General features: G+C 46.6%; 1 protein-coding gene across 3 annotated transcripts; it reads left to right on the top strand.

The window, feature by feature from the left end:
- The first annotated feature begins 20,005 nt into the window (after positions 1–20,005).
- On the top strand, positions 20,006–64,131 carry LOC147884544 (RINT1-like protein MAG2). Of its 3 annotated transcripts, none has more exons than XM_087397484.1 (3): positions 20,006–20,455; positions 20,556–20,674; positions 61,737–64,131. In XM_087397484.1, exons 1-3 carry the CDS (start codon positions 20,044–20,046, stop codon positions 63,903–63,905), a joined length of 2,700 nt encoding a protein of 899 aa, XP_087253610.1. In that variant the 5' UTR covers positions 20,006–20,043; the 3' UTR covers positions 63,906–64,131. The 3 variants fall into 3 exon arrangements, with proteins under 3 accessions (XP_087253610.1, XP_087253612.1, XP_087253611.1); XM_087397486.1 differs by having other exon boundaries at positions 20,303–20,439; XM_087397485.1 differs by having other exon boundaries at positions 20,337–20,466.
- Positions 64,132–72,089: the final 7,958 nt, after the last annotated feature.

Below are 72,089 nucleotides of genomic sequence, written 5' to 3'. Positions count from 1 at the left end.
TTCTAATATACAAGCTTTTTGATATTCCAGTATATAAATCACTTCAATCATGGTCACCCATCAGGTCATTTGATGCCTCTCAAATTCACCTCATTCAAGCATCAATCTAAAGTAGATTTGAGTGTGTGTGTGTGTGTGTGTGTGTGTGTGTGTGTGTGTGTGTGTGTGTAAATATATGCATGTGTTTGTGTATGCAAGTGTATGTAGCCTCTATGTGTGTGTGTGTGTATGTGTGTTTAGAAAGTCCCATCAATAATTAAGCCATACAATTAATTCCATTAATTGGATAAAAAGTTAAAAAAGAGAAACATATAAGGAAAAAATGTTTGAGACATTTAAGTTGAAAAATGCAACTAGAGTTTGCAAAATTTTCAATCAAAATTAAGAATTTTTAACAATATTGAGTTTGATAAACATAATTGTTATCACTTTACCTAGGAATAAAGACCTTCCTATAGACTCTAAGCTAAAACCTTTTTAGAACAATGCAAAAAATCGTAAGGGGAGTACTCCATACCCGAGTAAAAACACCTTAAAAATGAATGAAAATACAACAAATTAATTAATGGAGGGTAATCCATGTCCATGAATGGTTTTTAATTCTTTTTTAATAAAATGAATTAAAAATGGGGGATAATCCACACACACGATATTTAGACAATTAATATTCAAGGTGGAGAAAATTAACAAAAGGCTTAAATAAATAGAGAAAAAGAAGGGGGTCATTTACACCATCTTTAAGGCATCAATAATGAGTAAATGATCAATGAGTAAATGATCAATGAGTAGATGATTACGAGTAAATGATTTAAAGAGGCATCCACATCCTCTTTTAAAAGAGTTAAATGAGGGGGAAATCTAAAACATCTTTTAAGGACACAAAATTAAAAGAGTTAAATGAGGGGGAAATCTAAAACATCTTTTTAGGACACAAAAAGATAGGTAGGGTAACTAAGAAAAAATAAGTGAAAGTGCAACAAGGACATAGAGTTTTATTTAATATAACCAAGAAACTATGAGGAAATTTTAAATTTTGAAAAATTAAATAAATTTTTGCAAAATTCTAATAAACTCCTTCACAACTTTAAAAGGGTTTAAGAAAAGAAGAGGGCTTTTTTTGGGGGGAATTAGAATAATCAAATGAATTTAAACGCATAAAATGCTTGAAATTAAAAAAAAGAACTAATATATATATATAACCCTAATAATGTATATATAATTATAAAAATGTAACCAAAATGTATTAGAAAAATAAATAGTTAAAAATGTAGAGAAAAAAAGAAAATCTCCAAGTAGCTTCAATTGTTGGTAATAATGAGTGGTTCTATGTATGTAACAAGCTCTTAAAGCACTCAAAAGGGCCTAACAATGGTGAAAAGGGATGCAAAACCATGCAACTAAGCCATGACTAGGACACAAGCTCCAGCAGAATCAGAGTAGAGTTTAGCAAAGTGAGTTTTAACCAACAATGGTGAAAAGGGATGCAAAACCATGCAACTAAGCCATGACTAGAAGGACACAAGCTCCAACAAAATCGGAGTAGAGTTTGGCAAAGTGAGTTTTAACCAGCCTGCTGGTTAACAACAAAAAAATGAGTAGTCATGAAGCTCATGTAATGAGCAGTCAAAGAAAACTTTCATCTTAATGGTAGCTTGACAAGATTCATGAAGAATCAAAGTCAGTACCCCATACACAAAAACAGGTGCAAATGATAGCTGTGAGCACAGCCTAGAGAGCTAGTGGGCAAACAAGAAAACTAGGAAAAAGATGAAGGAAGTGGGATCGAATTAGGAGGACCTAGGTCAAAAGGGTTGGCCAAGTAGTCGAGCAATTACCAAAGGGAGCATCGAGTGAGGAGGACCCAAATAAGAAGGGTTGGTCAAGCAGTAGAGCCTATAAGTGGAGAGAGATGAAAGAACAATGAAGCTTGCATAAGATGTGAAGGGATGATGATGCAACATAGAACAGGGAAGGGTGACTCAGCGAGCAAGTCAACAAGAACTATGTGAAATCGAGGGAGGTCAACTCCTGTAGCACTAAAACATGTATTAAGATGCATGGGAAAGTGTCACTAAAACATGCAAGGAGAGGGAGAGCCATGCCACGAACTTAAGAGCTCACGAGCCAAGCAACAATATGAAAAAAGTTGAACTCCCAAGAAAAGCATAGCAAGCAACGTGCCTAAGAGAGAAAAAATCAGAGAGAAGCTCGCATAAGCATGGCAAGAGCTTCAAATCAATGATGATGATCACTTGAGTAAGAGAGGAGGCCAAGGCAATGAGTTGCAATTTGGTGAATCAATGAGGAAGCGTAGTGTTGAAAGTGGACCTACGAGAAAGGGTTGGCCAAAATGGGAGTAGAGTCAATGAAGCGACATGCATACATAGATGGTGAAGGCAAGAAGCATCAATAGAGTTGAGAGCATGCAAGGCTTTGAGCCAATAAATAGAGTAGAGCATTACAAAATGATGACTTGCAAGAAAAGGTGTTACAAGAGAAGTCAAGGTGGTGGTGACAAAGTTGAGGTGGCGGAGTAGGGTGGTAAGGGTTGAGGGGTGCATGGTAGGAGTTAGCGCATTAATGTGGGGGTCTTGGGATTAAGTAGGATGCTATGTTAAGGACGGTTGGGTTAGGGAAGGAGGATTTTGGTGAAGGGGTGAGTTAGGTAAGGGATTATCATGTAGTTGTAAGGACTTAGGTAAGGGGGGTGGTTATTTAAAAAGAAAAAAGGACTGGGTTGTATTAATGAAGTAATAAGGTATGGAAAATAAGGGGTGTGGCTTGGGTATGGGGATGGGGGGAATGTTAGGCTAGGGGTTGTGGTTTCGACGATACAAGTAGGGAGCAATTAGGAAGGAGAAAAATATGGGGGGTTGGGGGTTTAGCACAAAAGAGTTAGTCCACAAGGGGTCAGCACATAAGAGCTAGTACTTTAGGTATTTGAATGTTAAAGTATGGTTGGAGAAGATTATAAACTAAGGGAATATTTTTTTTAAATACATCTTAAGTGTGGAATCTTGAAAAAGGAATATAAAGCCCATTCACCTAAGGAATTCTTGCCAATAGTTAAAGTTTATAGGTGTGTGTTTATGTGTATGTGTGGTGTTTTAAGAGGAAGGGGGGGGGTTTAAGTGTGAGGGGAATTTGAAAAATTTATAAGGGGGGTGAAAATTTATTGTGGCAGATAAGTGTGAGTGTGTTGGGGAGAGAGGGAGAGAGAGAGAGAGAGAGAGAGAGAGAGAGTATAGAAAATGTGTGTGTGTGTGTGTGTGTGTGTTTAGATTAAAAAGTCCCATCAATAATTGAGCCAAAGGAAAACATAAGGAAAAAATATTTGAGATATCTAAGTTTAAAAATGCAACAACTATAGTTTGCAAAAATTTCCACCAAAATTAAGAATTTGCATTAATATTGTTTGACAAACACAATATTGAAAAAAGATGTCGAATCCCGAGGTCAAGGTCCACTTACCTACCACCATCCAAACAAACTAGGCGTTAGAACATCATAGTTACATTTGGGTAGATAGGTAATGTCAAAGAGAGGGATCGAGCTCTCCTAGTCATAAGACAACATCCTAATACAACACTAATCTAAGGAGGATGCAACTGAAGTGCAAACATGATGAAGAGAGTGCTCATGACATGTACCTCAAGTCAATTAGGCTCCAAGATAGATTAGCTTGGACTCATAAAGAGAATCTTGAGATAGTGCAAAGTGCTTGATTGATATTACTTCAAATGAACCTCCCTTTTATAGGTGAGGGTACTTACATCCATTTGCTTGCTCACATGTGGGATATCTCCTCCATGCCATGTGGCAGCTTTCCCTTTACTCATACCTTTGCTCTATATGTGCTCGTGGCACCACAACTCTCAACACCTCCCCTTGGTGCCATGATCCTTTGGCTACTGCAAGATGGTCAGATATGAGTTACAAATCCATCACCTCCCCTTAGTGCATGCATTGCTACTTAAGGTGGTAAAGTGCGGTTTACATGTCAATACCTCCCCTGGGTGCTTTCATAGCTACTCTCATGTGGTCAGGTTTGATTTACAAAATATAGGCAAGGTTGGCAAGGTTTTTGTTTCTTAATGCATTCCATTGATGTCACCTTTTGGCTCATGGCTTGATGACGATGTCGTTCGCTTATTCTCTTAACGTAGCTTCATGCATGATGCTTTGTTTTTCCATGTGCCTTGATGCTTAATGTGTGGATGCCATGCTTTGTGCTATGGTCATCTCATGCACTTGTGCTTTTGGCATGCTTATTGCATTCATGCGTTGCTTTTCCATTTGTTGCAAAGGTCTTACCAATTCATTTCTTTCAATATTGGCAATGTCTAATTGCATACAATGATTCTAACTTGACAGGTGAGTAGAGCTTGAAAAGACAATCACTTTTCCTTTTTGGAGCGTGTCCAAATTCCTCTTAGATTGCAAGTTACGGCTTGTTGAATTTTTGTGAAGAAGAGGGGGCTTTGATGATGTGGCATAGGGATTCATATGCTACATACTAGCCTATGCTTCCAAAGGGACTGTGCTTGGGTGGCACTTAACTTATCCTACCCTAATCATAGTTACCCATTTGACCAAAGGTGAACTAACCCTAGTGTGACCACCATCTCAACCAAGGATGTTTCTAACTAACCATAGTTAGTTATTATTTGCCACATGTCAATCTAAGGGAACCTTGGATAAAGAAAAGATTTGAGACGATGATGGAGCTGCTGTCGACCGTGATGGTGATGATGACGATGGAGCTTCTAGGCTAGCTGCGCATGCAAGAGGAGAGCTTAGACATCCCAGTCGAGGCTAGAGAGGCTACGTCATGCACAAGAGAGCAACCGCTATTGAAGGTCATGGAGAGTTTGTCGGTGGGCTAGCTGGCAATGGCGTTGCAAAAGGCTATGAGCCATTTGGAGCTGTGGGCTAGTAGAGAAGGGCCTCATAGAAGGCTTTGGGAGGTGCTAGTCTCATTGAAGCACGTTGCACATTGGCCGTTTGAGTGACTGGAGCTTCCTTGGTCTCAGCGTGGAGGAGTAGGAGCTGCACTCATTTGCTTCACTGCTGCTACTGAGGAAGCTTGGGCTGCACCTTAAGAGCTTGCTTCATTGTTGGCTGCCTCATCAGTGCTGGCTATGCGTGCATACTACCTGTTGTGGTCATCACTTGCTGGCCGTTGCAAAGTCGTTCAGTTAAAGGCAGCCGTTCGAGGGCTGCTGGGGCATCAGCTGATGGAGACTTCTGTTGGCATGGATGCTTAGTTGTAGAAGCTGTCATTTGAGGCGTGAGGCTTGTTGACTTGTGTCGTAGGGTGTGTTGCTATAGAGTCGTAGGCTATGTTGCTTGCCTTTGGAGATTCAACTGCTTGTTGTAGTTTGTTGCAAAGAGTAGTTGCCTTGTTCTTGCTTGCTGTTGTAGATTTGGCTACTTGCTTGTCATGGCTGTGCTGGAGCTTGCTTGTGCTTTGCTTGTTGCATAGGTCATTCGGCTTGTTTTGCTTTGGCTTGCATGTGCTGCTTGTCGACTATAGAAGAGTTGTTGTAGTTTGCTTGCTTTGTAGAGTGGCTACTATGGCGATGGTAGCTCAATTGTGGTAGTTCCTAAGGCCGGCTTATGTCCCCTTTGGAAAGGAGATCTGACAACAGCCATAACGACCCCAAGCAAAAGCTTGAAGACTCTTTCCTAAACTAGAATAGAAGTCTCAAGAAAATTGAAGCTTATCCTCTCAAGAATGAACATCAACACGAAAAAAATCTACATCTAATATAGGAGAGCTAGGACCTAAGCTCTGATACCATGTCAAAGAGAGGGATCAAGCTCTCCTTGTCATAAGACAACATCCTAATACAACACTAATCTAAGGAGGATGCAACCTAAGTGCAAACATGATGAAGAGAGTGCTCATGACATGTACCTCAAGTCAATTAGGTTCCAAGATAGATTAGCTTGGACTCATAAAGAGAATATTGAGATAGTGCAAAGTGCTTGATTGATATTACTTCAAATGAACCTCCCTTTTATAGGTGAGGGTACTTACATCCATTTGCTTGCTCACATGTGGTATATCTCCTCCATGCCATGTGGCAGCTTTCCCTTTACTCATACCTTTGCTTTATATGTGCTCGTGGCACCACAACTCTCAATAGGTAATGCATGTTTTCCCTGGCTTGTTATCGCTTTACCTAGTAATATAGACAACCATATGGATTCTTAGATAATTAAAAAAAGTTTAAGTCACAAGTGGAGTAAGGAGCGAATGAGTGCATGGGTTGAGAAGGGATTAGAGGATGTATAGGAGGATTAGTGTGCGTGGTGTGTGGGGTGGTTAAAAAGAAAGTGTAAAGGGGAGATTTCACGGGGGTTATATAAAAGAATAACTCATAGTTAGGGAAGCACTGTGTGTTTGTCCTATCAAACAACTATCCTACTACACTACTAGACCAGTTTCCAATGTCAAAATAAATCAACTGCAAACATCCGCCGCTATTGCCCTTTTCAAACACCTAGTGAGAGTAATCCATTAGTAACCAATCTCTTAATACTGCATAAGTGAGAATAACTCATATCATACCATTCCTTCTCACAAAGTATCAAAGTGAGAGTCAATTTTTATACTCACATTCATGTGAGTACATTGCAAAAAGTACAACAATATTTATGGCTAGTCTCCAATAGAATGTCTAATCTTATTTAACAATACTTGGAGATAATTCGTTGTAGAGTACACCTCAAAGTTGCCAACACCATATCTTTATGCCTTAGAATTTTCAATGCAAATCTAATGGAGAGGTATTCCGACTCACTTGGCACCATCACAACCAAATGAAAGTTAGAACAATTCATTTAAGTTGTGGAAGCCAGGCTTCAATGCCGGCACACAGTTGTTATCCATGTCACTCAATCTAGATTAGCATAATCAAATCTTGGCATTTTACTATTAATAGTAATCAGAGGTGGGCAATTAAAGATATGAAGAAATGCATATAAAATGTTAGTTAAATCCAAGTAATAAGTGGGGATTGAATGTAAATCATAAATTTGGATGTTCCAACCAAGCCCAAGGGAATTCCCAAGGTCAAAAAATTCCAAATATGTCCTCAATATACTTATACCTTTCCTTGATCTCCTATTGGCATTTTCCAATTATCGGTATCACAATTAAATTTATGCACACATCAAAGTGTGATAAGGTCCTTGAGAATGTCAAAATTGAAAGACATACTCCATGCTATATAGCCTTTTCATCATATCACACTTACAATCATGCTATATTCTTGACTTCTATTGATAAAATCCCAATGGAAATCCCATAAGATAAAAAATGTTCAATGGAATCACATAAAATCCCAAGTCAAAGTAAAATCCCATGGTCCAATTCCAAGTCCAATTCTCCTAATTATAATAGGCCCATGGTAGTTGAAAGTATAGGAATCCCAAGTAGAAGGATGCCTTAGTGCAAGTGTATGATTCCCAAGTAACAAATTATAGTAAGAGAGCTTTTAAGAGTGAAATTTCCTTCTCAACATAATAAGCACTGCGAAGTGCAAGAAATCTGCACATTGATCTATGCTTTCCTGACCTTCTACAAATCCTTAATGGCTAGTATCAATTCTAATTAAAAGTACAAGTGGGAACATCAACTGTACAAAAGGGACTTTCCAACGCCATCCTTGATGTAGAACAATGTAACAAGCAAATAGTTGAATGCCCTACTAGATGTAAAATAAATTAGCACAATTCCAATGGCTAATTTTATTCCTTAAGGGCAAAGAAATGCTATAAAAATATCACACCCCCTGACTAAAGGGGGAAATCTCAGCAACTAATAAACCAAGATTATTGATACTTAACTAAATCGCAATTGTGGCAGATCTGGCCATTCCTAGAGTTGTTCCCATATATCAAACTCATGAGCAAAAGACTCATTCCTCAGTCTCCAAGACCCAGCAAATTATTGTGCTTTCATTTGAGCATTTGAAAATCATGAAAGTTTTCTATACACATGCAAAGTAAGCAAATAGATATTAATCAAACCAAATCTTGGTGATTACATGATACTACAGCTTGCACACTCCTCGAGAGCTTATCAAAGGCTAACTAATGCTGCCTAGATCAAAAACAGAGGGCATCACAACGTTGTCTCATGCAAATGAAACATAATGGTTGGATGTGAAACCTCCGAAATTTGTATACACGGTGTTGTAGCCAATTTGGCATGGATTCCACTACCATCGACTAAGTAGAAACGCCTGACACCCTACAACTTCATGCAGCCAGTAGCCAAAATCTATATACAGACGAGGTCGTAGATAAAGGACTGGGCATAGCATGCACTTTCATAGAGCTACTACACTCTCGGGTGCTAAAAAACATACCTGGATAGCTTCAGTGTAGCGCGCCTCTTCAGTCGAAGGTCCTATCATGAAGGAGTGCTCAGGCTCTAATGTCAAGCTTCAAAGCGTGCTTAGAATTGTTGGTAGTCCACGCTCCAAAGCTCCCATATTGTGCCTCTTTGAAGACATTATGTTTGGATGGAGGGTGAGCCTTGGATACCTTTCAAAGCCTTTAATTTCTTACTAACAGAAACTGTCATAAGATTTTGGACCATCCTCCACTAATAAGGCCATGTGATTTACTTCTAAGTCCTTTCTTAACCTGCCATGAATTCTCTGAGTGGTCCCAACAAACTTCATTCAAGTGTACTTATTCCTCTCTAAGTGTGTGTTGTGTGTGTGTGTGTGTGTGTGTGTTTTATGCCTAGAAAAACACTCCTACATACACGTGGTGGTTTTGTTGTTGGTTTTTAGGGAAGTAAAAATGTAAAATGTAGTTATAGCTCAACAAATTAGTAAAAATGTTATTGGTTTTTTAGGGAAGTAAAAATGTAAAATGTAGTTATAGCTCAACAAATGAGTTGTACATTTGCTTAAAAAGAGAAATTCCATTAAGTAGTTAAAGAGTATGAGGGGTGGTTGAAGTGCTTAAAAGGGTTGCGCTTGAATAGGAAAATCTTTCCACCAAAGCAAAAAACTATTATTCTACCTGGCATTGTTTGTAATAATGAAATATTTGAGGTAACCAGAGAGGAAGCTTATTGGGAGTGAGACATGGATAGTAGAGAGCAATAGCAAGCGTGACATCATCAAGAAGAATGACTCAATTAATAGCTAACATTACAAAAGATATTATGGTTTGCAGTCCAAAAACTTAACCTTATCTCAATTCACCAAAAACTAACCATGTTATATCACTAATCCACTCCCAAAAGATACTTTGACTCCACATATATCCACATCCTCCCTAAGGACCTTTCAAGGGTAAAAACTGGTGCTATAGTATTGGCCCTTCTACCTAGAGCCTAAACTTATTTTTCAAAGTCCCTTCTTTTTAGTGCTCTTTCCTTTCGATTTTCTAGCAAATTTGTCATCTAAGCCAGGTTCTTGTGGTTCTACTGTCCAATCATTGCCTTGATTTTTCATAATCAGTAGGCTTGAATTTGAGGGTTTCTTGATGATGATGAATTTAGAGGATTTGGCCTCCATTCGTTCTACTGCTCTTTGTTGAGCACATTGTCATTACTACTTGAAGATGATGGAGGTGGTCTTGTTGCATGTAATAACTTGGGGACCCAAATATAAGTATTTCCAAGGTAATATCCACGGGCCTCTATTACTCTTGTGGAAACCCAACAGTATTGTATCTTTCGTGTTGGATGGCATTGTTTTGTTCTTCAATGTCGAGGTTTGTTATTTACATGATGGGGTGGTTTGGATGCCAAGGTTTTGAATGCGTGATTCACCTTCAAAGTGTGGGGGTTAAAGGTCACTGTCCCTTAACCCCAGTTATGTACAATACTCAAACACATATATAAATGAATGAAAAAGAAGATTAGGGTGGTTCTGCACCCACCAAAACTTGTGTGGCTCTCTGTCTCTCTCTCTCCTTCTTCCATTCTTGCTTCCGTTGAGAGCACTCTCAACTGGTATCAGAGCTCGGGTGATCTAGCTGAGCGTGCGTGAATGCTTGGAAGCTCAGCAGCTCTGTGGGAGGAAGGAGAAGCTTTGTGGGAAGCTTTGTGGGTGACTTTACTTGCATCCGATGTGCAGAGACCTTGGAGGAACCTTTGGAAAAGTCACTTTGGCTTTACGAAGTGGTTTTGAGAGCCTGTTAAGAGCTTTCAAAGAAAAAGTCGTTTTTTAAGCTTTTCCCTGTTCCGTTCGATGACAGAGACTCCGTATTGACTTGTGGAGGCAACTATTGCTTGCTTTTGGTGTCCACATTACTTCAGGAGCTTGGAAACACCTTCATTCTTGAATCTGAGATCATTTCAGTGGATTTCTGACTCACTGTGTCAATTCCTGCGTTTTTTGCCCGGGTGTTGGAACTCAAGTTTGGAGCAACCATTTGCAGATCTGTCAGTTCCGGTGGACTGAGGAGGTCCTAAAACTTCTATGTTGCTCATCATTCGCACTCCGGTGGAGTTTACAGATAGCTCTGTTTCCAAAAACGTTTTTCAGTCCGTGTGTTGGACCCAGTGATTGAGACCACGGTTTCCAAAACCGTCTGTCCCATTGCGTTCCGGACGCCCAAAAACCCCTACCTATCAGTTCTTGCGTGATTCGGTGAAGGATTTTCAGAGTTATAGATCTCTGTGTATTCGATTTCGTCTCCCTGTTATGCATTTTTCATACTAAGGTTTTGAAACCTTAGATTTATGCCACATGGCAGTGGATAAGTATTGACTCCCGTTTCTCACTCATCGGTTGGGATTTTGGAGTTCTGGTAGAAGAGAGATATTTGCAGATTTTCTTGCTGAGTCCGATTATGCCATGGCGCCCATGTTTTGAGGCATCTCAGGTTCTATTTTCAGTAGCGCTCATTACCGTGGGACTATGATTTCTTGAGCATACCTTATGCAGATCACTCTGGTTGCAGTTTGAGCAGTGTGCGCTCATTCGTGGTATGCATTGGGTTGCAATGGATGATTTATAGGCCATTTGGATGCATTGCGGTCCTTGTGCTTGATTTGGTGCATTCAGACGTATGTGGTCCCATGCCTACACGGTCATTAGGCGGGGCTGAATACTATGTGACATTCATTGATGATGCAACTAGGAAAGTGTGGGCTTATGCTATAGCTCGGAAGACTGATGTGTTCCAGGTATTTCAGAAATGGCTGGCCTTGGTTGAGAATCAGTCAGGTAGAACGCTTAAATGCCTACGGACTGACAATGGTGGAGAGTATCTCTCTCATGACTTTCAGCATTTCTGTGATACTCGTGGGATTAAGAGGGAGCTTACATCCCCTCGTACTCCAGAGCAAAATCCAGTTGCAGAAAAGATGAACCGTACCATTCAAGAAAGGTTGCAATGCATGCTTTCCAATGCAAGTCTTTCTGGTGGTTTTTGGGCTGAGGCAATGAAGATTGCAGTGCATGTGATCAATAGATCACCTAGTAAGAGTTTGGATGGGGGTATTCCTGAAGAGGCATGGAGTGGAAAGAAGCCCTCTTACTCTCATTTGCGTATATTTGGGTGTGAGGCATATGCACATGTGCCAAAAGAGCTTCGAAAGAAGCTAGATCCTAAGTCTAGGAAATGCATCTTTCTAGGTTATGGTGAAAGTGGAGAGATGGGCTATCGTCTCTGGGATCCAGAAGCAAAGAAGATCATACGCAGCCATGATGTGGTCTTCAATGAGAAGAAGATGCATAAGGCACCCATGAGGGATGTGGAAATGAGGAGAATCACTTTCCAGGATGTGAATCCACCTGCATATGTTGATAGACAGCAAGCTGTCCATGCACCAAATGTGCAAGAAATGGTACCACCAAGTACTCCCACAGGTATACAATCAAGGGTAGATGATGGATCATCTATTGGTGGGAATGATGAGCCAAATGTGGCTGATATGCAAGTGGGACAGCAAGCTGAAATGCCCTTGAGAAGATCTTCTAGAGTGTCTAGACCGCCTGATAAGTTTGTTCCAGGGGTAGACTATGTGATGCTTACTGATTGCGGGGAGCCTTCTTGCTACAGAGAGGCTATGATGCATGAGGATCAACGCAAGTGGGAGTATGCTATGCAATCAGAGATGAGTTCACTTATGAAGAATAAAACTTGGGACTTGGTTTCTTTGCCACATGGAAAGAAAGCATTGCCATGTAAATGGGTCTACAAAATGAAGGTCACAGGTGATGATGTGCCTAGGTACAAGGCCCGTTTGGTTGCTAAAGGGTTCAAGCAAGAGAAAGGTGTGGACTTTGATGAGATATTCTCTCCGGTTGTGAAGATGACCACACTTAGATGCATGCTTGGACTAGTGGCAGTAGAGGATATGGAGCTTATGCAAATGGATGTCAAGACAGCTTTCTTGCATGGGGATTTGCATGAGGACATCTACATGGTGCAGCCGGAAGGCTTTGAAGAAAAGGGCAAAGAGCATTTAGTTTGCAAGCTGAAAAAGAGTCTCTATGGTCTTAAGCAAGCACCTAGAGAATGGTATCAGAAGTTTGATGCTTTCATTCGGTCTCAGGGTTTTAGAAGGAGTGAAATTGATCACTGCCTCTATACTAAAAGGGCTAAGGATAGTAGCTTGATAATCCTGGCACTATATGTGGATGATATGCTATTGGCTAGCAAGAATACTTATGAGCTAGATGCATTAAAGGCCAAGTTGCATGAGGCCTTTGATATGAAGGATTTGGGATTTGCAGGTCATATTCTTGGTATGCGCATCACGCGTAATCGGAGTAGGAAACTCCTTTGGCTTTCACAAAAAGAGTATGTTACAAAAGTATTACAGCGTTTCAATATGGAGGGGGGGAAGGCAGTGAGTACTCCATTGCCTCCATATGTGAAACTGAGTCATACAGATAGTCCCAAATCAGATGAGGAAAGGGCCATGATGGCCAAGGTTCCTTATGCATCAGCGGTTGGGAGTCTTATGTATGCTATGATAGCTACTAGACCAGACATTGCATTTGCAGTGGGAGTTGTTAGCCGGTATATGGCTAATCCAGGAAAGAGGCATTGGGAGGCAGTTAAGTGCATCATGAGGTACATGAAGGGTACCAAGGAGATGTGCATTTGCTTTGGTAAAGGAGACATGCGTGTACTTGGGTACACAGATTCAGACTATGCAGGGCATGTGGATAGTAGGAGATCCACTTCCGGTTATGTGTTCACCTTTGCAGGTGGTGCAGTGTCGTGGATGTCTCGCACACAAAAGTGCGTTGCTTTGTCTACCACGGAGGCTGAGTATGTTGCAGCCACAGAGGGTTGCAAGGAGGCTATATGGCTTGATCGGCTAGTGGGAGATTTGGGGATTCATACAGGTGTACCGACATTGCATAGTGATTCCATGAGTGCTATTCAGCTAGCACGGAATCCGGTCTTTCATGCAAAGACCAAACACATTGAGGTCAGGTACCATTTCATCAGGGAGGTACTTGAGGACAAGCGCATAGAGCTTGTCAAGGTTCATACAGATGATAACCCTGCAGATATGCTGACGAAGAGTCTACCTAGTCCAGCGGTTTGAGTATTGTCGTGTATTGATGGGCATTGGATAGTATGCTCACTGGTTGTTCTCCCTTAAAGGCACATTGTCCTTTAAGTGGGAGGTTGTGGGGGTTAAAGGTCACTGTGCCTTAACCCCAGTTATGTACAATACTCAAACACATATATAAATGAATGAAAAAGAAGATTAGGGTGGTTCTGCACCCACCAAAACTTGTGTGGCTCTCTGTCTCTCTCTCTCCTTCTTCCATTCTTGCTTCCGTTGAGAGCACTCTCACAAAGCACCCTTGGGCCTCTAGTAGATCCTTTTGAACCCACACTTGTTTGGTAGCTTGTCTTCTTGTTGGTGAGGAGCTTATACAGGTTGAGAAGTAGGAGTAAATGTTGATGTTGATGCTTGAATTTTGGGCCGATTGGTAGTGATTAGTACATCTTGATGGGTTGATTCATCACCAAACAACCTTTTGTGAGTGCCTTGGATCTAGCTTTTACCAAGAATCTTTGCTTCCATTAAGATACCTACAGGAGTTACAAAAACTTGCAAGGCATAACATGACTATCCATGGAAACATTCAGCACTCACGAAGTAACAAACTTGATTGAGGTACCTCCTATGGATTAAATTTTAGAATTACAGACTTAAAGGATTAATTGGCCGAGATGTTTTAATGTTTTCTCAGAGATGAGATTGTTGCTTGCTCGACCATCTACCAAGGCATGTATTATGCATATTGCACCTTGTGATGTCAGCTCGATGTCAGCTCTACCCAAATTTGAGATGGAGTAATATCTATCTCCCTAGTATCAATGGAATTGTAGGTTTAACTTGATTAGGTAGTACCACTCTTATGGTGTAAGAAGGTATAACGGCGGTAGGTTTATCATTGTCAAGGTTCATAAATTGAGTTCCTCTCATACTTGGCGGATCTATTGCAGCCAAGTATGTATCCTATTTGTTGAGTCTTCTAACTTTGGTAAAGGAGCACATCAAGAGTCTTCAAGACTCTTTCCGTTGTCCTCTTCCTTATAAGCTTTGAATACAATTATTGGTGTTGACCTATTAGAAGTGTCAGATTTGTGCGAATAGATTTCTTGACATAGGTGAGCCTTCCACGTTTGGAGATCCATCCTCATGACTTGCTCATCCTTATGTAAATATATTCTATTTGAGCTCTAGTCGTGGACTAATTCTACAATTCGCATGAAAGTTCTACACAATATGATGTCATAGCCATTTGGTTGGTTGAGGAAGTCCATCACAACAAACCACAATCAGTAGATCAAACTGAAGGTCTTAATCTTGATGTCTCTTAGAAGTCCTACCAATTGGACTATTGCTCCATTCGCCAATTTGACGATGAGGTTTGTGCTATCATCTATGGTCATCACCACTTGGCCCATCACTGCTTAGTGATGACTATGCTTACACTAGCTCCACCATCCAAGATTGCAATCACGCTCTTACCTTGGTAGGAGATGGGAAGTACTACGTTGATGTTGTCACTTTCATCAAATTAATGATCCAATTTTTCGATGGGTACCTTGGGAAAGTGTTGGGGGTCATTTGGGGCTTCTATTATCTCAGGATTAGTGGACTTAGAAGCTACATTTGCCCATTCATCCAATCGGAGAGGTCTTTCCATAGAGTGGATTACCCCCAGATAGTGTCACAATGGGCATCTTCATCTCAGTGGACAAGAATGCAACTAGTCTAGCTAATCTTGGGGTTGTGTGATTGGTTCACTGCAACCAATTGTACCTCTTCAAACCCATAAAAGGACATATTGCCCTCTTCTCTTGCTTGGTGCCATGCAAGGTCCTCCTCGAACATCTTATGCCATAGGAGTGAGCATCATGTCGATGAACCTTGTGATTGTTCATCGTCTACTCTTTCAAGTATGGGAGAGGCTTTAGGGGCTCTATTGAAGGTCTTGTAGTTAGGATGGATGGTTTCTAGCCCCTTGCAAACCTTGATCAAATTTTTCTTGGCAATCACACACCAATTGTTGTGCCTCGGTGAGGTGTTGTTTCTCAATGGCAGGGTCTAGGTATTCACATTGAACTTTGGGGGGAATAGGTTTCCTATGAGTCAATGCTCCCCAAGTGTCATCCCCTCCTTTTGGTAGTTGATTTAATTGGTTATCGGATGAGGGAGTATGACTAGAAGAGGATGAGGTAGAAAAGGTAGCTGTGTCCTCATCGGACTCGTTTGGATAATCACCTTGTCGAAACCTTTTCCCACCTTAACTACACCCCTATTGTTTACCTCTCTAGGTTGGGATGTACTAGCCTTATCTCTTTTGGCCTGCTTACAAAGTTCCTTGGCTAAGCGCCTTAGCCGGGGACCTTGTAATTACATTTAAGGATACATAGGACACTTGGCCTTTCTCAATGTTGAGAAGATTAAGAGTTTTATTCTTAGGTGCAATAGTTGGTGCTTCTGGTCTCTGCATTGAGAAATCATTATAGAGGTGGTCACAACAGCGCACACTCGTGCTTGTGTGTTTGAAGGGGCCATGGTTGGTGCAGATGGGGTGCCCCCTATAAGGACAACCTTTCAAGGAATGAGGTCCTTGACATTTTAAAGCATGAGATCAGTGGATTAGCCGCTCTATTGTATGGACACTCATTAGTTGTATGAGGATCTTGACATGTATAGCATCGAATCGGTGGTCTTCTTGTTAAGGTGTTCAGAGATAGAAGCCGTTTGGTAGATGGGGATATATTGGTTGACTTGCATAGCTTAATGACTTATATAGTTGTACTGAATTATAGTATTATCGGAGTGAGAATGAGTATTCCCACTAAGGGCATGACCCAGTTCTTCCCAATTATTATGTAGTTCCTCCATTCAAACTTGATTCATAGGAGTAGTTCATGGTGGAAGTCATTGAGGTCCTCGTATAGGTGGAGGTAACGTGATATTTTGAGCCCTAAATTGCCCTTGGATGGCAGGAGTGGTTCCATGGATAGCTACTTGTCCCTGGTTGGATGGCCTTGGCGGTGCGGGTGACGTAAGAGGTGGCCATTGCTGGTACATCGACTAGGGAATGACCTTGGGATAAGGACACTGGGATGTATCATGGTTCCCCCATCATGCACAATGTGCACTGTAGAGTGTGGGCCTTACTGGAAGGTGAGGGCACTCATTGGAGGGATGGTTCCCGATGCAAATCCCACACCACACATTATCGCACCTTGGAAAAAGGTGAGGATTACTTGCAACTTCCCCTTTTAACTAGTGGCTTAGTCGATTAATCAAGTTGGTATCCAAGTCCTCCATGTTCATTCCTTTAGGTGGCTATGGCTATCTCCTTAGCTTCACATGGTTAGTGGCCTTCAAAGTTTAGGAGGCCGCATATGAGGTGGATGAAGGATTTTCCCCTCGAGCCTTTTCCTTCATATTATCACCTAGATGTATTGCAACCTTGTTGCATAGATAAAACAACATGGGATTCATTGCGAACAGATGATCATGAAGCTTATAGTCCCATAAAGCTATGAGGAAGCATGGCACTAGTTTGGCATTAATCATTCTCTCATGAGGTTCACATCGTGAGTTCAAGTGTTTAATCCTGGCGAAATAGACTGTGAGACTTTGTTTCCTTTTGCTTGACCTTGTAGAGTTGGTTGATAGGACTCCATTTTGGTCCACTTGGGGCAAACCCTACTACGAATGCCTTGCACAAGGTGTCCCAATTGATCTTCTCCTCTAGGTTCATGGCCTTGAACCACTGTTTAGCCTCCTAAACTTTGAAGGCCACTAACCATGTGAAGCTAAGGAGATAGCCATAGCCTCCTCAGGCTCAAGGTCAACTCTTAGGACTCTTCTTGATCTTAAGTGCATGCATTGGTCAACGCAATTGAGTCCCCAATTCTAAGTTGAATCCACTTCGACACTGGGTCAAGGGCAACAGCCCCTTGTGGATTCCCTGTGCCACAACATAGCAGGGTTCCAGCGGGGTGTAGGGCAATGCCCCAATGATGTTTTCAAAACATGGGGTTTATTTCAATGCAATATGCATGCAAATTTCATCATTTTTGTCTAAATCTGTAGCTAGCCAATTGCCAAAATTTGGTCACTGCGTTAATGCTAACGTAGCGACTTGCTAATGCACTAGGTTAGATATAGTAGTGACTTGGATTACTCAGCAGTAGCAGCAGGTTCATAACATGGCAACTTGAAAATGTGATGGGCATGGAGTCACTACTTCAATACTAACCAGACGGGCTGGGAGTCACTACTTTAGTACTAACGCAAGGACTTGATATAGCAGCGACTTGATAATGCAATGACTTGATAACGTGATGACTTGGAGTCACTGCTTTAGCACTAACACATCGATTCATAAGCATCGACTTAATAATGCGGTAGCTTGCTAATGCATCAACTTCATTAAAGCAGTGACTTCATTAACGTAGCGACTTGATAACACGATACGTTGGGAGTTGTTGTGTTAGTAATAACACGATCAATTGACTTTTGATCTGACCACTACCAGTGCATTTAATAACATGTGGCAGGCGACAGGTTGTGTCAGGATTTAATGCAGCAGGTTGTTGCGTTATTAATGCATCGACTACTATGTTATCATAGCATTGACTTCAGGATTTGTGGTGCTAAGCTCAACATAGCGACACACAGGCACACAGTTTTGCCAACTGGTTTTTGGGTTTTCCCTTGATTTCTAGAGTTTCTGTTCATGATTTTTTTTGTGTGTGGGGGGCTATACTACCTAATCTACCTACTCAATGCAAAAAATAACAAGAAAAAATAACTTTTAAAGGATAAACGTGGTGTTTTGCAAAGAGTGGCAGTTTTCTCATTCCAAACCACTACAAAGATCACTCCCAGGATTTGCTGTCACACACATCTTAGCAAACACATAAAACTACCTTTTTACAAACTTTGAACACTAAAGAACACCAAAATCCCTTCAAAATCACTCCAAATGACATTCCACACCTCTCTCTCACTCACACCTTCCTATACACAAAAAACCAATAGCTTTTCTCTAAGCTTACTCAATGTTGGGCAATGGGTGGGTAATTAGAGAAGCAAATGCAATGCAAAAGCGCACCTAGAACTCCTCGGTAGTAGCATGAAAAATGTGTAGTCCGGCAGTGACTCATGTGTCATGGGGATCTTGCAGGAATGCTGATGGAGTACTCCTCCAAGCTACTCTGGGTTGAGAGTAATGCATGCAAATGCCATCCACTAGTGTCACTCTTGCGAATCCCGGCTTGTTGCGATTGTGCATCCATAAGGAGAACAAAAGGGAGGGAAGAGGGGAGTGGAGAAGAGAATAGGAGAAGAGAACATGGCATTCATAAAAGGCACTATGAGGGAACAAGAGACAACTCCAAAGAGCGGGAGGAGAGCTTGTATTCCAATGTGTGCAACCAATAAGTGAAGACCAAAGTCAACCATTTGGCCTTTTATACATGCCACCTTTTTAGGGAGGGCCAACCCTATTCCCTTCATACCACTCTCTTTCCTCATTCTTTACAATCATCTTGGGCCCATTCCGCTCCAAGGCACAACCCTAGCTCTACAGACTTGCCACTATCCATCAAATGGCATTGCTAACTAATGTAGTTAATGCTACTTAGGCCGCTTTATTAAGGTGTCATGTACAAAATAGAGACATGATAGAGAGAAAAAGACACCACCGTTCGAGAGTGTCACTAAATGCAAGAATCTTCATTAGCCTTTCACATACCACGTATGGTAGGCGGCTAGACTAGAGAATAATAGAGAATGTGAAGAGCATGAAGCCAAAACAACTTGGAGACGATGGAGTACTAACACACAAAACATATGAAACCCAAACTCTCACTCACCCCAAAAACAATACTTAGCACTCTAACTACAATTTGCATGTGCTAATGAAGTCGACTTGACTAAGAAGATGAAAATAGAGGGCAGGGATGATTGACTCATTTTCAAGCTAAATCCCATAGACCCTTATGATTACAAGTGGAATTTTGTAAAAAAGGAGATCCAACTCACACCCTCTAAGCAAATCCAACTCTTTGCCATAGTATGAGCCAAGAGGGCTTCCTCGCACCATTGCTGCCGATGGGGGAAGCTCGCCAACAATTGGGTAGAAGAGGTGGGAAGGCGAATTGCATCCTCGTGTGCCGGAGAAAAATGCTCAGCACAACCACCAATTCCCATTGCACTAGTTGTCTCATCGGATTGGCCTATCTCTACCACTGGCGTGGCTTACCTGGAGAGAATGTCTTCAAGGTTTCTAACAACGCCACTTGGATATCCCGGCATCCTAGTCGAGCGGTGGAATGCTAGTCTGGAATCCTTGAAAGTCGTCAGGCTTGTGGTGGGGAAGGACGGGGAGAAATTTCCGCTCATAGTTGGCACGAGGGGCGGGGAGTAGAGCATGAGTGGGGCGTGTATGAATTTGAAGTGTATAAAGCATGAGTGGGGGGTGTATCAATTTGAAGTGTATATAAGCTTTGATGTTGTGAAAGAGAAGCAAGTGTGTTGTTGTGTAGATGGGGGAAGAGGCAGAGCTTGCCAATGGGTTGCCTGCTGCATCTTCTCTCTCGCCTTCCCTCCGAGCTTTCCTTGACCGTGAGTTCCAATCACTCGATGATCTCTCTCGTGCCCCCGCTCTCGTCTCTCGCCTCTCCAGCGACCTTCATCGCTGCCAGGATTCCCTCTCTCACCTCCAAACCAAGATCTTGGACAAGGTGGCAATTTGGGCATCGCATTCCCAATCGCTTTCGGATTCTCTCGCTTCCGTCGGTCAACAGATTCGCGACTTCACCGTCATTGCAGAGCGGTCCGCAGATGCTCCTGCATACGCAGGAGGCTTCCAGTCCCGCCAGAAAGATGAGCTCGTCGGCCATCTTCCTGTCCTTGTAGAGGAGGTAGCTCGAGTAGAGCGGGTGCGACTCTACGCAGGTTCCTCTGAGGTCACGCTGTGCTTTTTGCCTCTTCGTGGCGTGCGCCTGTATCTAAAGTTGATTTGCGTGGGAAGTTTGAGATTTTGTTTTGTATGCAGAAACTGCACTTCGATTGGAGGCTCTTGTTGGTGATCTCGAAGATGCGGTGGCATCCGTTGTGATGGCCACGCCCAGGATTCAACTGCCTCGGAAATTAGCAAACTCGCCTGCTCCAGATGTGAGTGACGTTGAGCATTACTTAATATTTGAAATTATTCCTTTCCTCTCTTATCGGCGAGGGAGCGAAAATGAGGCAGGAGCTTCTTGTGTTTGGGATTATGCCGTCCTGTGTCTGGAAATTCTACATGGTATGTATGTAAGCCCAAAGTTTGGCTTGCTCGGAGCTAAGAAAATAGCAATTGGAGGCTTTGCACCAATTTTAGTGAGGTTTACGAGGATTCAGCTATTTCAGCCAGTTTAGTGAGGTCTCTAAGAGTGGTTGGGTTGAACATTTCAACCTCATATCTCACTTTCGGGTTTAGGGCTGCTAAATATTTCTTTCTTCTACTCCTTTCGAGTAACTCTAAAGAGAGTTTCCAAAACTTGGCTGTGAATTCAACATTACTCTCATTGTCAAATTGTTTGAATCTTTCCCAATGGAAGGTCAAGTTCTTTTCATGCCTTGTTGTTCCACAAACTTAGTCCATTCAAGGATAGACTCTCTTCCTATTTGTGACAATGACCACCACATTAAAGTATCCTTTTGTAGATGTAATCATGCCACTCTTGATCGGTCTTGTCTTGATGGGCAAAGTACAGCTCAAAATGGTGACTCCAATTAAGGATTCTATCAACCTCCCTTGCTCCATCATATTGAGGGAACTCAATGCTCTGTCGTGCTTGGAACATGACTCTACTTCTCTTGCCTCTATTCTCAACCAGCCACCATTTCCCTCTTTCTCCCAGCTCACCACAACCATCTCATGGATGTCTCCCCCCCACCTATGGCAGTTGTCTCTCATCTCCACCCCTTTGTCCCTATCTCCTATCCCCCTCACGCAGCTCCCCTTTATGCCCCTCCCTACCAAGTGCTAGCCTCCAGGTTCCCATCCCTTTACATCCAACCGTTAGCTTTACTATACCCGTATCAGCCAATGTAGGTTACACCCTCCATGGAGGTCTAGGAGTAGGTTCTCATAGAGGTTCACTGCCTTTCTATATGAGAGGTTGAGCGCGACATATGTATATCCGCAGCCTTAGTCAAGAGATGCTACAGTACCGTAAGAAGCTATCTCACGTAGCCCATCAAGTGGTAACAGCTCAGAGTAGTGGGCCGATAGTAGAGGTGCAGAGAGCCACCATGCAATCAACCATCGAGGATAGCATGCGAAGGCCACCGTCGATTCTTGACTAGTAGCAAGGAGCCAATAAGGCTCTCAACATAGAGTTTGAGATCCATCGTATCTCCACCACGGCCATCGATGATGCGTCTAGTTTCATGGCTTCCACCTTATGAGTCCCGGAGCATGGGATGCATGGTGCATAGGGTGTGACCCCACTCGGGACTCGAGAGCAATCTCTATTCAGAGACATGCAGGCGTGTCTTGTAGCATTACAGTGGTGGACAATTCTATGGGACCACCATCAGATCCATATGGCTGAGAACCTCTCACTCTTATAAGTAAAGGAGGGTCATATGGGACATCTTCTGCAAGGTGGGAAAGTGGGTAGTGGTTCGAGATGGGCTGCTCTTGATGGGTCCTTGACGAGTGGTCCCCTTGCATAGCGGGATGGGTTCTATGAGATTCATAGCACTGAGATCTTGGCTTGCTAAAACCTTTACCAATACCAAGATCAGTTGTCTGGAGCAAATCGTTGGAACTCTGGGGCTCCCAGAAGGGCTGGAAACCCTAATTGTAGAAGATTCAAGCAGCCGGAATAGAAATCGCAGCAGAATCCCTAATCGTTGCAAGATTATGAGGCTGGAACAAATCACAATTTGGTATGGAAGGAGAAGACACAATTCACAGTAGTAGAAAGAGCTCTGGGAGGGGGGGAGAGAGAACAAAACACAGCACTAGGGCCCAAAAATAAGGGCTGGACCCCCCTGAAGGTCTTTCTTGCAATAGAAAATACTTTGTACAACTGGCTCTGAGGAGAGCATGAAGCTGAGTACAATTTTGAATACATTTGGGAGGCCTGGGGCCTTTCTTTTATAGACTAGGCCTAGCAAAAAGCCAGGGCTTGTTTTCTAAAAGCTACTTTTAGATAAAAGCCAAGCATTTAGGATTTTCTTCCTAAATTTGAGGCTTTAGGCGCCTTTTTAGTCTTGTGGATCCTCTTTTTAAAGAGGCACCTCTTGTCCTTGCTTTAGAGCCTTGTGGGACTTGCTTTTTATGCATTTCTCCCCAATCTTGGGTCCTACACATTGCAGAAACAAATTCGAACACTTTAATCCATTAGAGGTTAGCAAAATGCATGCATTCCTCATTCTTGGACTAATCCTAGTTCCTTGTGGGCATCCCCACAATTCTCTTTTACCAATCCAAAGCAAAAGTAAACAATAAAACTTATTCTTAGTTAACCAAAGTGAACATTCTTTGACTGAAGTCAATTCTAATAAAGATTATACTTTATTTCTTGGGAGAAGTACCAAATGGTGACATCCCCTCGGCTTCTAATCAAGTGCCCTCAACTAAACACCTTCCTGATATAACTACAAAACTTGAGGATATTTTGAAAAGAAGTCCTCATCTACCCACTTGGCATCAAGTGCCGAATAGTTCTTATACTTGCCAAGAATCTTCTGATGTCCTTGCCTCTGTGTAAAAGACACTATCTCTTCCTCTCTTGGATCTCTAATTCTACGTTGACACAAATCACGGGCGATGGCATTCAATTATTCCACCCAGCTCGTGGATCACAGATTTTTCAAATTAATTCGTTCCTTTGTTTCTTTCATGCTTATCCACGAGACCCTCATTTCCTTAGATAGTTCTCCTTGCCAAATGTCATCATTTTAGCCTCTCCACTTGGTGCACCTTTTTTTTTACCCCTCTCTTGGGGCACATTAAAAACCACTTGCCCCTTGGCATTATTACACATTTAGGTGCGCCTAGGCCTTAGCACTCAGAACTACCTAGTTAATGCCATTTCACCCTCACCTAGGACCTTGGCAGTTACTTCTCTTGACCATTTCAATTACGCACATTAACTATTACAAAAGTTGGTCATCTAAGAGAAAATGCCCACCGATCTTTCCGAGGTCATGCTATCTCGGCTAGAGCATAACATTCCTTCCCTCTTCAAGCATCAGCGTCCTCGATGATGAAATCTGGGAACACTCTCCGTAACTGGTATACGGATTCCCAGGTAGCTTCCAATAGAGGTTGACCATGCCATGCAACCAACACCGTGGGTATCTTCCGATTTCGTATTTGCATTGTTCCTCGGTCCAGGATTCTTGTTGGCTTGCGCCTTGCAATATCCTCTATCTCCTGAAACAAAACTACACCTTCGATTAGTGAGTCACCTGTATGCAAAAATTTCTTTAAGCGCGAAACATGAAAAACCGGGTGCACCTTACACCCCTGTGGCAATTCTAATTTATAGGCTACACTGCCTATTCTCTTTAGAATTAACCACGGCCCACAGTATCGAGGTGATAACTTAGCACACTCTCTTGAAGTCAACGACTTCGAGTGTGAAGGGACTCTGAGAAAAACTTTTTCTCCTTCCTTAAATACTCTTATAGACCGATTTTCATCCGCATACACCTTGGCTCTATCCATAGCCTGGCGGATATTAGCTCTCGCAAGTGCTAGCATCTCCCGCATCTGAACTACAAAGTTCGCGGCACTAGGCACTTTCTGAGGTACTCCAACTATAGTCGGATTGGCTGGTCTATAACCATAGTTCAGCTCAAACGGACTAAACCCGGTAGAGGAATGTTTCCTATCATTGTAGGCAAACTCCAACAATGGCAACCACTTGTCCCATGTATGTTGTCTCAATGACACATATGCCCTCAGCATATCCTCTAAAGTCTGGTTGACTCTCTTCGTCTGACCATCCGTCTCAGGATGATCCCCACTACTCATTCCCAACTCAGTCCTTAGTGTCTCAAATACCGTTGTCCAAAAATGATCGGTAAATTTGACATCTCTGTCTGACACTATGGATCTAGGCAATCCATGCAGACGAAATATATGTCTAATGAACAAATCTGCCACTTGCGGGGCATTAACTGACTCTCTAGTTGGAATGAAGTGAGCCATCTTGGTTAGACGATCAACCACCACAAGGATAGAATCATACCCTCCTTGTGTTGTAGGTAGTCCTACAATAAAGTCCATGGAAATGCTCTCCCACTTACTTAGTGGTACTTCCAAGGGCTGTAAAAGTCCGGGTGGCTTCACCCGCTCGGCCTTGCTTACCTGACACGAGAAACACCGTGTCACATATTCATGAATATGCTTTTTCATCTTTCACCAAAAGAAATCTCGCTTCACGAGATCATGTCTTCTCGACTCCTAGATGTCCCGTACACGGGCTATCATGGCACTGTCGAATGACTCTCTGCCTGAGATCATTCTGACCAGGTACTACAACCTTGCCATTTCTAACTAGCATACCATCTCTTATGGTATATCTTGCATAAGTTTGGCCTTTCCTGGATGCCAGGTCATCCTGTTCATTTTCCTCGGGTTTTAACACATGAGCTTTAGGCCACAAGCTCTGGACAAACTCGTCCACTTTTTGAGTTTCTCTTATCTCGGTCATTAGAGCACTCTCTAATACCGTGAAACTCAGGTTGTGCATTATGCGAGACAACGCATCAGCAACCTTATTGTCTTTTCCTCTTCGGTACCGAATCGTTAGATTAAACTCCTGCATGAGCTCTGCCCACCTAGCTTGGCGGCCCCTCAAGTCAGGCTGTTTGCAAAAATGTTTTAGAGTATCATGATCCACATCCACATAAAACTCTGAGCCATATAAATAATGCCTCCATGTTTTCAAAGCATGGATGACAGCATACAACTCCAATTCATGAGTTGGCCAATTCCTTTGAGAGGGAGAAAGCTTCTTGCTTTCAAAGGCTATTGGCCTTCCCTCTTGAAGGAGGACTGCTCCTACCGCAATGCCACTTGCATCGGTTTCTAGGAACAACGGTTTCTGGGGATCAACTATTTTTAACACCGGTCCTGAGACCACAGCTTGTTTTATGGCGTTAAAACTTTCTTGTTGATTCTGTCCCCAAGTAAAAGGTACTTTATATGAGGTCAGATCAGTCAATGGCGATACTATTCCGGAATGTCCTTTGATATGCCTTCTATAAAACTGGACAAATCCCAAGAATGATCGCAACGCGGTCAGACTCTGAGGGATTGGCCAAGTTAGTCTCGCAGCCACTTTCTTCGGATCCATTTCTACCCCCTGTGGAGTAATTATGAACCCTAAATATTCAAGCCTAACCATACACAGTATAGTTTTCTTTTTATTCACATAAAGACTGGCTTTCCTCAAAGTACTGAACACTATTCTTAAGTGTTCACGTAGTCAGTAATACTTTTACTGAATATCAGGATATCGTCAATAAAATGTACTACGAACTTTCCGATATACGAACGTAGTAAATCGTTCATAAGCATGACGAAGGTCGCTGGAGCATTGGTAAGTCCGAAGGGCATTACCAAAAACTCATAATGACCAAACCTGCTTCTGAAAGCGGTTTTATGCACATCCTCGGCTCTAATCCGGATTTGATGGTAGCCGCACTTAAGATCTATCTTGCTGAAAATCACGGCTCCATGTAATGCATCTAGCAAATCATCAATCCGAGCCATCGGATACCTGTGCTTAACAGTGATATTATTCAATGCTCTGTAATCTATACAGAGGCGAAACATATCATCCTTTTTCTTCTTTAATATCACTGGCGAAGCAAAAGGTGAGAAACTTGGTTGAATCTGCCCCAACTTGAGGTATTCTTCCAGTTGTCTACGCACCTCCGCTTCTTCAGCAAAACTCATTCTATAGGGAGGTCTATTTACAGGTTCTGCCCTCGGGATCAGTTCAATCTTATGTTGAACTTTCCGTTCTGGAGGTAACCCATAAGGTAGTTCATCCCTAAAACATTCAGAGAACTCCTCTGTTATAAGATTAGCCAGCTTGGCCATCTCACCACTTTGCGTAACATCAGTGCTAGCCGAAGAATCATCCACCGGCTCTACCGATGCTGTGCAAAGGAATAAAAACTCTACTTGAGCTTTTCTGATTTCCATCACGGAAACCAACGGTCCCTGAGGTATATCTTTCTCACCTCGCAAGACATAAAGCACATCATTCATCTTGAATTGATATACGTGCTTTTTCCAATCAATGGCTGGATTCTTCTTAGAATGCCACGCCATACCTAGGGCTATATCTGCATGAGCAAGCTTGGTCATTTCAAAATCAAGCTTCTCAGCATAGTCCTGAATCCGAAGCTCCAATTGGGTAACCCTTTGGTCCCATACTTCAGTTGAACTTCCATCTGCCATCCTGACTGTATACGCATAGTCAGATGGACTTGTCTTTAATTTCAGCCTCTTCACGAGCTTGGAGTTAATCACATTGTGAGTTGATGCCGAGTCAAACAACACAATGACATCATGATTGGCCACTTGCCCTTTCATTTTAATTAACTCCGTATCATTAAAGGCTGTATACCCCGTTGCTGCGGGCTTAGATAGGATGTTATCAGGTGCACTCGTCACTAACTTAGCAACAGATACACATAACAAACAAGGTACTAACCTCTGAGAAGGTCCCGCCAGTTGCATCTGCATATGTTCCGCATTGGGACTCTCCTGCATTTCCACGTCGCATTCAGATATTATCATATTAGCCGTGCGACGGTCTTTATTCAGTGGACAATCCTTCCACTGATGTCGCTGAAGGCAGCCGAAGCACAATCCTTCTTTTCTAGCTTTCTCTTTTTGTTCAGGGGTCAACGAGGACTTTGACCAAGTCCGGGCTGCCATTGGAGTTATTTTCCTTTTCACCCCAACGGTGGTACTTGTTTTTACTGGTCCCTCAACCGGCTTCACCTGCTTGGTTTGGCCACTTGGCTGCGAGACACTTGTCTTTGAAACCCATTTCCTCTGAAATCCTCCTTTTTTCGGGTACTCATACTGAGTCCCTGCCTGCACAAATCCACCAGATCTGCCCCTGACATCCTCATAGTTCAGGGCTACTGCAATAGATTGATCTAATGTAGTCACATATTTTGCCCGAACTTCCATTTTGATTTTGTTGTTCAGTCCATAAATAGTCTTTTAACTGAACCGACATAGGGAGAGGGTCTGTTATTTTCATGACACATTCCTTGAATTTGTCAGTGTACTCTGCCACCGACAGACTCCTTTGACGAAGATTTCTATAAGCATCCCAAGCTCGGGACTCTTCATTAGGTGGGAGAAAGTGTTTCTTAAATTCAGCTTTAAACCCTTCCCAGGTGGTTGGAGCAACTTGATCCTTCTGTTGCTTTATCCACCATCTATCCGCTGCCTCAATAAACAGGTGTGTGGCCTCGCGGATTTTCTTTAGATCAGATCTAATTTCACAAATGGCGAAGGCTTCTTCCCACTTGTGTAACCAAACCTCGATCACATCAGAGCTGCGCTCGGTCATCCGACCAGCGTACTTCTCCGGTCTATAATTAGCGATATTAGGCACTTTGACCCTTGCGCGCTCTAATGAATGGATACTGGGCTCTAGCTCTGCTGGAGCTTTGCCCTTATCAATTCTAGACGGTCTAGCCGACAAGGCTTGTATCATCTCCCTAATCTCATTCTGACCAGCATTCACTTGAAGCTGCTGGTTCATAATCTGCTGTAAAGCATCTTCTAATATCGAAATCCTACCGATCAAAGTAGGTGCTGCATGATGTGACATCTGTTGTGTAGACTGCACTCTAGACTCACTAGGATTCACCCTAGAATTCTGCCCTTCTGGCTCCATAGTTTCACAATGGAAGATGGTTTTTTTTTAAAAAAGTCTTTTCTAGAACCCAAATAAAAAATACATATACCCTTCTTTGGTGCAGAAATAACAGGACCATATGAAAAAAAAACTGTATGGAAAGAAGCGGCTCCCTGATTTCTCCTCGAAATCTCGATTGGTCCTCTTTTCATCCACCGTTAAAGATACCAAAGCGCTTCTAATGCGCGTCGGTTCACCTGCAACTTTCTGGACTCTCTAAATAGTTTGTCATAGTAACGCTTTGCTAGTCTTTGTTCCCATGAAGATTCCGAATCGTCTTCTTTAGAATGAATGAACCTGTATGTTTCTCGAAGAGTGTCCTGGTCTGTCTTCAATGGCTGCCTTTGGTCTCCTGCTGCTTTGCTGTAGGAGTGTGATCCTACGCCTACGCAAACGAACGTCCACGTAACCTCTGCACTCCGCCTGCTACCAGCCGCTGCCTTACGTGACCCCAAAGTCCAGCCACAATTCAGAAGCCCCGTTTGGTTTTCTTTCTCGTCGACCGTCGAACCACCACGCTACCCCAAGCCCAATTGAAAAAACGTCGTCAATCGTTGACGACCTCCATCGAAGTAATCCAGCACCCACGGACCTTCGTAAGCCAATTGCGCGTCAGCGCGTTACGGGACCCCCAGGTCACCCAACTAGCCTTCTCCGTTGACAGTCCGAAATGCCATCGATCAGGCATCGCCAGCAGCTCCATCACCGCAGAACACCAAACAAAAATTGGCCGTCCACCTGGTCCCTTCACGCACAGCCTCCGTCTTGTCCCTTACTCTCTCAACCTGGCTCTGATACCAACTGTAAAAGACACTATCTCTTCCTCTCTTGGATCTCTAATTCTACGTTGACACAAATCACGGGCGATGGCATTCAATTATTCCACCCAGCCTAACTCTCGTGGATCACAGATTTTTCGAATTAATTCGTTCCTTTGTTTCTTTCATGCTTATCCACGAGACCCTCATTTCCCTAGATAGTTCTCCTTGCCAAATGTCATCATTTTAGCCTCTCCACGTGGTGCACCTTTTTTTTCCCCCCTCTCTTGGGGCACATTAAAAACCACTTGCCCCTTGGCATTATTGCACATTTAGGTGCGCCTAGGCCTTAGCACTCAGAACTACCTAGTCAATGCCATTTCACCCCTCACCTAGGACCTTGGCAGTTACTTCTCTTGACCATTTCAATTACGCACATTAACTATTACAAAAGTTGGTCATCCAAGAGAAAATGCCCACCGATCTTTCCGAGGTCATGCTATTCTTCCTTTTGAAGGTGTCTCCATCTTTGCCTTTTGAGGCAGCCAGTGTCCGTAGCAAATCTTACTTTGTTTCCTCAACCACTAGGGCTGAGTGCATCAAATCTCACAGCTTTGTCTTGCGTTCATGCTCACTTGGGTGTGAATACTTAGATGCAGACCAGCCCGGTACTTCGCATCTTTGTCTTCTCTAAAATTTCCTTGAAGGAGTAATCTGGAGGTATGCTGAAAAGAACTTTTGATTGTAAGTCTTGACCGTATCCGTAGCTGTCATGGATACACTCTCCCAAGTTGTATGAACGTCATCATAAAAATTCTTTGGCAAAAATTGCTCGAAAATTTGCTTCTGGAAACTCTTCCACTTCTTGGGTGCTTCATCTGCCACTAAAAGAGCTCCCCACCATGCTCTGGCATTGCTTGTAAGATGGAGACCTACGGTCTTGAATTTTGACGTTTCATGATAATTTCTTGTCTGGAAAGCATAAAGGGAAGAATTGAGCAGTTCAGTCTCTGAGAAAGATACCTCGATTTCAGCACCCGTTCGAGGAGATGATGTCTCAGCACATTCCACCTTCCCACATAGAAGGATTGATCAAATATCTCCCTAGGGAGCATCTTGCCTCAAGAAAGCGTTCGCGAAGTTCTCCTTCAGTTCAGACTAGATGGTTCTAAGGTCAGGGGCCTAGGTTTACCGAAATGTGTAATTGCCAAGGGGCAAATGGAATTAAATGATACTCCAAGAGAGGGGTAGATGGTATACATGCATGTGAAATAACGTGAGAATTTGAATTGAGCTTGCTGTCACGAAGGTTGACTGGGAGGAACAAAGTAGTATCATTGCCCGTGATTAGCTTGGAATTGTGATGCTTGTCCGTTTCATTTGGTATCAAAGTAGAAAGTCGAAGGAGTTGGGCCAGGCTTGTTTAGTCGGTTGTCATGGGACTTGAGTGTGTTACGTGAAGGCTTCTTTTCCTGCAGGGTACTACTTCCTTCACCGTCTCTTGTCCTCCTTCCATTTATGTCGCAAGACAATTTCGGCCCGTAGCCTTATGCTCCCCTTTGCCTAGTTGTGCCCCTCTCTTCTCTCTTGATCGTGGTCTTGGGCTCAAATTCGGGTTGCCCCTTCGCCCACAGCCAAAACACAGAGAAAGGACCTCTCGTTGGGGTTGCAGCCAAAAGCGCCGTCCTAGCTATAGAGCGCATCGTGTCAGCTCTCGGTTACTTGCTTCCCTTGTTCGACGGCTTGTAGTATGGGCAGTATTTCTTTGCACAATACTCAGCCTCCGAAGCAATCTTCCGTCCTTTTTTTCTAGTACTGAGGAAGTTTTCGACATGTTCGATCGAATCGTTGGCAGTCGGAAATTGAATGAAGATTCTAATCGTTCGGATTTGCTTGGGTCTGACGGTGGCCGCTCGTACCTTAGTTTTAAACACATGAATTGTTGGTTGTTCGACTCTAGTCAGTGAGGTGTTTCTTCACGATAGTTGGTCGTGGCTGGTTGGAGGGCACTGGAACTGCATGTTTCGTGGACGTCGAGATGGGAATCTGACGGGCTGACAATGGTTTACTAGTGGTCACGATCTTTTTTGTGAAAGTGTGAGTGTCATGAGGGCTCACGGGTTGGTTGATGATTTGGTAGCTCTCAGCAGAGAGTGCAAAATGCAGCTCCAATTATTGAGAGTACCTACACTATAGCTTGAAAATTATAATTAGACTAAGAGTCTTTTGGCTTAGATTTAAACTCCTTAATTATTGCTATGCCTCCATGATATATTGTCCATTTTCCATCCTTCCTAGCAGCCTTGACCTTAGCTAATTCCGTTGCTTTATTTTTCAGTTGAGCTCGTGTAAGTTCCTTAGCTATCCATATCTTAGTCCCTTTCAATTTATATGATTGTCGGAGAAGCTTGATACATAGATCGTGTGAGTTGAGCGTAATCATAGCATGACCTTGAGCCTGTGAGATTTGAGTTGGTTTGGCTTCATCATCATCATCGACATCATTACCTTTGTCAACCGTCCAATCAATGTTAGTCATGGCTGCTTTGACATGTGCTATAGTGTCACCAAAAGAGTCCTCTTCTTCATACCATCCTTTAGGAAGTCCTCCTATTCTTATCTTCAAGGCATTATCACATCTAACTGCGTGTTCTTTAATCTCTTCGTGAATGTCAGCTTTATTTACTTTGGTATCAAACTCCACAATCACTTCCTTCTTAGCAGTTTGTACTTCAGTGAACCAGATCTTTGACTGTAGAGACTAGCTGGGGGGTAGGGGAGGAAGCCTTGCAAGACTTTACAGCCTCATCAATTACTGCCTGCTTGCGAGGTCCTTCAAGAACCTGAATTCTAGCTGTTGCATCTGCCAGTTGCATCTTTAACTCTGTTACCTGCTGCTGTAGATAAAAAATCTGTTCATGGTGCCCAATTATGGGTCGATCCAGACCTCCTCGTACGTATGTGTGAGCATACGGAGAATTTGGTGACATGTTGTGATTATAGGCTTGGGTTGGATTGGAAGGAATTGAATCAGGGAGCAGTTTTGACATTCTTTTGCGGAATAAGGATAATTTGACCAGGGGCCTTTCTATTCCCTCTTTTATTCAAATGTTTTGCGTTTGAGTTTTCTGTTGTGTTTACCATATTTAAGTTCTCGTGCAGTTATTTGCGATTGCAGATATTTCCCTAGTATAGAGAAAAGGTATTAGTCTCGGTTGTGAATATTTGGAGATATGCCTGTGTAGCAGTGTTTGAGTTTCACCTTATACATATTGGAATTTTAGCTTGAGATAGTGTATTAAAAAACAAAAACACCCCACACTTAATCAGCCGAGGCAGGGGTTAAACTTTTTAGACCCAAGATTTGATGGGTAAAGGTAAAGCTATAGCAATGGAGGTCGAAGAAAAGGCTTCAGGGGTAGATCTCGTAGAATCGATGTCCGGCCAACCCCGCAAGTGTTGTGCCCAGCGGCCCGTACACTGTCTGAGGAAAAAGGAAAAGCTCCAATGGAGCTTGAAACCAGTGTGAGCCTAGGAGGGCTAAGGTACCTAATATTGCCATATATAGGCCAGAAACGTATTCTGGTCGGATGTCTGACCGTAGTTCTGATGTCGTAGAAACTTGGTTGCACAAATGGGAAGAGGCTTTCGCCATTTGTGAAATCATGAATGACATGAAGAAAATCCATGAGGCCACCTACATGTTTAATGAGGCAACGGATAGAATCCGATAGATGGTGGAAAAACAACAGAGGGATGGAGTGGCATCCACTACTTGGGAGGGGCTCAAGAAAGAATTTAGAAAACACTTTTTGCCTCCTGACGAAGCATCTTGAGCTTGGGATCAATATAGAAACGTTCGTTAGAGAAATGTATTAGTGGCTGAATACACCGATAAATTCAGAGAATGTGTAATGAAGGTTTATGAACCTCTTCCTTAGTCGGTGCAAAAATCGTCTTTCACCCTAGAGCAAAAAGAGAAGGCGAGGAGAGAAGGCTTGTGTTTTGGTTGCCTTTAGCCTCATCAGTGGAAAGATTGGCCACGAAACAAGGATCGTTGAATGGCTGAGATGGTGAGATGGAGGGAAGTCCCGATGTAGGTTCAGTTAGCGGGATCTTTTGAGAGGTCAGTACTTGCTTTGTTATGCACCTGATAATATGCAATCAAAGCTTGCAGCAACGGGGTATACAGCCTTTAGTGATACAGAGTTAATTAAGATGAAGAGGCAAGTGGCCAATCATGACGTCATTGTGTTGTTTTTTGACTCAGTGTGAACGCACAATGTAATTAGCTCCAAGCTCGTAAAAGGCTAAAATTAAAAACTAGTCCATTTGACTATGCATATACAGTTAGAATGGCAGATGGAAGCTCAATTGAAGTATGGGACCAAAGGGTTACCCAATATTCAAGATTATGCGGAGAAGCTAGATTTTGAAAGGACCAGGCTTGCTCATGTAGATATAGCCCCAAGTAAGGCTTGGCATTCTAAGAAGAATCCAGCCATAGATGGAAAAAAGCACATTTATCAGTTCAAGATGAACGATGTGCTGTATATCTTACGAGGTGAAGTCCGTAATGGAAGTGTTGGAAAGGTCATGCAGCAGCTCCCCCGGGCAAAACAGCGCACCATTTCGCCCAACCTCTGTGCTGGATCTTCTCCTTAGTGAGAGCTTTCTTTTGCTCCAGAAATCCCCTTGAGTGCTTCACTCTTCTCTCAAAGGATATGATTTTCAGATCCACTTGTTTTACTTCTTTTATCATGGTACCATCTTATAAGGTACTAGACACTGCCCATTTTGGGTTAGACCCTCTCATGGCTTGCTTATGCAAAATATGTGGAAAGCCAAATCATAAAGCAATGTCTTGTTATGCTACAATGGAAGAGAATGCCAACATGGCTTCCTTGCTGCAGATTGCCAAGATAATGGTTGCCAAAAAGGAAGCAACTACAAGGCCAGAGACTGCCAATCTACTTTCAGTGGATGTGCCTCCACAAGATGAGGCATCCTATGAAGATTATGCTTTTTGAACCATCTCCATATATGCTCCAGATCTCTCTTTTTATGTTGAGTCAAGGTACTCAGCCTGGATAGTCCTCCAAAATGAATGGAATAAACTATTGTGTTCTTTGTAAACACCTCTGGTCACCATATGATGTAGGCCATGTGTATGTGTTTTGCTCCATGGTACCTCCTGCAGACATTGTGTACATGCAAGGGAGATAACCATTGGAAGGTCTTTTGTATCCCTTTTGTTCTTCACACCCTTGGGAACGCCTTGCTAGCATGAGAACCTAGCCATAGATTTATCCTTGACTACCATGAGATGGCATGAGAAACTATGAGACTAGATGTATCCTTGACATAGCTTGAGGCATTCCCTTGAGGGGGGGTATGATGGGATATCTCAAGGTGTATGCCGTAGGCACATCTTGGTGGTTTCTATGTGTGTGTGCTAGAGGCACAGTTAGGTGCCCATAAGCACTGTTAGGTGGTGGTAGATGCCACATAGGATGATTGAGAGATTCTAGGAGCTGATTGAGGAGATGATTGTGGAGCTCAGAGGCCATCAGTGATGTCAGTGATCAGGTAAGAGGTGCCTACATAAGAACCTCACCTTTCTTCATTCCATAAGCAAGCATTCTCATTTTGTGTTCACTTCATGCTTTCCCTTCAGTTCCCCAACACTAGGTAGCGAGCTAGATGGCAAGGATTGTGGGCAGGAAAGCGATCTGCAGCAAGCCCTAGAAGTGGCGCATAGATGGCGAAGAGAGCCAGAACCTTGGTCGGCTTTGTGGGCAGGAAAGCGACTTGTACATTTTATTGATGATATCCTTGTTTTTAGCAAAAGTATTGCTGAGCATCGTGAACACTTAAGAATAGTGTTCAGTACTTTGAGGAAAGTCAATCTGTATGTAAAGAAAAAGAAAACCATGCTGTGCATGGTAAGACTTGAATATTTAGGATTCATTATTACTCATGAGGGGATAGAAATGGTTGGTTGCGATACTGACTTGGCCTATCCCTTGGAGTTTGACTGCTTTGCAATCATTCTTGGGATTTGTCCACTTTTATCGAAGGCATATCAAAGGATTTTTTGAGATAGTATCGCCATTGACTGATCTGACCTCAAATAAAGTACTTTTTATATGGGGACAAAATCAACAAGAAAGTTTAACGCCATAAAACAAGTTGTGGTCTCAGGACTAGTGTTAAAAATAGTTGATTCCCAGAAAACGTTTTTCATAGAAACGGCTGCAAGTGGCATTGCGGTAGGAGTAGTTCTACTCTAAGAGGAAAGGCCGGTAGCCTTTGAAAGCAAGAAGCTTTCTCCCTCTCAACGGTTAGTCAACTCATGAATTAGAGTTGTATGCCGTTATCCATGCTTTGAAGACATGGAGACCTTATTTGTATGGTTCAAAGTTTTATGTGGATTGATAATGATACTTTGAAACATTTATGTAAACAACCTGACTTGAGAGGCCGCCAAGCTAGGTGGGTAGAACTCATGCAGGAGTTTAACATGACGATTTTGTACCGAAGAGAGAAGGAAAATAATGTTTGCTATTGCGTTATGCATAATATGAGTTTTACGGTATTAGAGAGTGCTTTAATGGCCGAGATTAGGAAAACTCAAAGGGTGGACGAGTTCGTCTAGAGCCTTTGGCCTAAGGCTTATGTGCTTAAACCCGGGGAAAAGGATGACCTGGCATCTAGAAAAGGCTAAACTTATGCAAGAGATATCATAGTGGATGGTATGTTGAAATGGCAAGGTAGTAGTACCTAATTAGAATGATCTCAGGCAAAGAGTCATTCAACAGTGCCATGATAGCCTGTGTGCGGGACATCTAGGTGTCGAGAAGACATATGATCTCCTAGAGCGAGATTTCTTTTGTCCAAAGATGAAAAAACATATTCATGAAATATGTGACGTCGTTTTTCATGTCAAGTGAGTAAGGCAGAGCGGATGAAGCCATCTGGACTTTTACAGCCCCTAGAAATACCACTAGGTAGGTGGGAGAGCATTTCCATGGACTTTATAGTAGGTCTGCCTACGACACAAGGTGGACATGATTCTAGATCGTCTTACCAAGATGGCTCACTTCATTCTAACTAAGGAGTCTGTTAGTGCCCCACAAGTGGCGGATTTGTTTATTAAACATATATTTTGTTTGCATGGATTACCCAAATCCATAGTGTCAGACAGAGATGTTAAATTTGCCAGTCATTTTTGGACTATAGTGTTTGAGGCACTAAGGACTGAGTTGGGAATGAGTAGTGGGGATCATTTTGAAATGGATGGTCAGAAAGAAATAGCTAACCAGACTTTAGAGGATATGCTTAGAGCAAATGTTTCATTGAGGCAACATATGTGGGACAAGCGATTGCCACTGTTAGAATTTGCCTACAATGATAGAAAACATTCCTCTATCAGAATGAGTCTGTCGAGCTGAACTATGGTTATAGACCAACAAATCCAACTACAGTTGGAATACCTCAGAAAGTGCATAGTGCCGCGAACTATGTGGTTTAGATGTGGGAGATGCTAGCACTTGCAGGAGCTAACATCCGCCAAGCTATGGATAGAGCTAAGGCGTATGCGGATGAAAATAGATCCGCTAGGGGAAAAAGTTTTTCTTAGAATTACTTCACATTTTAAGTTGTGGACTGCAGGAGAGTGTGCTAAGTTATCACCCCGATATTGTGGGCCGTGGTTAATTCTTAAAAGAATAGGCAAGGTAGCCTATAAGTTATAGATTACCACAAGGTTGTAAGGTGCACCTAGTGTTTCATGTTTCTCGTTTAAAGAAGTTTTTGCACCCAGGTGACTCACTAATTGAGGGTGTTGTTTTTGAGGCAAGAAAATCGGCGATAGTGCTGTCGGCTACTCGAGGGTGGTGTCCTATGACGTCTCCTGGTCATAGCTCTACGCCTAACAAGAGCTACAGTAACCCCTGTCGGACGGGCTCCCATGGTGAACATTGAGGCGATATCCCCGAGTGTAATCTGTGCGTCTACCCTCTGTCTGAGCTGTCAAGTCACTGGCTCTGAGTCGCGATCATGTCGAGGTCTCGTCTTGGGGGGGTCTAGGAGATCTGGCTGAAAGAACTTCGTGATAGAGCTCTGGGAGGGGTCTGCCAAGGAAGAAGTCTGCTCCTATCTCCGGGATCGAAGTATCCTCTTGCGGTGCCTAACTACCTCATGAATGAAGCTTGCCAAGCATCTCTGATCTAGATAGGAGAGGAATCAAAACAGGGCCCCATAACTATCTCTAAAGAGGCAGTAGAAACGCCCGCGGAACTCATAATAGATGGGACACCTTAAGATGAAGTGCTCCTCTATCTCAACCTCCTACATATCGCATAATGTGCATAAGCGCCTCTCCCTAGGTAGACGCTTTGCCTTGCTGCTCTCTATACAAAGTCTACGTGAAGAGACCTGGAACTACCCAATAGAGATCCTCAATGAGGGGGGTAAGTGGATCCGCGTGTACCTTGGTGGATTAGGTCCGGAATGTGTGTAGTTGTAGATCCTCACGGATCACCTGGTTGACATTGTGTGACATGAGGGGGGAGAAAGGAGCATCCAAACTGTACTGGAAGGGAGGGAGTCGGTCCATGTGGAGTCCCAATCCCTCAAACCATCTCTCTGTGTGTCCATACCAACATTTCTGGTCACCTCCTGTTGAGAGTGTCATGAAGACAATGCCAACCATGGCAGCCTCCTGCGTTTGGAAGGTAATCCCCATACTCTCTAACTTGGTACAAATATGTGATAACCTGAAATGTAGCATCTAGCTATAGTGGAGATGACCCAAACTCAACCTATATGATCTGGTGAGGAATTGATGGGTTACTGCGAATCATCCGTGATAGCATGAGCACCTGTAGTCGCTCCACCTGTGCCCACTCTGTATCAGATAGATCTCGCCCCCAACAAGGGCTGGCATACATGCCCGCTGGGCGGACCAAGGAGTCAAATAGCAGCCCCTTGGTCAGTGGATCTTGGAAGTGTGAGCGGAAGCACTGTCTCTTTAGTCTGGCCAATGATGCGTATCCTCTACCCAAGCATGCCTGCATTGCGGGTCTCATAGTGAAGATGGGATGGAGAAGATGACCCCCAGATATGTATATGATGAAACTATCTCAAGAGGTGACCCATCAAATGTGAACTGCTCCTGGTGCATGACGGCTTGAGATGTATTGAAGATCATAACCTTGGTTTTACCTAGGTTGACCTTCAAATCATGGGAGTCACAAAAATATTGAAGTGCGTCAAGGTGTCTCTGAAGTCCCTCTGCAGAGGAAGACAGAAGAGCCACATCATTTGCTTAAAGCAATATCCGGATCAACGTGCCAGTGAGAGAGCAACCAGCCCCCCCTGTGCCTGCATCACTGTCGTGAGCTCGTTTATGTAAAGGCCAAATGGAGTGGGTTATAAAGGGACACCCCTGTTTGACCCCAATAGTGCTCATGATCTCATCTGTCCATCCAGCCCCCACCTGCACTCTGCCTGCAACTCTCTCGTAAAGTGCCATGACTGCCCAAATGATCACTTGGTCATACCCCAAATCTTATAGGCGACGCATGAGGCGGGCTCTCGGGACTGTGTCAAATGCCTTGCGAAAATCCACAAAGCACCCTCTGTTTCCGTGCCCTCGCCTCCTCAATGACACACCTGAGTGTGAGAATATGATCCATAGTGCCATGATCATGTCGAAACCAGCCTGTCCTGTTGCTCTAAGTCCTCGACACTTAGCAAATCGGCTGACCTCAGAATCAAGCGTGCATGACCTCGGAAGTTTAGAGGACCAATTGTCGTATTTTATATTATAGCGATTCAAGTATATGGTTGAAGGAATCAATGTCAAGGTCCTTCATGAGAGCAAATTGGCATTGACTAGATGATTCTAAGGTCAGGGCTTAGGTGCACCGAAATGGGTAGTTGCCAAGGGAAAAATGGAAGTAAATGATACTCCAAGAGAGGGGTAAATGGTATACCTAAGGATGGTTCTAGGAGTGTGACATGTGGCATGTAGAACCATCTAGGGGATTGTGGGCTGTGTGTACAGCATGTAGGTGAAATAACGTGAGAATTTGAATCGAGCTTGCTGTCACGAAGGTTGGTTGGGAGGAACAAAGTAGTGTCATCGTCCGTGATTAGCTTGGAATTGTGGTGCTTGTCCATTTCACTTGCACTGTTTGGAACTGTAATGGTATCTTATGGTCAAACCTAGGGAATTTTTGGGAATCATATAGAGAAGGAGATATAGTTTTCTTCACCGAGACTCATCAAAGTCTAGAGCGCAAGTTGTCTATACTTTATGGTTACACATGGGAGATAGCATAACCACGACGATACTCGAGTGACAGGTGGAGTTTGTCGGTCGGGAGGAGTAGCAGTGCTATATAGCTCATCTCTCATTGGGATGATCTCTATCAAGAGACATGAAATACATTTTAGATTCCCTTCCATTTGCCATTTCCCTACTAAGACCTTACACTTTGCTAGAGACCTTTGTGGCGAGGTTGAGACCTCACCCTACGTAGCCCTCCATCTAGACATCATAAATTTCTCGAGTCATGGGGAAGTCCTCCTTGTTGGGGACTTCAACCTAAGGACTTGTACAATACAAGTGTCGCTTCTTGATTTTCAAGACGATTCCTGTTTTACTATTCGATGCTGATCTACACGAGGCAAGGATATCACGAGTATTTGCAGATAGACGAACCTCGTTCTCCTCTTATGACATGACTTATCATCTACAATATTCTCAACCTCCTCTGATGGATTCACTTTCTTTTCACGTGGGGCCTTCATCGTAGTTGACTACCTCATGGGATCACCTGGCACATCACTGGATTCTCCATCTCTCCACCACCAGCAAGTTCTGACCACACTTAGCTTTTCTTTAGTATATTCATCTCCCACCATATCAAACGCACTGCGACACTGTTCGCACACCACCTATCATGACATCCACTTTGATCACATCCTATTACTCAACACGTTTTACTTCGCTTTTGGAAGATTGAGCCACTCTGAGTTGTCCCAATCGCCTGTTGCCTCTCGGCTGAGTTGCGTGCAAAAGCTGTTATGATGATGAGTTTAAAGAATTACGCCGTCAACTTAGATTCGAGACTAAGCATCATCTTTCGAGCGAGATGAAGATGAATGGGATAAACAAAAAGCCTGCAGTGCATCCAGGTGTCACTGGAGCCCTTGGGGTGTGGACGACAAGAGTGCCATGTCATCTGCATAAAGAAGAATGCTGATGATGATCCCGGCAAGTGAGCAACCGGTCCCTCTGGAAGCCCCGATTAAAGTCTCAAGCTTATCGATGTAGAGGCCAAACAGGGTTGGTGATAAGGGACAACCCTGTTTGACCCATGTGGTGCTCAAGATCTCATCTGTCCAACCTGCGCCTGTCCGAACTCGGCCTAAGACTCTCATAAAGTGCCATGATTGCCCAGATGATCTCTTGATCAAATCCCAGTGTCTGTAGGCGTGTGATGAGACGAGCTCGAGGTACTGTGTCAAAGGCTTTGTGGAAATCCACAAAGTAGCAATATACCCTCTCCTTTCGTGATCTGGCTTCCTCAATGACACTCGTGAGTGTGAGTATGTGACTTATAGTCCCATGGTCTCGCCTAAAACCGGCCCGACCCTCTGCTGTGAGCCCTCTCATCTCTGCGAACAGGCTGACCGACGCATCCAATACTGTTTCTTAGATCTTGGACATCACATGTCCAATCATGATAGTCCTATAGTTACTCGGGTCCATGGGATCCCTTGCCTTGTGGATGGGGGTGATGGTGTTGAGTGTCCAAGTGCGGGGGAAGCCAAGGCAAACAACGTCATTGAATAGCTTTGCTAAGATCGGGGCTAACGTGTCGATCCCATATGCGATAAACAAGTGGTGGGGCGGGGTGTGTGTATGAGATTTGGAGTAGGCTGGTGTGGGACATCATAAAGATGGCGTGCATACATGTGCCAAACTCTCGTGTCGGTGAGGGGTGATGGAGACCTATGCTCAAGGAATCTTCGCCAAAAATCCTTAAAGTTGTTGTTGTACAAGATGTTCAGCTGCTTCTCCTCATTTCGATGAAGAAATGCCTACTTCTTCTGACGTACGAGACGTCGGTACTTGCGTACTGTGTCTGGTGTGTTCGGGAGGTGACATCTGGTTTCAAGTTGGAGTTGTTGGCGATAAGCCTTGCACTCCGCATTGTACCAGTTGTTGCAAGGTATAGAACCAAGAGGTGGTGGTCTAGTGGACCGTGTGGTGTGGAGAAAGATTTGGAGGGCAGCCTCGTGGAGTGTGTGACTAATCAGGGCAGCACGGTCCTCTATGAGTGGTATGTGATCGATGTAGGTTAGGAGTCTGTTTAGGTGTCCAGAGTAGGCAAGGGAGAGGCTGTGATCAAAGTGTATGTCGTGGTAGGTGTTGTGCTTCCTATGTGGTGTGGCTAAGCATGGGGTGGCGATAGTGAAGAATAGGTATGTGTGATCAGCTCCTGGAGGGAGTGGTTCTACGGTGAAGTCCGTGATACATGAGGTGAAGGTAGGGGATCTCATGATGTAATCTACTACACTAGTGCCCCCCCCGCCCCGTGTGGAAAGCAAGTAAAACCACCTGAGGAGGGCCATAGGTCAAGCTCGTTGTAGATGATGAGATCATGCATCCGGCCCATGTCGGTCCGATGAGATTCTGGTCATACCTGGTTCGTCTAGGTCCATGTCTGGTAGTATGATAGAGTCGTCTTGGAAGTCCAAGAGTGGTGCCTGGCGTGTGCTCGTCTTGGCGTTGAAGTCCCCAACAAGGAGAACTTCCCCGCGGGTTGAAAGGTCTAGGATATCCTGATGTAAGGGTGCATATGGCGATGTCTCACCCTCCTCTCGTGCCACTCTGGCGAAGTGGGATTTGTCTGGCGGGAAGTAGCATATTGCTATGAAAAGGTCACGAGTGGCTGTGCGTTGAATCCGGATCCACATGAATCGGGAGTGTGCATCCTTCCTCTCAATGGAGATGGCTCCAGCAAGGGAAGACCTGTACAATACTGCGACCGTGCTTGATCCTCGAACTCCTTATGTATCCCTTGTCTCATCCTTGAAGGCTGACTCCCATGTGTAGCCACTGACTATCGGTAGTGGACGCTTTGGGCTCTGGTGTGTCTCCATGTAAAAGACTATGTCTCGTCCTATGTAAGATTCCGAGAAGTTTCCTGGGTCTGACCATAAGGTACCATTACAGTTCCAAATTGTGCAGGCTAGGGTCTCGGGAACCTGAGTCTCATAGGCCCCGTCCCCCTAGGGGGTACGGGTGGGAGCCCGACGGGTGCCGGTCAACAACCTACCATCTCGGACCACAGCCCATTTTCCCTCCTTGCGGGCAACATCCCACTGTTGGAGAAGAACTCGTCGCTCCTCAATTTGTAGTGGTGTCAAATCCTCATCCATGGACAAGGTGGGATGCTCTCGTGGAGTGGCTCGACGTCTGAGTGTCGCTAGTCGAGCATGTGAATCTCTGAAGCGAATGACTAGGGGCTGCTCTCGGTTGGGGTCTCTCCCAACACACCATGCTCTCTCTATGCCATGGTCAGGGACCCCATGGTGGTGGTCACAAAGGTGATTGCCTCCTCCATGGGCGTCGTAGTGGTGCTGGTGCTTTCTCGCGTGATCCCTTGTATTCGGATGTTGAGGGCCTTCGAAGCCCTCTGCTGCTGCTCCTGTATGGCAGCTGAAACGGTTGCCTTTGCAGGTTCCCGTTTCGCCATGTCCACCCACCTAGTCGTCTCTGCTATAGCCGACTGTATCGTGGCTATCTGTGCCTCCATCTCCGTGACTGGGGTCCCTCTAGGCGCTGCTCTCAGGGTTCCGAGCTCCTCTTGAAGTTGTGTGATGTCGTGTCTGAGCCCCTGGATAAGGGTGCCCTGCTCTTGTATAATGCAGGCCTGCTCCTGGGTGTATCGGGCCTGCTCCTACGTGTAATGTGTCAGCTCTACCTGATGGACCCGGATGTTATTTATCTCAGCCAATAGGGAGTCCCAAGCATCTGGTGGGGGCCTAAGGGCCTTAGCACATGGATGGGGCTAGCATGAGTTTAGGATGGGAATATTTTTGTCATCATTACTCCCATCCTACACCAAGTGGTCTAGGATGGATTTAGAATGGGAGTAGCCACCTTTTCTCCCATCCTGGACCATGGCCTCTAGACCCTGGCAGCCAGAATGGGTTCCCCTTTTTTAGGGATTCAAAAACATGGAAGGATGACATGTGTCCTTGTCCCTACAAGGTCCCCACCTCTTAAACACATGAAATGATGCCATGTGTCCTCTTTCTCCTAAACCCATCCCTAGTTCTTTTTTTGTTAGCACATGGTGGGATGGGAATAGGATAGAAATATGCATGGAACCACTTGGGACCACCTTTTCCCATTCCCATCCTATTTCTTCCCATGTGCTAAGCCCCTAAGATATTCTGGCCCAGGTGGGAACTGGATCTCGAGAGGGGTTGGAATGAAGGTGGGCTGCTGAGGTTGTACTGAGGGTGGGGACAGCGTGATCTGGGCGGGGGAGTGGTATGTCGGAGTAGCGAGGCTAGATGAGGTGATGAGGGGTGGCTGACTGAGAGGTAGAGGGGATACGAGGGAAAAGTATTGTGGAGCCGTGGCCGGTTGGGCTAGTGGTGGGGCTACTGGAGAGGAGACCTGTGATGATGATGTAGGAGAGGGGGAGGAGAGAGGTGGCGTAGATAATGAGGCGGATGATGGTGGTGAAATAGTGGTGGTAACCATAGAGGTCGAGGATGTGGTGAGCAGCATGGGCTTCATGTGGGCCCCTTTCTTTTGGGCCGCGGTGTTATCCACTATCAAACTGCTCCGGTTGCTGTGTTTGTTGAAGTCCTCGAGGCTGAGTTGCTTTTGTGTTTTCCCCTTGTCACCGTTCCCCTTCCCCATCTCCTCGCGTATGTAAATTTGGGCCGAAGGGTCTCCTGCCTAGTCCCATGTGCTCATCCCCCTTTGCCATTCATTATGGGGGAGGCAGCTGCGGGCAAAAGAGGGGTTGCAGGAGTGTGGAGCTGCAGGCGGAGGGGGCAAAACAGGAGCAGCTTGGGAGGGGCAGCGAGAGGGCCAGAGGGGAGCGGGTGCAGGGCGGAGAGGCGAGGGGCAAGGCGGAGGGGCAGGGTGGAGTGGAGAGGCTAGTGGGAGGGAGCGGAGAGGCTAGCGGGCAGGGCGGAGGGGTAGAGCGAGAGGGCGGAGAGGCTAGTGGGAGGGAGCGGAGAGGCTAGCGGGCAGGGTGGAGAGGCTAGCGAGAGGGCAGAGAGGGAGCCGAGGGGCTAGTGGGAGAGGGCGGAGGGGCAAGGTGGAGAGGCTAGCGAGAGGGTTGGAGAGGGGGCGGGCAAGGCGGAGAGGCTAGTGAGAGGGGGCATAGGGTAGCGGGTGCAGGGCGGAGAGGCGGAGGGGCAAGGCAGGGTGGAGGGGAGCGAGTGCAAGGCGAGGGGCAGAGAGAGGCTGGAGGGGAGCGGGTGCAGGGCGAGGGGTAGGGTATGAGAGAGAGAGAAGAAAGAAAGAAAGTTTATTAAAGTCTTCGAAAGACTGATGGGTCTATGAGACTATGAAAAACCTGATACAATGAGCTGTGGTAGTGGAGCTACTAAAACGAGCATCCACACCAATGTAGAATGCAAACAATGCAAAATGGCAGTACTAAGTCCTAAGTACAACATAGTACAACATAGTCATGTCGATAGTTGACTATATATCAATCTCAACATCATCATCATCATCATCAGCAGCAGGACATCAGGATCAATGAGGCAGTGGAGGCATGAGGTCAGCAATAGAGCGCTATCGACCCCTCAAGGGTGCAGTCCTGGTACGTCTTTTGGTTATAGCTCTGCATCTAACCAGGGCCAGTGTGACCCTCGTCGGTTGGGCTCCGACCCTAAACAAGGAGGGGATGTCCCCAAGTATGGTATGTGTCAATCCTCTATTTGAGCTATCGGTTCACAGGCTTCGGGTCACGGTCATGTCGAGGTCTCGTCTCATGGGAGTCTGTGTGATCTAGTTGAAAGAACTCCGTGATAGAGCTCTGAGAGGTATCAGTCGAGGAAGAAGTCTGTTGTTGTCTCCGTGCTCGGAGTATCCTCTTGCGGTGTCTAAGCACCTCATGAATGAAACCAGATAAATACCGTTGGTCTGGGTAGGAGAGGAGACGGGCCAAAACCCCATAACTAACTCCGAAGAGGTAGTAGAAACGCCCTTGGATCTCATAGTAAACAGGACACTTGAAGATGAAATGCTCCTCTGTCTCAACCTCCTACATGTCACACAGTGTGCATATGTGCCTCTCCCTGGATAACTACTCTGCTCTGCTCTGCTGCTCTCGATACAAAGTCTGTGTGAAGAGACCCGGAACTGCCCAAGAGAGATCCTCAGCGAGTGGGGTAGGTAAATCTGCGCGTATCGTGAAAATCATTTGCCAGTAGATAGTGCCGAAATTTCTTTACACTCTACACCATTGCTAGGGCTTCTCTTTCTATGGTGGTATAGTTGTTTCAACGAAGAAATGCTTGCTTCTTTCGACGTACAAGACGTTGGTACTTGCGTACCGTGTCTGGTGTGTTCGAGAGGTGACATCTGGTTTCAAGTCGGAGCTGTCGGTGATAAGCTTGCACTCCGCATGGTACTAGTTGTTGTAGGGTACAGAACCAAGCTGTGGTGGTCTAGTGGATCATGTGGTGTGGGGAAAGATTTGGAGGGAGCCTCGTGGAGTGTGCGACTAATCAGGGCAGCACGGTCCTCTATGACTAGTATGTGATCGATGTAGGTTAGTGTGTGTGGTGTGGCTAGGCGTGGGGTGGCGATAGTAAAGAATAGGTATGTGTGATCAGCTCCTGGAGGGAGTGGTGCTATGGTGAAGTCGGTGATACATGAAGTGAAGGTAGGGGATCCCATGATGTAATCTACTACACTAGTGCCCCCCCCGTGTGGGAAGCAAGTAAAACCACCTGAGGAGGGCCATAGGTGAAGCCCATTGTAGATGATGAGATCATGCATCTTGCCCAGATAAAGGAGCACGTGTCCATATGGTGTAATAGGTCCGTGTCGGTCCGATGAGGTCCTGGTCATACTTGCTCCGTCTAGGTCCATGTCTGGTAGCATGATAGAGTCGTCTTGGAAGTTCAGGAGTGGTGCCTCGCGCATGCTCGTTCTGGCGTTGAAGTCCCCAACAAGGAGAACTTCCTCGCGGGCTGAAAGGTCTGGGATATCTTGATGTAAGGGTGCATATGGCGATGTCTCACCCTCCTCTCGTGCCACTCTGGTGAAGTGGGATGTGTCTGGCAGGAAGTAGCATATTGATATGAAAAGGTCACGGGGGTGTGTGCGTCGGATCCGGATCCACATGAATTGGGAGTGTGCGTCCTTCCTCTCAATGGAGATGGCTCTAGCGAGGGAAGACCTGTACAATACTGCGACCCCGCCTGATCCTCGGACTCCTCCTGTATCCCTCGTCTTATCCCTGAAGGTTGACTCCCATGTGTAGCCACTGACTATCGGTAGTGGACGAACTAGGCTCTGGTGTGTCTCCGCGTAAAAGACTATGTCTCGTCCTATATAGGACTCCGAGAAGTTCCTTGGGTCTGACCATAAGGTACCATCATAGTTCCAAATGGTGCAGGCTAGGGTCTCGGAAACCTGAGTCTCATAGGCCCCGTCCCTCTAAGGGGTACGGGTGGGAGTCCGACGGGTGCCGGTCAACAACCTACCATCTCGGACCACAGCCCATTTTCCCTCCTTGCGGGCAACATCCCGCTGCTGTAGAAGAACTCGTCGCTCCTCAATCTGTAGTGGTGTCAAATCCTCGTCCATGGACAGGGTGGGATGCTCTCGTAGAGCGGCTCGACGTCGGAGTGTCACTAGTCGAGCATGTGAATCTCTGAAGCGAATGACTAGGGGCTGCTCTTGGTTGGGGTCTCTCCCAACGCGCCATGCTCCCTCTATGCTGTGGTCGGGGACCCCCATGGTGGTGGTCACAAAGGTGATCGCCTCCTCTATGGGCGTCGTCGTGGTGCTAGTGCTATCTCGCGTGATCCCTTGTATCCGGACGTTGAGGGCCTTCGAAGCCCTCTGCTGCTGCTCCTGTATGGCGGCTGAAACGGTTGCCTTTGCGGGCTCCTGTTTCGCCACGTCCACCCATCTAGTCGTCCCTCCTATAGCCGACTATATCATGGCTATCTGTGCCTCCATCTCTGTGACTAGGGTCCCTCCAGGCGCTGCTCTAAGGGTCCCGAGCTCCTCTCGAAGCTGTGTGATGTCGTGTCTGAGCCCTTGGATAAGGGTGTCCTGCTCGTGTATAATGCGGGCCTGCTCCTGGGTGTATCGGGCCTGCTCCTGAGTGTAACGTGTCAGCTCTGCCTGACGGGCCCGGATGTTGTGTATCTCAGCCAATAGGGAGTCCCACCCATCTGGTGGGGGCCTAAGATGTCTTGGTTTAGGTGGGAACTGGATTTCGAGAGGGGTTGGAATGAAGGTGGGCTGCTGAGGTTGTATAGAGGGTGGGGACAGCGTGATCTGGGCGGGGGAGTGGTATGTAGGAGTAGCGAGGCCGGACAAGGTGATGAAGGGTGGTTGACTGAGAGGTAGAGGTGATACGAGGGGAAAGTACTGTGGAGCCGTGGCTGGTGGGGCTAGTGGTGAGGCTACTGGAGAGAAATGTGCATGCAATCACATGCAAGGAATGGATTGTCACGTGGCTCATTAATGCCTCTAACTCACTTTTGTTGGTCACACTTGTGCCTTGCCTTGGGTCTAGCATTTGATCCCTCTTATTCCTTGCCTTGGGCCTAGTAGTTGGGCCAAGTAAATGCACCTAGAATTAGACCCTACTTTAACATGAGTTCTTAGGGACCTATAGAAAGGTTGCAATTCCTCTAGGCTAGTACCCCAAAGCCAAGGTAGTCATGGTTTTATTTGCCAACAAAACTCACGTCCCCGTGACACAGACACGCATCTTTGAAGCTACGTAACAGCCAAGGCAAAGATCATGAGGGACTACGTATTGAATACTTGCATATGGACTAAGTACTAGGCCTTAATCTTGGCAGAGCTTTTTAATTTTGCCGAAAAAACAGTGCTAATTATATTACTTCGAGAACAAGATACAAGAGGTCAGCTTGTAGCTGACGGCTGCGTTCACAAATCGGACGCAGCCCTAACAGGTAGCAAAATAAAAACCCATCCTCTCACGGAGGGATAAGACGAGTATGAATGAACAGCCATCGGGGTGGTGAGTAATGCCACCGAAGGCCCTGCGTAGTCTGCGCGAAGAAGAGGCCCTGTGTGTCCCAAGCCCGGAGGAAGCGTCTCCGCTTCTCCTGACCGGCCCGGGAGTCTCCCTGAATCTGGTCCCACTGGCCTCTAAGAGTATGAATAATCTCGCTCCAAATCTCCGCCATGATCTGGGCAGTAGATAAGGAGGTGCCACCTAGGATCCGCGCGCAGCGTGAGGTCCAGATGTGCCACCCTGTGATGCTGCTAATAATCTCCCAGACTGGCTGCCTCTCCCGGACTCCTGTATCAGCCTCTGCTAGGTGCTGTGGGATGCCCTCGAGCGGTCCCCACGTCCCCTGTGTAATAAGGAAAGTGGGGTCCCGCTGGCGTGCCTCGAATAGGTGATGAAGACCAGGTGCGGTGCTGCACCAACAGAACGCGCCCCAAGTGATCAATCCTAGCTCTGGTGCTGCGCGAGTAAGAATCCCAAAAGTCCACCTCCACACTTCCTGGGCGCGCGTGCAGCTCCACAGGCAGTGTTTTGGTGTCTCCTCCTCCTCATGGCAAATCTGGCAGCAACCGTCCTGGCCTAACTGTCTCAACCAGCTCCCCACTGGAAGACCTTTGTGGGCAAGAAGCCACAGGAAGTATGAGATCTTCCGCGGCCGCCAGCTCTCCCACAAGGCCTTCCAGAATGCCTGCAAAAAGAACCTGGAAATACCCTGTGCATACCAGCTGGGTCGCTGGGTGGGGGGGCGGCACTGCATCCTCCCGAGAACTCGCCTGCCCAGAGCCGTACTGTAGGCGAAGAAGGAGGTCGGCCCCTGTCCTGTCACAATCTCTGGCCACCACCACTCTCCTGGGTCCCACTCAAGCTCTGACAGGGCCCGCCCCTCCTAGAGCCAAAGGCGCCAAAGCTGCACCTGGTCCTGCTCGATGCTAGGGTCGGTACACCAGACCTTCCCCAAGAGGCCTACGATCCGAACCCTCTGCCACGGTAGTAGGGGGTCGATGAGCGCACCCTCTCTCCTGAGTCGGCCATCCCCAGAGACCGCGAAGAAGGAGATAGAAGAGTCATCCAAGCGTCCTGCGATCACCAGTGGAATGCCGCGGGGGGTGAACTGTCCTAGCCAGCGGGTGTCACCAGGCATGAGCATCTGATGCTCAGGTGGAACCAACCAGGCAGCTGGGATCGCACCGTCGATCTCCGTACGTCTCGCCTGGGCTCCACGTGCACCTCCAGCTGCGTCTGCAAGATCAGTCATCTCCAGATGTCTGTATGTATCCCTCCAGACACGAAGGGATCGGGCTGGCCCCCTCATCCAGCCGTCCCACCTGATATGTGATCTCTCCCCCAACTGAAGACCCTCGGCATCTCTGACCTGACCGTTCCAGATAAGCGGCTGACGATCGATCTCCTCCTGACAGCTGGGAGGGGACTGAATGAGACTGAGACACAGCCGCCTCCAAACCATGAGGAGGCTACGAACGAGTGGGGAGCGGGGCGGAAGTGAAGATCCACCTGAAGGACGGAAGCCACTCTCCACCTCGGCGCGGGACACAAGAGCCGACTCCCTGCTGAAGTAACATCTTCCACGTCTGCCCCCCTGGGGTCAAACCGCGGATGATAAGCTTGCCTAACAAGGCCTGACTCTGAAGCTCTGGATCAATGACCCCCAGACCACCCTCAGCCTGCGGAAGAATGACTGTCTGCCAAGCAACCCTGGCTCTGGTATCTCTATGCCCATCCTCCCCAGACCAAAGGAAGTTCCGAACCAACCTCCTGAGCTGTGCCACGCTGGATCTCGAGAAGCACCAGCAGGAAGCCACATACCAAGCCGTGGCTAGAAGGACCTGGTTCACTACCAAGGCACGACCTGCAAGGGAAAGCTTAGCAGTGCTCCAGAAAGCCAGCTTCCGTCGAATGGAATCCAGCACCGGGAGAAACTGCTGAGCTGGCGTAATGTCTAGGCCAACCTGGAAGCCAAGGTATCTAGCTGTCTATCCACGTGGAATCCATCTGAAGCCCAGAAATCGCCCCCACTGAGAACACGCCCCCGGGTCTGTGAGAAAACCAACTGATTTGTTCCAGTTGATTTTCGCACCAGCGGCCGAGCAGAAAACCTCCAGGGCCATCCATACCCTCTCTAGCATCCTCTCATCGTCCTGGACATAAAGGACTGTATCATCTGCGTACTCTGAGTCCAGAAGCTCCGTGTCCTCCCGGAGTGGAAGGCGAACACCCCTGAGCCCTGTGGACCTCGTCCGAAGGTAGTAAGTCATGGCCTCGGCGAAGAAGAGAAACAGATAAGGAGCCAGGGGACAGCCCTGACGTACTGATCTCTCCAAGCTGAAGCGCTCACCCATCCTGCCTCCAATGATGACTCTGCTAGACGCTGTCCTGTACAAAGCTGAGATACCCTGAATCCAGCCTGCCGGGAAACCTAGCCGCTCCAGAGTCCCCTCCAAAAAGGACCAATCCACGCGATCGTAGGCCTTCTCGAAGTCGAGAAGTAAAATGGCAAGGTGTGATCCGCTGTACTGAGCCCACTCCGCCGCCTCTGAAAAGGTGAAGACATTATCCAGGATACTGCGATCCTGGACAAAGCCTGTCTGAGTGTCATGGACGAGGTCTGGAAGTAGAGGTCGAACTCTGGCACTGATCATCTTGGCGAGGATTTTGTAGGCAGTGGTAAGGAGAGTGATCGGACGCCACTTGCGGATCTCCTGTCTATCTCCTCCCTTCGGGATGAGGCAAATCAGTCCCGAGGAAAGGCTCTCTGGCATCTGACCGCTGCTGAAAATCCCCTGCAGAGCTGCAAGGAGGGGCTGATGGATCTGGTCCCAGAAGGAGGTGAAGAATGCTCGGGATAGCCCATCCTCACCTGGGCATTTCTGCCCATCAATAGCCATCAAGGCCTCCAACATCTCATCCGAGGTGAACGGCGCCAACGTCGCCTGCATGCTAGGCTGGACCAGGGATGGAATGTGCCTCCACACCTCCTCATGGGCACGACTAGCACGAGGGGCAAGTGGCTCCTGCTGGAAGAGGGTCCTGTAGAAGTCAGTGGCCAACCCCAGGACCTCCCCCGGGTCCGTAACGATGTGACCATCCGCTGTCCTGAGACTCCGAAGCTGATCACCTGCAGCTCTCTGGCCGTGTGTCCTGAAGAACTCCCTGCACATCCGGTGACCCTTCCGGGCCCAGAAGGAGAGAGAGGCGTGATAGGAGAACTCGGAGCGACGCTGGAGGGTCTCCTCCAAGAGGGCTCTGGCTCGAAGGGCCTGGATCCGAAGCTCCTCCGAGCCCGGGGAAGACTGCTGAAGTCGCTGAATGGAGGCGAGGTCCCTCCGAAGAGCTCTCTCTCTGCCCCACCAATCCTGTCGAACCTGTAGGGCTGCGAGCTGGCAGATCTGGCTGGACTCCTGCAGAGCCTGCGCGACCGAGTCTACCAGATCCACGCCCTCCCCCCAGTCTCTGTCCCAAAGACTGCAAATGCTGCTACGGACGTCCACCCTCGAGAAGATGGAATCGGGAATCCTGCATGATCGGGGGGGGAGAGTTTGGGCTACCGAATCTAATGATAGGAGCACAGGCGCATGGTCGGAGAGTGTCGTCCCTGGAACAATGCCCGCCTGGCCACCTCTGCTGATGGCCCAATCACTGACATAAAACCTATCAAGCCGCTCCAGGAGTCTGCCTCCTTCCCTGCGGAAGCCCCAAGAGAAGTCCAGGCTCCCGTGCCAACGCCGGAAGGACGGGTCTCTCCAATTGTCCCTCCCTCCTGTCGCGAAGATGAAAGAGTCCCAAGCTGACTGCTCTGCCTGAGCCATACCTGTGAACTCCGGATCTCTACCCTGCTGGTCCTCCAAGGTCTCCAGGTTGTTGAAGTCTCCTCCAACAATCCAGGAATCCATGTCTGGAAGAATCCCTGTAAGTGTCCTCCAGAAGGTGGCTCTGCATCGGAGGTCTGTGGGAGCATAAATGTTGAGGATTCCTATTTTGGATCCCTCCAAATTCAGGCCTACCCAAAGGGCTCGGCCTGGGATCAACGTGCCATGACCGAAAACTAACTGAGCTAGCTGCTCGCACACGGAGGTACAGACCCCCCCGCTCCTCCCCTGTGCGCCGATCGAAGGCTCCCAATAAGTGTAGGAGCGTCCAGGGAGAACCTTCCCGCAGCTACGGGCATGAGCCGCAGAAAGCTTGTGCTCCTGGAGCAGCAGTACATCCAATCGACCAATCACTGCAGGCTGAAGTTCCTGACGCAAAATGAGCTTCCTGGGACCACGGGTGCCCGAAGAGTGAAACCCGTTCACATTCCAGGATACGAGGTGTAGGCTCATGGAGAGGGATGGGGGTCTGCTCGCAGTCGAGGTCGAAGAAGAATCAGACATATCGGAGTGGAGGCGCTGCCGCTTATGAGAAGGTTTGGAGGGGGAGACGGGGTCGTCCTGCCCGTTCTTCAACACCTTCAGCAATGGCGAGAGGCCTCTAGTGCCATGAGCAAATGCTTTCTCGAGCCAGCTCGAGATCTCTGAAGTGGTCATCCCGTAGAAGGTTCGGAGTTTCTGTTGGGACCAAGCTCTGACATCCTGGGGAAGAGGCCATGACAGGGGGGGTCTGAGGATCACGATCAATCGGAAACGTTTGGCAGCGCAACGCCACCGCAAGCGCACATCGCCCTCGGACCACTGAGTCTCGAGGAGCTGCCCACCGGACGGGCCTATCCAGGAGCAAATCTGGGCGTGTGTCTGCTCTCTGAGAGCCTCCCACACCGAGTCGTCTGTCCAGGTCTCGGTGCCATCGCTGAGGAACGTGAAGGCGAAGCTAGGGCCATCCCTGGGAGCCAAGGCAGCAATCTTCCCATCCGCCCCTTTGCGGAGCATGAAGATACTAATGTCGAGACAAGCCGGGAAGGTCCCAAGGTCGGCCACATCCAGGTAGTCCCAGGGGCCAGATCTGTAAAAGTCTCGAGGGAGCTCTCTCTCCTGGAGCTGAGACCCAGCTGAGTCTGCCACTGAGGGGCTAGCGGGAAGGGAAACCTGCTCCACTGGTGGTACAGACTCCGGGTGTCCTGCAATCGGGGGGGGAGGGGGAGGAGGCTGCGGGATAGGCGACTCGGGCTCCACGGAGGCGACTGGCGGAGAAGGTGGAGGAGGTGGAGCGGAGGCTGCACTCGGCTGGAAAGGCGACGGTGCAGCTAACTCTGTAGGAGAGGCGAGGGGAGCAGGGGGGGGAGGGGGATGGGGATGCATCTGGAACTGGGGCTGAGGGGGAGGGGGAGGGGGAGGAGACTGAGGAAAAGGAGGCGGGGGCTGAAACTGCGGGGCGGGCGAAGGGGGGGGAAACTGGGGAGAAGGCGGGGGGGTGGGAGAGAGGAGGATCTGAGGCTGTGGAGGGCGGGCTGCCGTCGAAGAAGAAGCTCTCCCAGGTCCCTGGGGCATCTGCCTGTCAGGTCTCTGGAGTGCTGCTGCAGGAAGGGTGACCTCTGCCTCCTTGCCTTTATCCGAAATCTTCTTATTCTTTCCTCTTTTCCTTCGAACCTCGGTCCAACCGCCCACCACCTCTGGCCCAGGCTCGACTGCATCGGCTCCTCCTGACGTGGTTGTCCGGGGGGGGGGAGGTGGGGGCGGAGGGGGCGGGGGCGGGGAGGGTCGAGACGAGCTGGCGAAGCGTGGACAAGCAGCCGCCAAGTGCCCAAAGCCGTGGCACCGCAGGCACTGACCTGGCTGTCCGGTGACTATCATGCTCTGGGTGATACTGCCGGCACCTGTCACGATCTCGATCACTGCAGGGAGAGTCGCAGGATCCGCCACAGCCACACGGACTCAGGGAGCTCCTGCCGTGGTCACCGCGTCGGCAAAGGTGTCGTGCATAACCCAGCCAAAATGGGAGCCCAAGTCCCTGACAATCGGCCGCAGCTCAGTAGCAAGCCCTGGAAAAACTAGTGTCACTGGGTGGCGAGGTATACGGAACCGAATATCGAAATCCGCTGCGCTGAAACCACGGTACCACGGGACTATCATGATGATCTTCCCATCCACCGATGTGGGGGAACCGGCAATCAGATTGCTCGCAGCTTTCTCACTGGAGAGTTTGAGCCAGAAGATGCCCCTTCCCATAAGGGCCACCTCCTCAATATGGCCATCCTCTAGCAAGAGAGTGGACTGGAGCCAGTCCCTGATGGTAGACCTGGAGGGGGAGTGTCCAATGACTCTACCGTAAACAGAGGTACGAGCAAAGTCACTGGCTACCTCCTGAACACGGGATGATTGTTGCTCTGTCAGGATAATGCGGTAGGCATCTGGAGAGGGAGGGTCCGACTGGGCCTCCGGATCCGGGCTGGGGGCCGCCATACCGCCAAGACTAACTGCAAGCTTCCGATGAAGAAAAACAGGCTGCCACCCAAGAAGGGGATGAAGCGGCGGTGGAGCCTGGGGGTGAGGCGGGCGAGGCGAAATGAAGGGGCGGAGGGGTCGAAGCGGAGGGCGGGGCGAAGGCTGCGGGGTGCGGGGAGTACGGAAGGGCGCAGGAGGGCGGGGGGGGCGAGGTTGGAATGGCGGGGGTGGAGGGGTGAAGCGGGGGGCGGGGGGAGCGGAATGAGGCGGAGGCGGGTGAAGCGAGGGGGTGAAGGAGCAGCGAGGGGGCGGGTTGGAGCGGGGTGGATGGCGAGGGAGCAGCGAGGGGCGGAATGGAGCGGAGGCGAGGCGGGCTGGAGAGAAGGGGGGGGGGGACGAGGCGAGGCGAGGCGAGGCGGGTTGGAGCGGAGGGGGTGGTTGGAGCGGCGGCGAGGGGCGGGTTGGAGCGGGGGCGAGGGGCGGGTTGGAGCGAGGGGGCGGGATGGAGCGGAGGCAAGGGGGCGGGATGGAGCGAGGGGCGGCTGGAGCGGGGGCGAGGGGGCGGGTTGGAGCGAGGGGGCGGGATGGAGCGGAGGCAAGGGGCGGGATGGAGCGAGGGGGCGGGATGGAGCGAGGGGCGGCTGGAGCGGAGGTGAGGCGAGGGGTAGCGGGGTGCCGGCGGGGGGGGAGGAGAGGGGACGGGGGTCGAGGGCGGAAGGGAGGGGTGGAGGTGGTCGCGGCGAGGGGGGGGAGCGAGGGGGGAGGTAGGGGCTAACGGCGAGGGGGGGAGGGGAAGCTCGCAGGAGCGTTGCATGGCGGCAGAGCTTTTTAATGAAGTAGTCCGTACCGGTTTTTCCCACACGTGGATTCCTAATAAGAGGATATCATAAGCCCAAAAAACTACAAGACCATTATGATTGGGACAAAGCTTAGCTAGTTTGCAAAGCTCGAGGGACTTGGAGTTGATGGTTCTGTGCTGATCATTTGACGCTAGATCACATCCTCATACTCCGAGGTGTCATTAAGGAGGCTAGAGTATGGAAACAAAGGGTTTATTTCTACTTTGTGGATTTTCGCAAGGCTATCGATACCGTGTCTAGATGTCGCTTCATCAGACGCTTGCAAGATTTGGGGAACAGTCAGAAAATCATTTGGATAGTCATGGCACTTTATGAGAGGGTCTCAAGTAGGGTTCTAACAGGTATAGGGTGAACAGAGGAGATTCCATCACTATAGGGGTCAAATATGGTTGTCCATTGTCACCAATTTTGTTTGGTCTCTACAGCGATGAGCTTGAGACCTTCATCGCAATTCTAGAAGGGGCATGCTCATCTCTTGGCGGCTCCTTGATTTAGATTCTCCTCTATGGAGGCGATGTTGTTTTACTCTCCTGATTATCCAACGACATTTAGATGCTCTCCATGCCTTTTGCGAGACACATGATTTGAAGGTCAATCTTGGTAAAATTGAGGTTGTGATCTTCAACACATCTAGGGCAATCATGCATAGAGAGCAGTTCACCCTTGATGGATTACGCTGGACTCTGGAGGGTGTCGCATCATACACATATCTAGAGTACTTTTCCCATGCTCGATTTTCACATTGGACTAGCGATGCTGGGACGAAGTCCCTTCTTTTTGATTCCTTGGTCTGTGTCTAGCAGACATATATGGTAGGCCATGTTGACGGCCTGATCTATCAGAGATGGACTGGGCTCGAGTAGAGAGGCTCTAGGTTCTCGGATGATCCTCAATAAGCTATCACCTCCAACTCCAGAACATTTTGACTGACCCCCACGCTCGCTTGACACAGATTCCAATTGATCACATACCTCCATTGAGTCAGAGATTTTGGGTCCTCGACCTTAGGCCAATTTAGGTTACCATGGCTGGTCTTATCCGCATCCATGACTTTAGCAAGTGAGAGGGATCAGAGATGTTGGAGAGAGGGATAAAAACAACACATGACATTGTTGGGCCTATGGGACACAGGTACAAAACAGATTGCGCATGGCTGTGTAAAACTATAACGGCACCCTGTGGTTTGATTCAGGAGGGTTCTCAGAGATCTACAGTGGTCAAGATGTTGTCGTTTACACTGAGACCCATGACTCACGAGAGTCCTAAGAGAGGATTACACATTGTGACAGGCTACACATGGGAGTAGGCCCAACATGAAGGAGATGTGGAAATTCTCTCCAGATCACAATTTGAGACCGCTCATATCCGTGATGATGTGGAAGGAGGAGCATGTGCGACATGAGGATATGAGTTTAGACATTTGATGTGACACTAGTCGATCTTCATTGCATTATGTTACTTCCCTCGGATACATCGTCCTGTGCGAATGAGGTTACCATAGAGGGCCACAGCCCGTACAAGGGGAGAGTCTTAGAGTTCTCTAGACAAGGGGAGAGTCTCCTCCTAGGGGACTTCAACGCACAGAGCTCTCTAGAAGCCACCCATCCCCATCACAGAGTGAGTCCATGCACCACCCCATACATCCTCCTTGCCCAATCCCACCACATCCACCTTGTTTACGACATGGAATGTTTGGCCTGCATTATGCCGACTCCGTAATAGGAGAGTGTAGGACCATGAGGGGTTACGGACGAAGCATTTCGCACATGGACAAGAGGTCTTGGTCTCGATCCTAGTACAGATGTTTAACCAAATTGTGTGCCACGGCTTTCCTCTTGCTTGGAGTACCGCTGCCATAGTACCGATACACAAAGCAGGGAATGGTATGGATACTGGAAACTACCGCACTCTCATGATTAGCCATGCACTAGCCAAGATTTACGGGTCTATACTACATAGAAAGAAAGAAAGAAAGAAAGAAAGAAATTTATTAGTGTCTTCGGAAGGCTGATGGGTCTATGAGACTGAAAGAAAACTTGATACAAATCACAGTAAGGGTGGAGCTGCTGAAACGAGCATCATCATTCGTGCTGAATCCTAAGTCTGATCATACATAATCAAATACATTTGGATGTAACAATGAAAAGAAAAGGACTGGAGCGGACCGGATTCCTCCGTATGTCATCTCGCCGTGGTTGGTGCATAGTCGGTGATGGGACGTTGGCGCCCGTCAAGGGGTGCCATGCGTCTCGGTTTCCTAGACGAGGCTCGACGTAAGACCAGAGCCACCGTGACTCCCGTGGGACGTATCCCGGGTCTAAACAATGATGGGAGGTCCCCCAGAGTGATCTGTGTGTCCCCTCGATGTCTCATGTGTCGTGTTGCGGTCGTCGGGTTGGGGTCTTTGTCACGTCTGCGGCTAGAGACTGGACGATCAATGTCACTCGATGGGAAGAACTCTGTGATCTTGCTTTGAGAGGTGCCTGATGATGTGGCCAAGCCCCGTTGCCTAAGTAAGAACTCTTTGTGTCGGACCCCCTCGTGAATAAAGGCCGCGAGGCATCTCTGATCTGGGTAGGCGAGGAATCTGGAAAGGAGCCCGAAGCCGTCTCTAAAGAGGTAGTGGTAGCAACCCCGGATCTCGTAGTACACTGGGCACCTAAAAATAAAATGCTCCTCTGACTCAACCTTGTGACAGTCGCACAATATGCATAAGCGATGCTCCCTAGGAATCCCCTTTGCTCTGCTACTCTGTATGTGGAGTGGTGTGATGATACTCAAAACTGTTCGATGGAGATCCGTAGTGAGTGAGGCATACGAAGCTCAGTGTACCCCAGTGGTGTGATGAATCCCTCCTTCGAAATACGAAGACAGTAATCTCTATAGAAACTCAGCTTCACTGGAAGCTCCCTTGGCTCCAACCAGGTCCTAAAGGTGTGTAGCTGCAAAAGATCCTCTCGAATGACCTAGTTGGTGTGTGGCCCGATTGGGATGGTGGGTGGAGGGGCATCTAAACTGTACTAAAAATGAGGTATCCTATCGATGTGGAACCCTAGTCTCACAAACCATCTGTGAGTCCGTGCATACCAGCATCGCTCGGCTCCCTCTGTTGCCAACCTCATGGAGGAATCGAGAGCCAACCATGGCAACCTCTGTCTCCCTGATGTGCAGTGCCCATATGATCTAACCCGGTGTAGATATGTGATGGTCTGAAAGGCTGCATCTAGTTGGAGTGGAGAAGCACCAAACTCGGCCTGAATGATGTGATGTGGTACAGACGATTTCCCCCGGATCATCCGTGAGAGCATGAGGAATCTGCAGGCGCTCCACCTGTGTCCACTCTATCTCTCACATGTCAGGCTCCCAACAAGGGCTGCATACATACCGGCTAGTCGGACCAAGGAGTCGAAGAGAAGAGCCTTGCTCCGAGGGTCCTGGAAGTGGGAGTGGAAGCATTGTCTCTCTAGCCGAGCCAGTGAGGTATATCCCCTGCTCAGTCTGGCCTGCATCGCTGGTCTCATCGTGAAGATTGGGCTGGAGAAGATGACCCCCAAGTAAGTGTATGAGGATACGATTTCAACTGGTGACCCACCGAAAGTAAAAGTAAATTGCTTCCGTTGCATGTTTGCTCGAGAGGTGTTAAAGATCATGACCTTGGTCTTGCCAAGGTTGACCTCCAAATCATGGGATAAACAAAAAGCTTGCAGTGCATCCAGGTGTCGCTGGAGCCCCTCGGGTATGGACAACAAGAGTGCCACGTCATCTGCATAAAAAAGAATTTTGATGATGATTTCGGCAAGTGAGCAACCGGTCCCTCCGAACGCCCCCATGAAAGTCTCAAGCTCATCGATTTAGAGGCCAAATAGGGTCGATGATAAGGGACAACCCTATTTGACCCCTATGGTACTCAAGATCTCATCTGTCCAACCTATGCCTGTCCGAGCTCAGCCTGAGACTCTCTCATACAGTGCCATGACTGCCCAGATGATCTCCTGATCAAATCCCAGTGTCTGTAGGTGTGTGATGAGACGAGCTCAAGGTACTGTGTCAAAGGCTTTGCGGAAATCCACAAAGCAGCAATATACCCTCTCCTTCCGTGATCTGGCCTCCTTAATGACACTCCTGAGTGTGAGTATGTGACTTCTAGTCCCATGGTCTCGCCTAAAACCAGCCCGACCCTCTGCTCTGAGCCCTCTCATCTTTGCGAACAGGCTGACTGACGTATCCAATACAGCTGCATAGATCTTGGACATCACATGTCCAATCATGATAGGCCTGTAGTTACTCAGGTCCATGGGATCCCCTTCCTTGTGGATGGGGGTGATGGTGTTGAGTGTCCAAGTGCGGGGGAAGCCAAGGCAAACAGCATCATTGAATAGCTTTGCTAGGATCGGGGCTAATGTGTCGATCCCATATGCGATAAACTCAGTGCATAGCCCCTCGTAATCCTTAGCTTGGCCATTGTGCAGTTTTAATGTCGCGTCCTTGACTCCTCCTTTGGTGAACAACGTGCAAGTGGTGGGGCGAGGTGTGTGTATGAGATTTGGAGTGGGCTGGTGTGGGATATCATAAAGATGGTGTACATACGTGTGTCAGACTCTCGTGTCGGTGAGGGGTGATGGAGACCTACGCTCAAGGAATCTCCGCCAAAGAGTTGTTGCTATACAAGATGTGCAGCAGCTCCTCCTCATTTCAACAAAGAAATTTCTGCTTCTTTTGATGTACGAGACGTTGGTACTTGCGTACCATGTTTGGTGTGTTCGGGAGGTGACATCTGGTTGCAAGTCAGAGCTGTCGGCAATAAGCCTTGCACTCCGCATCGTACCAATTGTTGCAGGGTACAGAACCAAGAGGTGGTGATCTAGTGGACCGTGTGGTGTGGGGAAAGATTTGAAGGGATCTACACCTTCGCAGAGGCACACGGATAGCGGAATTTGGAATAGGCTGTAAGTCTACTCTTGCTTTGTAGACTTTCGGAAGGTTTTTGACACAGTTCCACGATCATATTATAGGGAGGCTTCAGGAGATGTTGATCCCAAGAGTCATGATTTGGATGGTGATGAGTCGATATGAGAGAGAGTACGTGGTCCAGGTGGCCTATTAGATCGGATTTAGAGCACAATTGGAGTTAAGATTTAAAACACCTCATGGGCAGTTTTGCATTGGCATAGTTTCTCTTATTGGGGGAGTCGGGCGGTGGAGATTGTGCAGCCCTACTCACTAGGGGTAGTTTTCATAGGACAAGCATTTACGATGATTCATGCAACCAGGGCACGTGAGAAAGAAAGAAAGAAAGAAATTTTATTAGAGTCTTCGGAAGACCGATGGGTCTATGAGACTGAAAGAAAACCTGATACAAACCAGAGTAAGGGTGGAGCTACTAAACGAGCATCATCACCCGTGCTGAGTCCTAAATCTGATCATACATAATCAAATACATCTGGGTGTGACAATGAAAAGGAAAAAGACTGGAGCGGAGCTGAATCCTCCGTATGTCAAGTCGCCCTGGCTGGTGTGTAGCCGGTGATGGGACGCTGGCGTCTGTCAAGTGCGCCATGCGTCTCAGTCTCCTAGAGGAGGCTCAACTCAAGACCAGAGCCACCGTGGCTCAATAGGGAGCTTTGGCTCAATAGGCCCATGAGGCATCCAGAAGATGTTAATATATATATATTACTTTCTTTCTTTCTACTATTATGTCGCCCCTTCTCTAGATCTGCTCTGTCACCTTCCCAACATTGGTATCAGAATCACTTTCTCGGGGCGCTGTACCCATTTCTTGCTTCACTTCAACCCCTCCCTCTGGGCATCTACACAGCATTGCATTGTTCATTTTGATGAATTTCAAACAAATTTCTTATGCTAACTATTCAGAACGTAGGTGCCTCCATTATTCATTTTAATTTATTCCAAAGAAATGAATCACAGATAAAATCATTTGTTACATTGTTTAGGCTCAAAATTTAACCGAGTGTTTAGTGGCATTAACTACTTTTTCACTGCTGTAACATGCGTCTGTTTCACCCATTTTCTTCTGTACAGGTTTTGGCTGGTTCATCTGAGAAATTGTCAAGGGCAATGAATACTCTTCAAGAGATAGAAAATGTTGTCGCTGAGATGGTGAAATCTTGGCCACAATGGAAAAGACTTTCTAGCGCTGTTGACATTCGGGTTGATAGTGCTGTGGCTTCCCTGAGGCCTTCTGCAATAGCAGATTATCGATCAAAGGTAGCATCTATTGGGTGGCCTCCACCGCTTGTACAGGAAGGAGATGCTGATAAAAGCATTCAAAATCCATTGCTTGGAATGCATGGTAATATTAAGTTGAGATATGAAGAAAGTTTTGTGGCACTTTCCACGTTGCAAGCAGTGCAATGCCGTCGTAAGGCCAGGCAGCTGGCACAAATGCGGCAGGAGGGTGGATCAAATGTTAGATTGAATAAAAACTTCAGGGTAGACCAATTTCGTGATCAGGAGCTGCTGTGGACAGTGGACGAACTAGTGGCACCCATCGGATCAAGGGCAGAATACCATTTTCTGAAGTGGTCTGAAAAACCAGATCTGATTTTTGGATTAGCCTACCGTGTTGCACAGCAATACATCGAGACCGTGGACATAGTTTTGCAGCCTATATTAGATAGGATAAGGCTACCCGGATATTGTATTCGCGAGGAATGGGTGTCTGCAATAGTTACAATGGTTGTTAAACATCTTGAGTCATATGCACTGCCCCAACTTGCAAAGAAAATTGAGGAAGCAGAAGATCAAGGAGCATCATCCCTCTGGCTTCACATGGTAGACCTGGCAATTGCTTTTGACAAACGAATGCGAAGTCTTGCATTACGATCTGGTGGTCCTTTAGGAAGCAGAATGGATATTGATTCGGTGGAGGAAGGTGAGCTTGACCTCCATCCTGCAGTAAAATGTGTAAGTGTGTTTGCAGAGCGAAGAGACTGGCTAGAACTTTGGGCCCATTTGGAGTTGCTTGATGCTCAAGCAAAACTCAGCATGGAAATGCGTAAGGAAAGTGCATGGTTACCAAATGATAGGTCCAACTTGTCATTGGGGGCTATAAATCTGGATTCCAATTTTGCACATGAAGAGTACAGGGCTCCACGAGGTGCGGAAGACACCATGGTGAAGTTATGGGCACTTATTAATCGGTGCCGCACCCTTCCTCAACCCAACTGGCAGCTTTCATTTATCAGATCCGTAGGGGCTCCATTTTTGAAAGGTTACTTAGAGGATCTGCTTCGAAGGTGCCAAGAGGCAGAAGCTATGACAGCCCTTGCAGAGGAGGGTGCTGTTCTGAAAGTTGCCATGTGTATCAATGCTGCCTATTACTGTGAGCAGAAATTGCTTGAGTGGAGTGAGGATGTCTTTTTCTTGGATCTGCAGCTTACACAAGTTATGTCAGCAGGTGGTAAGCCAGAATTACAGGATTCAGGGTTCACAGAATCAGAAATGAACAGCGAGGAAAAGCTCTCCTCTGTGCAAGGATCTGTCTTTGATGAGGAGATAACCTGTTTAATGCAGTTTCGGACTGACTGGCTGCAGAAGCTTGCATCAGCTATGCAGAGGGCATTCGATGCAAGCTGCCAGGAATATCAACGAAATAAGAAAAGATGGCAAGATGAGAACAATGCTCATTTGGCTGTATCGAATGTTACCAATGCTGATGCCACTTTGTCTGAAAGAACAGATTATCCAGTGTTCTCAGCAAATAGAAGGGGATCTGTGGATATTGGTGTCTCTCCTAGTCTTGTAGATGCACTGGCCATCCTGCAGGGCAGGCTTAGGCTTCTAAAAAATATGCTAGGGGATGCAGTATTTGTGGACCTGTGGCGCAGTGTAGCTTCCAGTTTGGACCAGTTTTTCTTAAACTCGGTAATTCTAAGTGGTGCTAGATTCTCTGTGTATGGCAGTAACCAGCTCGCCAGGGATATAGAGGCACTTTTTCAGGTCTTTAAACCACTGTGTGTGAGGCCAGCAAGTTTCTTCCCCAATTTGAGTGATGCAGCTATATTGCTTACTTTGCCTCACGGAGATGTGGTCGCCTTACTGAAGGAGGTGTCCTCCATGTCAAACTGGCGGTTCAGAGAACAAGTGGAGGAGAGCAGATTGATATGTTTGAAACAGCATGGAGTGAGGTGGATGAGTCGAGGAACAGCAGGTAAAATTCTCTCACACAGGATTTTACCAAAGATTTGATATTGCTTAAAGTAGTAGTGTTGTCGAAGTATTTTATTAACTAGGCAGGATGTTTTGTGTGCGTTTGGTACTGTATGCTGCAAAACCTTGGTCATATTTGGTAAATGTCTGATGTGATGCCAATTCTGCTTCCACTGTTGATTATTGTGCAACATCTATTGGAATCGGGTCCCAAATTTTTTATTGAAACCTGAGCAACTATTATGTTGGTTCTTCTAAAGATTAAGCCACATTCTGAAGAAGTTGGTGCAACTGGTTTTGGTGGCCTTTGTCTTGCTAGGACTCCCTTGACGGGTATTTAGAGGTACCGAGACAGATTGGGCTGATTTCTCTCCTGCCAGGACTCCCCTAGTCGGTATTAGAGTTGCCAGGTTAGAACCCTTAGCCATATTCGGAAGAAGGGCTGCCATGGAATGTTGCACTGGACTAGGATGCCTTTTTTGTTATTAGCAGGACGGAAGTGTCTGTGATCAGATTATTCTGTTGGTGGTTGTCTGTGGGTTGATGCACTACGGTGCTATTCTTGTATTTGCAATCCTTCTGAATAAAAGATAAAGAAATACCGAAAGGGGCGCTAAGTTTAGGTCCAATCTGGTGTCCGATGCAAGACAAGGGCGACTTGCTCTCGAGTGTTGTGTTCTAAGTTGATTTGGTTTGCTGTGGAAAGTTCTAAGTGGCTGTAAACTAAGTATTTGTTGGTTATTAACTATTCACTGCCCTTTGAATTTCCCGAAGGCCAGTTTCAATATTTCAGCGGGATGGATGGGAACTGCCCCTCGACGTTATATTAGAAGGGAGGTAACCTGTCTATGTGGAGCCCTAGGCTCTCAAACCATTTGCATATTCGTGCATACCAACACCTCCCATACATAGCTATTGATCGGACCAAGGAATCAAAGAGAAGGGTTTTGGTCCAGGGGCCCTGGAAGTGAGAATAGAAGCATTGCTGCTCAAGTCTGGCCAGTGCGGCATATCCCTTGCTCAGTTGAGCCTATAATGTTGGTTGCATGTGAAGATTAGTATATGTAGCATGCAACCACTTCCACCGGCAACCCATTCAAGGTGAAATGCTTTTTTTGCATGGTTGCTCGAGACGTGTTGAAGATCATGACCTTGGTTTTATCGAGGTTGACCTTCAAGTCACGTGTCTCAGAAAAGGTATGAATTGCATCTAAGTGTCGGTGAAGATCCTCTATCGAGGAAGAGAGTAAGTACTAAGACCACTTCATCTACGCACAGAGCAAGAATCTGGCTAGAGAGCAATTAGGCCCTCCTAGGGTCACAATAAAGGTCTCAAGCTCATCTATGTAGAGGCCAAACAAAGTTGGTGATAATGGACAACCTTGTTTAATCCCGATGGTGCTCATGATCTCCTTTGTCCACCTTGCACCCGGTCAAACCCCACGTGAGACTCTCATAAAGTGCTATGCCTAGGTCTCATAAAGTGCTATGCCTAGGTGATCTCTTGATCGTATCCCAACTCATGCAGACATCTAATTAGTCAAGTTCTTGATATTGTGTGAAATTCCTTGTGGAAATCCACAAAGCAATAATAGATCCTCTGTCGTCATGCCTTGCCCTCCTTGATGACCCGCATGAGAGTAAGTATATGATCCATGGTCTTGTGATCTATCTGGACGCATGCTTGTCCCACGGCTTGGGATCCTCGAAGCTCTGAAACCAGGCTAATGTCTGTGTCAAGTATATGATCCATGGTCTTGTGATCTATCTGGACGCATGCTTGTCCCATGGCTTGGGATCCTTGAAGCTCTGAAACCAGGCTAATGTCTGTGTCAAGTATTGATGTATAGATCTTGGACATCACATGTCCAATCATAGTGGTCCTTAGCTGGGCTCACGGGATTTGTACCCTTGTGAATAGGGGTGACGGTGTTAAGGGTCCAAGTGTGTGGGAACTGTGCAAACAGCTTTGTTGAAGATCTTTACTAAGATTGTGCCAAGGTATTTATTCCATATGCAATGAATTCATTACGTAGGCCCTCGTGATCTTTTGCAGGCGGTTTTGAAGCTTCATGGTTGCATGTTTGATACCACCGACTGTGAAAAGTGTGCAAGAAGTGGGTTGTGGTACATGTGAGATCGAGTGATGGTGGTTAGGGGCGTCATTCAACGTGCGTGCATAGGAGTGCCAAGTTTTGGTGTTTGTGAGAAGGGATAAGGCTTGTCGCTCAACGAACCTCCACCCGAAGTCTTTAGAGTTGTTACTAAACAAAATGTTTATTAAGTCCTCGTTTCGACGAATGGAAGCATGCTTCTTTGGCAAACCAAACGCGGTACTTGCTTATGGTCTTTGCCTCACTCCGAAGATGATGCTTTTTTTCGAGTTGGAGTCGTTAGTGTAGAGCCTTACACATCATCGCACCAACTATTGTAGGGTATTGAGCCAAAAATTGGGAGTGCATGGATCAAGTGGCGTGTGAGAAAGTGTGTAGGGCGGCCTCCTCATAGAGAGAGCATGTGGGTGGCTCGATCCTCTAGGAGCAATATGTGGTCAATGTTTGAGTAGGGAACACATGTCTAGTAGTGCATGTCCATAGGATGTAATTAGGGCTCGTCTGTTAGCAACAAAGACTCGAGACATCTAAGTCTCGTCTATATTAACATCTGGTAATAAGATAGAATCATCACAGAAATTTGTAATTGAAACCTAGTGTGTACCTGTCCTTGTAATGAAGTCCCCAACAAGAAGAACTTCCTCGCAGCTCAAAATCGGTGATGTTTGGATAAAGGGTTGTGTATATTGAGGTCTCAGCCTCCTCACGTAAGTCCCTAGCAAAATGTGAGGTTTGGGAGGGAAATAGCAGACTACGATGAAGAGGCCCTCGGGGGGGGGGGGGGGGGGGGGGGTTTGTCGGGACCAAACCTATAAGAACTTGGCATATCTCGTCTCTCGATGGAGATCGTCCCAGTAAGGGATGATCAATATAGTACTGCCACTTCTCCCCATCCTCAAACTTTGCCTATCTACCGAATTTCATTTGTTGGGATAGGGTGGTCACCTCCTTATCTATAAACGGATGAGGAGAGCACATTAGCACCCCTTTGCTCTTAGCTTTTGAGGAGACTTTTAGCTACGGGTTGCTCCCCTACTCATCAGCTCGAGGCTCGATATGCCTTATCTTGAAAGGGGGGATAGAGTTGACATTCACCAGTGGTGTCTTATCGCACTTTTGGACACAACCTACAAGATCCTAGCCAAGGCCTTGGTCTTGAGTCTTCTCCGTGTCTCTCAACATTATCCCCAACTCCTAGATGTGTTTTGTTCATAAGAGGATCATCTTGGATAGCATCTTCACTGGTTGGGAGGCAATGGATTAGGCACATATTCACTTTTGGGGAGGCAATGGTTTGGGCACAAGAGGAGACCTAGCCTCTCAATATCCTCTTTCTTGATTTCGAGGTGGTGTATGACAGGGCGGATTGAGCTTTCTTGCTTTTTCCCAATGTGGCCTTATGCACAATGCTCAATGGATATCTCATGCGACATATAGCTTCAGACACATCTTTTTGCGCGTTTGGGCTTGTAGACCAATGGTGGTGTTGGATTTTTATCTGTATGCAGGAAGCTGTAGCAAGGTTCTTGTAGGGGGAGACTTTTTGGAGAGGCTTTCTCACTCTCTCGCTTAGTGCAGCAATGATGCCCTCGCTCTCATGTGGTTGGATTAGTGGGTATGCACCTCCTGATTTAGCATGAGGAAGAGCTACTAGACTTCGAGCTCACAAATGATATAACCCTAATTGTAGAGCGATCACACCAGAGCTTAGAGAGGATTTGGCTCTCCTTGGAGGTGTACTGTTTGGCTTTGGAAGCCAAGATCAATTGCGTTTTAGCACATGCTTCAAGAGCTCCAATTGTGGGGAACTAGCCTTAGCTTTTCTTGGATTCCTTGAGGGTAGATGTCAAGCGACTTGGGATGTGAAGTAGGATTGGCTGTTTCTATAGAGTAACAGATTTCCTCGATGCTAGAGTGTTTGGTACCGAATGTGTGTGTGTGTGTGTGTTTATGTCTCTCGTCTTCCTCTCTCTTTCTCTCTATTGACACACGCAAGTGCCTCTTACACATGCCAAGTTGCTCCCACAAATGCCAGGTGCTCTTCTCTATGTGTGGGAATGCTCTCAAGGCGCTCTTTGGTATGGAGAGCTTTGGTGGTGAACCATGTTGATTTGGCGATGGCTTGGTTAATTGAGGCACTTCATGTGTGATTTTCTTTGTGCAAGCTCGAATGTTACACGAAATGGTTAGGCCATGGTCGCTTGGAAGACAGTGGTTCTTCTTTCCCAAACAAACGGAGGCCTAGATAACATTGATTTAGAGTAGAGCTATGTTGGGGAAGCTTATTGTCAAGGGTTTGGCTTCATGCTTTGATCCTTGGAAGCTATGGACTTCTTCTTAAACAAGCTCAATGGAAGCCGCACATACCACTGACCCACAGCATGTACAACCCAAGTGAGACCTATTTGAATGCTCTAACACAACCAAGAACACTTAGTTCACACTCTAACTCCAAACTCGCACCACATACAAACTAACTATGAACTCGTAGTTTTGAAAATAACATGCAAAATATGGAAGACACCATGCCGTGAAACCTCAGCACACAAGAACGATAATCAATTATATGCTTGAAGTGTTTTTAACAATGATGATTAACTATGCTAAGCCAACCAAGGAATCAAGTTTATCAAACCCTATGCTTTAACTGAATTGACAGAGTGTAATAACACACAACAACATGAACCATCAAATAGAGATTAAAGTTTATAACACAACCATTGCAAATCAATGAAAAATGTTCAATTACCAATATTGTGTATTTTTGTTGACACCAATGACAAAACAATCGACGACTCAATGTCCATTGATGCGATAAACTTCCACTTGTGTGATTGCCTTCAACCACAACCGACTCATGAGTCAACTATCCTCGTTGAGTCTTCAAATTCATCGATATACATTTGCCAAACTCTACTCAGCCTCACTAGTCAAATTTACTCAAGCCACCATAATGATTACAACAACAATGTCAGCACAACACACCAACTGATAGTACAACACTCACTTGTGTCTGGTACATGGTTCTCAATTCACTATCCTAATAGAGTCCAACTCAATACGAACAATAGCAATTGACATCTGCCTTATGCAAAGATGACAATGGAATATTGTAGTGCACTTATATCTACCAATTGGATAGCCTTTCATCAAAGGGGGATTTTCTGCCACCAATTCCAAGACCTAACATCGCACTTGCTCCTGTATCGACCAATCCAATATCGTGTTGTCTTTCTTTGCAACAGCTGCACCCTTGCGTTTTGTGCCAACACATATGATGATACTAATTTTCGAGCACACCGTTGGATCATCCTCCACAATGTGGACCATGGAGGTACTAGGCATCTTCCTCGTCACCTTTTGCCTCTCCGCTCGTTTGGCGATCCCACTCTTGAGCATTCGGGCATTCATTCCACCAATGTCCTTCCCCCAAATAGAACAGACGCTTTTTTGGCCGATTCAACCCATGACCTCCACCACCACGTCCGCAATCATGGCCACCGCCTCTTGGCACAGTTGATTATGGATAATCCTCTCGCACATAGGATGCTCCCAGATCCTACTCACCAAATGCTTGCCACTGTGGTTGACCCCTTCTGTGTTGCCCACAACCGTTATAGTGGCAGCCCGTTGTGTTGTGGGTGTTGGTGGTCATGCATATCGCACGCCATTTCTCTTTGAGTGTGCACTCCATTGCAAAATTCCTCGGATTACGATAGTGCATGCACCATAGTCCTTTCAAGGCTTTACCAATTGAGCCATCATCAGAAGTCCTTGGAGTGACCTTTCCTCCTTTAGAGGATTTTTGTATCTTCTTCTCTACTTCAGATTCAGACTCCTCACTGCTGCTGGTTTCTTCAGAACTCTCTTTAATCCTCTTGTTGAAGTGAAGGGACGAATGCATGTGTGTGTGTGTGTGTGTGTGTGAGAGAGAGAGAGAGAGAGAGAGAGAGAGAGAGAGAGGCAAGAAGCTCGTAATGGATATTTGGATGAGTAATCCATTGCCCTCTTGGTCGCTACTCAACGCCTAATGAGCGCCACTGTAACCCTAGTTGGTTGCACCCTAGGTTTGAAAATAGAGGAGATGTCAGTGTGTGTTCTGTGCGTCTGTCCTTTGTCAAGTGTGCGGTGTCTCGGTCTCAAGGTCTCTACCTCTCTTGCTAACCATGGTTGGGATAGCAACCTGCTCTGCCTGGAAGAACTTTGTGATTGTACTTTGGGATGGGCCATGCACGGCAATCCTTGCCCCTGTCTTCTCAATCCGATGAGACGATCTCTATGTGAGATTGCCTTGTGAATAAAAGGTGGCAGACAACTTTGATCAAGGTGAGAGAGAGAGAGAGAGAGAGAGAATTTATTAAAGTCTTCGGAAGACTGATGGGTCTATGAGACTGTGAAAATCCTAATACAACAAGCTGTGGTAGTGGAGCTACTAAACGAGCATCCATACCAATTCAAAATGCAAAAATGTAGAATGGCAGTATGAAGTCCTAAGTACAACAGTCATGTCGATGGTTGACTATATATCAATCTCAGCATCATCATCATTATCATCATCATCATCGGTAACAGCAAGATATCAGGATGGATGAGGCAGTGGAGGCATGAAGTCAGCAATAGAGTGTTGTTGGCCATTTAGAGGTGCAGTCTTGGCATGTCTCTTGGTCATAGCTCTACGTCTGACTAGGGCTACTGTGACCCTCGTCGGTCGGGCTCCGACTCTAAACGAGGGGATGTCTCCAAGTGTGATCTGTGTGTTGACCCTTTGTTTAAGCTGTCGGGTCACAAGCTCCGGGTCATGGTCATGTTGAGGCCTCGTCTCGTGCGGGTCCACGTGATCTTGCTGAAAGAACTCCGTGATAGAGCTATGAGAGGGATCAATCGAGGAAGAAGTTTGCTCTTGTCTTCGTGCTCGGAGTATCCTCTCGCGGTGTCTAAGTGCCTCATGAATGAAACTTGCCAAACACCATTGGTCTGGGTAGGAGAGGAAATGGGCCAAAATCCCATAACTATCCCTGAAGAGGCAGTGGAAGTGCCCTCGGATCTCATAGTACACAGGACACCTAAAGATGAAATGCTCCTCTGTCTCGACCTCTTGCATGTCACACAGTGTGCATATGCACCTCTCCCTGGGTAGTCGCTTTGCTCTGTAGCTCTCGATGCGAAGTCTGTGTGAAGAGACCTGGAATTGCCCAAGAGAGATCCTCAGTGAGCGGGGTAGGTGAATCTGTGTGTATTCTGGTGGGTCAATGAAACCCTCTGTTGTGATATGTGAGAAGTGATCTCTGTAGAAGCTAAGCTTCACTGGGAGTTCACTTGGTCCCAACCAGGTCTGAAATGTGTGTAGCTGTAGTATATCCTCTTAGATAACCTGGTTGACCTTGTGTGATAAGAGGGGAGAAAACGGAGCATCCATGCTGTACTGGAAGGGAGGTAATCTATCCATGTGGAGTCCTAGTCGCTCAAATCATCTCTGTGTTGTGCATACCAGCACCTTTGGTCTCCTCCTGCTACGAGTGCCATAGAAGAGGATAGAGCTATCCATGGTAGCCTGCTACACCTCGAGGTGTAATCCCCATACTCCCTAACTCGGTACAGATACGTGATGACCTGAAATGTAGTATCTAGCTGTAAAGGGGGTGACCCAAACTCAGCTCTGCTTGAAACCCTCTTGTAAAGTGCCATGACAACCTCACGGATCTATAGGACAAAGTGCACAAAAAAAACTCATATAGACCAAGCCTCCGATGGGTTGGAGCAAAGGGTGGGTTAGGAACCTTGCCGAGTAGTAATCTATCTTGTTCTGCTGAGCTCAATGACTCTAGCAAAATCACAATCAATTAAATACAAACTGAATCAAATCAATCTCAGAGTTGGGACTTAGAAATCGAAGCCTGGCATAGTGGTGGCTCTCTAGTGAGCTGTGAAGATATCTCAGATTTGCGTCTATCGAGCTATCTCCCGCTGTGGTGGAGGAGGCGGTCTCCTTGATCTCTGAACACTCTGGGCTATGTCCAAAGTGACCCCTCGTCTTTGCTAGTCTCCCTTGAGGAAAGCTTTGATAGATTGGACCTCAATAGAGTGTGCTTTGGGCGCTCTCTGTCTCATG

Source organism: Dipteris shenzhenensis, chromosome 26 (assembly GCF_047967505.1).
Source record: "Dipteris shenzhenensis isolate YYH24624 ecotype China chromosome 26, Dip_SZ_1.0, whole genome shotgun sequence".
Lineage (NCBI taxonomy): Eukaryota > Viridiplantae > Streptophyta > Polypodiopsida > Gleicheniales > Dipteridaceae > Dipteris > Dipteris shenzhenensis.
Note: the sequence above shows the minus strand (reverse complement) of the source record. Positions and strands in the feature narration are given on the sequence as shown.

Excerpts from the sequence above, each read along its gene's own strand:
- LOC147884544 (XM_087397484.1), top strand. The coding sequence starts at position 20,044 with ATGGGGGAAGAGGCAGAGCTTGCCAATGGGTTGCCTGCTGCATCTTCT. Across the intron at positions 20,456-20,555 it reads GCGGGTGCGACTCTACGCAG|AAACTGCACTTCGATTGGAG; the intron begins GTTCCTCTGAGG and ends TTTTGTATGCAG. Across the intron at positions 20,675-61,736 it reads CAAACTCGCCTGCTCCAGAT|GTTTTGGCTGGTTCATCTGA; the intron begins GTGAGTGACGTT and ends TCTTCTGTACAG.